Source organism: Phodopus roborovskii, unplaced genomic scaffold, assembly GCF_943737965.1.
Source record: "Phodopus roborovskii unplaced genomic scaffold, PHOROB, whole genome shotgun sequence".
In the NCBI taxonomy this organism is placed as follows: Eukaryota; Metazoa; Chordata; class Mammalia; order Rodentia; family Cricetidae; genus Phodopus; species Phodopus roborovskii.
Window position 1 is genome coordinate 634,931 of NW_026126407.1, and position 72,089 is coordinate 707,019.

The following is a 72,089-nucleotide window of genomic DNA, read 5'->3' on the forward strand; positions in this document are numbered from 1 at the left end:
TATTGGAACAAAACAATATGCCCATATTGTCTATGGCAGCTTTGGGGATAATAATAACAGAATGTAGTGATGACTTCTCCCTTTAGAAAGCAAGTTTTTTGACCTTAGAGCTAGGTCAATAGGCAACCACCTCTAGCATGAGTTCCTTATGCCATACCTTCTAAGCTTGGGAGTGGCAGGCCCTACTGATAGAGGAGAAGAGAGCTGGGGAACAGATTGAAGGACACACAGGGAGTAGTAGGGCAGAATTGGATGTTTGAGGGTCTATGCTGGCATTTCAGGAGTTGTCAAGGACTTCTGTGGCTAAGATGCAGAATGGAGCCTGGTAGGCCTTGTGTCCAAGTCTAAAAAAAGTGACACAGAGTCCTTGTGGGGTGGAATTGGAGGTGCTGACACAGTGTGTCACCAACCATAGGTACTTAGTAAGTGATATGTATTATGTTATGATACCCCTGTGCTATCACCATTGAGATTTGGGATCGTAAAGAGCCAATGTTTCTAAACTTTACTGTTAACCTCAGAAAGATCCTCTTAATAAAAGGAGACAAATGCTGATAGTAGAGAATTCACACGACTTCTGTTAAAGGCAAAACAAGATGTTTATTGATCTCCTAAGAGAAAGCAAAGAAGGAAAGTGCACTCTTTGCACATCTGAAAACGATCTGCCTCTCATCTTGAGCAAAAAACTAGATGCTCAGGTCAGGTGCCAGCCATGAGCAAAGTTTACAAGAAGGCCGGTTATGTAGCTGCTCTTGATGAGGTTCAGTTCTAGTGACATTAGGTAGACTCCCAAAGCATCACATTTGTCCATTACTGCCAATGCCACTGATATATGACGGGTCCATACTTTATCTGTTTAAGAAACAGAAGCTAGGGTGGTTTCAGAGATAAATACATTAGCTATTTTTCCTATTGTTGTAACAAAATACCTGGCCATACCAGATGGACAGATTACTTTGGTCCAGTTTGGGAGTACAGTCCATCATGATGGGGAGGTCATGGAGGTGGGAATATGAGGTAGCTAGTCACATTGTATTCATAGTCAGGAAGTGGAGAGGCATGAAAGCCCATGCTCAGCTTGCTTTCTCTGTTTTATTAAGTCTGCGACCTTGACCCATGGAATGGTATTGTCTATAGTTAAGGTGGGTCTTCCTAACTTACTCTAGTATGTGATGCCCAAAAAGTCTAACCTGATATAGATAATCCCTCACAGGGATGCCAAGAGCCTTGTCTCCCGAGCAATTCTAGATGCTCTCAGATTGTCAATCAAGATTAACATAGAAGCAAGATCATCTTATAAAGTGCCTCAATGGTGTGTGTGTACCTTAAGAAGTATCCCAAGTCTTAAATCCATTGAGCCCTCCATCCTTCCCTATCAGAAGCTCCATGCCTTTCATTTGGTTAAATGGCTTCCAGTTTAGTCTCTGAGTATTATTCACCATGTACAAATCATTTTAAACCATGCTTCTCCAATACAGAGTTTTACTTTATAGACCTGAGAAGCAAGTTCCTATGTCAGGCCAAACCCAAGTCACACGTTAAGTAGAGCAGAGGTGTGGGGCAGGGTTTCTCACTGCAGCTCTGGGGACATATCAAACAAGATCATTATTTGTCACAGGTTGTCTTCCCTGTGCATTACAAGGTGTTCAGCAGCATCCCCAGCCTCTATTCACTTCTGGTGACATCCTTCTAGATAGGACTACATCGTCTGTAGACATCACTTGGTGGAAAATGGAATCAACCCCAGTTGAGAGAATAATCTACCCCCAGGCAAGCACAGGAACCACAGAATTATTTGCAGGCACAGTCAAGTATTGCATAATGAAGTTTCAGTCAGTGTTAGATATCACACGCAGACCTCACATGCAACAGACTAAAAATTTTTACCATATAAGATTGTATCTCTTGGGGATGACGAGGCCTCCTTCCTTGATGCAAGTACACTTACGTGTTCCCACATCAAAATTGCATGATGATTTATTTCCCAGATCTATGTTGCTAAATGACACATTACTGAAGTCTTGTCGGTTGCCATATGCAATCAAGCATTAACATACCAAGGTGCTTATGGTCTGATGATGATGGTGGTGGTGATGCAGACAATGATGACAGTCGTGCTGGCAGAGGTGTTAACCATGGAATCTTCCACTGAGCTTTATTTCCTGAGCTTGGTTTTAATAGTCCCATTTCTGTAAGAACCCCCAAAGGTCCAGCTTACTTTATGCTCCAGCTCATTTTCTGTTGCTATCATAAAACATCAGGGGATAGGTAATTTAAAATGAGCAGTTTACTTGGCTCTTAGTTCTGGAATCTGTGAAGTTCAAAATTGTGGCCCTGGCATCTGTTGGCTTCTGGGAAGGACCTTATTGTCATACAGCACAGTGAAAGACCTTGAATAGGGAAAGAAAGTATTCCGGTTCCTTGGATTAAATTCACCAAAAGCCATGGTTTGAACCCCATCATTCTCATGACACCTTTGAATTCTGTCACCTATCCCCCCCAAAGGTCCTGCCTCCAAAAACAATGGATAAAGGATTTGGGGATTCCATGGCCAATTCCATGAACTTTTGGGCAGCCTTCACCCAACATCCACTCCTGATAATCCTTTGAGGGCTTCTATAGACATCTGAGTCATCATTTGGTATTTGCATATCCATGCCCCTGAGATGACAATGGGGAAATATATGGACTATTGTTTATGACAAGGCTAGCTTATATGGACTATTGTTTAAAGTACATTACAAGCCAGGCACCTTTAATCCCAGTACTCAGGAGACAGAAGCAGGTGGATCTATGTGAGTTCAAGGCTACCCTGGTCTACAGAGCAAATGCCAGGACAGGCTCCAAAGCTACACAAATAAGCCCTGTCTTGAAAAAAATGAGGGTTTAAGGTACATTGCATAAATTAACCTACTATTCCCTCTGGTTAACATTAGGACCAGTGCATAAAGAAACTGAGGCACAGAGAAGCTTCTATTGCTAAGTGGGACAGTGAGGATTGCAAGCAAGTTACTTTGGTGTTTGTGTTATATTGCCTAATGAGGCTTGGATGTTAGTGGCCAGAGACAACCTGAATGAGTCTGTTCTGCAGGAGTGGACTGCTGCCCACAAGCCATTCAAACCATGTGGGGACACCTGCCAGCCTGTGAGATAGGAGACAGTTCCTCTGTACAAGCCTTCAGAGCCTTCTCAGGTGTGGAGCCTGAATGGCAGGTGTATGAGCTCATTAGCCTCCTAATGAATACTCCAGCCTCTTTGCAGGGAGAGCCTACCTGCCAAAGGATGGTAGGGAACAGAGAGGCAGAAGAGCCTCTTTCAGAAACTTCCAGTCTCTGTCAGCAAGCCCAGGAACACACTTGTACAGACAGATAAAGCGCAATGCCAGCTGGCTGCCCGTCTCCAGCAAGTCTGTGGAGGAGGAGGAGAGATGGTGTACCACTTGGATTTAAAATTTGAATCTCAACTCAGCCACTTTCTAGCTTGGTGGATTTGGGTAACCTACTTGGCCTCTCTGAGTTTGGGTTCATTTTCTATAGAATGTGGTGCTAACACCTGTCTTTGGGCATTGGTGTGAGGGGAAGACCCATGGGGTGCCTGGGAGGCCTTGGGCACTCAACAAACACAGAAGAGGCTGAGGCAGACCCTGGGAGTCCCAGGGTTTTCTTGGGAAAGTTGACAAGCTACATCTTGAGGACAGAGCTCTCTACCTCTGTGGAAGTTACTCTCTTCTATTCCATGGAGCATTGGAAGGAGTGCTAAGCCCAGGATTGTGAACTTTGAAGCTCAGAGTAGGATCAAACTGTTAGCATCTGACCCAGAGAGTTTGTCTCTAGACACTCAGGCAGAAAACAGCCCCTATCCTTGGAGATGACTGAACTGGATTCATTTAAATCTAGAAAACAACCTGATTCTTTTGTCACACCTACCTAGCTCTACAGACAATCTATCTCAGAAGGGAGGAACACAGACAGAACCACACATTTGTATGAAAGGGACTTAACCGTTTTCCTCTGCTCCTATCCAAACTACTCTATCAAATGAACCACAAAAGTGTCTTTCAGCTTCTGTTTTCTTAAGCTGGGTTTTTAATAACAGTTATCCCTAAGAAAACTGAGTTGGACATAGGAGGTCTTCTGAGAGATTTGGGCAAGCTACAGAGAGCATCCAGCCAAAAACAAGAGGATCCAAAGCCAAAAGCAAGAGGGTCCAAAGCCAGGAAAAGGCTATCCCCAATCGAGTCTTCTAATTCATTTGCAGTGTTCTCATTAGCATCGATTGCTCACATCTTCCCTTTTATCTTAGAGTGTTCCACAGCCTGCTGTTGTGTTCTGAGGAGACGTAGACATACATGGCTTCATGGGCCTTATTGACAGATTCTGGATACTGATCAAGATGCCCAAGACTGAAGCTTTAACCCCAGTGCCAAGCCATCAACATCTCCTCGATTGGATGTGAGCTTCCAAGAGTCTGGACTATACAGCTGAGCAGGATGCCAGCAGTTTATAAGGGGTGTGAAGTGTGTCTAAAGAGAAGTGCCCCCATCTCTTTAGAAATGGCAAGTCAGTGAGGTGTCATGTGGCATTTTGGTTGGCCCCTTGGTGCCAAGGGATATTTTGATGAGAAAACCTTTGGTACACCATGTGATATGAACAGGAAAAGGAGCTCTGCCTTGGATCCAGAGCAAGAGTTGCATGAGGAGTTTCAAGAAGCATTAACGAAAGCTTGGGGTTAAGGACACAGATTTGTGAACAAGGAAAGGGAAAGTAGTATTACTTTTAACCACATGTTCGACACCCAAGTGAAGCTGGAGACTGAAGGATGGTGAGACTATGGGATAATGCAAATGTCTTAGAAAACATAAGGCAGTTCTTCACATGGTTCACACTGCAATTCTGTGCCTAAGTACATACTCAAGAGAAATGGCACAGGTCTTCATGAAGACTTGTGCATGTATATTTACATATCATTATTCATGATAGTCAGAAAGCAGAAACAAGGGCTGGGAACATGCCTCATTCTATAGATGCTTGCCACACAAACATAAGGACCTGCATTGATCCCAAGAAAAGCTGGTTTGGTGGCATATGTTTATATCCCCAGAGCTGAGGAGACAGAGAAAGGAGGCTCCTTGGGGCTCACTGATCAGCCAGTCTAGCCAAAATGACAAGCTCTGGGTTCAGTGAGAGACCCTACATCACAATAAACAATAAAGGAAGGCATTGACCATTAACCTGGAGCCGCCATAAGCACACACATACAATAAACACACACACACACACACACACACACACACACACACACACACACACACATTGCCCTCATGAAGATATACACACAGAAAGAAAGAAAATAAAAATAACCTGAATATCTATCAACTAATGGAAGGTAAGTAAAATATATAGTATTGCTGTTTCATGCCAGAAAGATAAGAGAAAGGGAGGGAAGAAAGAAGACACTAGTGCAAGCCATGATACAGGTGAAGCATAAAGACATTATCCTAAAGGAAAGAAACCAGTCATAAAGGCTCACATACTGTATGGTACCATTTATATAATGGTGTCCAGAGTAAGCATGCCGGTAGACACAAAAGCAGATTTCTCTGTGGGAGCCAACTGGTCAGGGCCGGCCTGAGAGTAAGGGAATGAGGAGCTGGGAATTTATAGCTAAGGATGTGAGGATTTCTACGGGAGGGAGTCATGACAGTGATCTGAAACTGATGGCGGTGACGAATGGGAAAGTCAGGACCAGGATACACTAAAAGCCACTGAACCGTGCATTGTAAGTGGGAGATTTGTATGATATGTGGGCTATGCCCTAACGAAGCTGTTAAAAGTGTTCATCTCAGAGAAAAAATGGGAGGTCTCCTATAGCCATGTGACCCCAGCTGTGACACAGCAGAAACCAGAAACCAGAAAGAAAATCACACACAGCAATCTGTACAAGAAGGGGGCGGTCTTGCCATGCACCCTTATCCATTATTCAATGGAAGAGGCTGAGACTGACATGTGACAATTTACTACAGGCCGTGTTGCTAAGAAGTGGAGGGCCCAGAATCAGCACTCATGCCAGTTTGATTGCTAATTGTTGGCCACTTTTAAAGTCTGCAGGCTCCTTACATCTCTGAGGTACCATGAAAGGGTGGTGGGGAAGTGAAGTGGATCTTTTCCAGCCAGCACACCCATCCCTCTTAGCCCTAGTGATTTGCAAAGCCATAGACAACCACTCTGACCTGCTGGCTATAGGAGATGCCCCACATCCAGGCTGGTATAGAATGCAGGGATGACAGGAGAGCATGGTGATGGAGACCTGTCTCACTGCTCAAAGGTCCCCTCCCTTTTGGATTTTTGCTGCTGCCACCTTGCTGGCTTCAAGAGGACACTGACTCTTTGGTAACACTCTGGCCACACCCTGTACAAACAGTTCATTCCTTTGACCTTCATGGCAGAGAGCAGGAGAGACACAATAATATGTAATAAAGATTGTAGAGCTGTAGTTTTCAGCCTGTGGGTTGTGGCCCCTTGAGGGGGGAAATCAAATGACCCTTCCACAGGAGTCACATATCAGATACCCTTCTATCAGATGTTTACATCATGATTCATAACAGGTAGCAAAATTAGAGTTAAGAAGTATCGATGAACACAATTTTATGGTGTGTGTGTGTGGGGGGGGCGGTCACCACAACATGAGGAACTGTATTAAAAGGTCACAGCATCAGGAGGGTTGAGAACCATTGTTGTAGAGGATCTCCAGCTGGAGGAAAGAGGAGGAGGGCTCAGCTACTTGAACTTGAGCAGGTCACAGCATAGCTCCAAGTCTCTGTGTCTCAACTGTGCAGTGGGAATGAGAAGTCCAAAGTTACAACGTTACCACACTTGGGAGTGGGAGCCTGCTTTAGTTACCCCTGGGTAGTTGTGAGATAATTCCTGATGGGAACAACCCAAAGAAAGAGGTTGATTGTGGCTCACCATCCCAGAGGCCTTCCATCCTCCTCCTCGGTGGAAAAGGCACCGTGGAGCCGCTCAAATCATGGCAGAGGGGGCACTTAGCGAGGTTGTTCACAACATGGTGGACCAGAAAGCAAAGAGTGAGGCCAGGAGTGGCTCGGGATAACATCCCCAAGGACCAGTGACACCGCCTCCCCAAGTTTCCGTAAAGTTTTCAAATAAGAGATACTGGCTGTGGACGAAATATTCAAAACAGAAGCCTGTGAAGAATACCACAACTCTGAAGAGAGCCACTGTGAGTGAATGGAGGCAGCTTTCTCACATTGGTGTTGTGAGGAGGTCTGAGAGGCCATCCTGCAGTGTGTCATCAGTCTAACCCTACTGGCCGGCATCAGGTCTGCCTTCCAGTAGGCACTCAAGAAATAGATTCAAGGACGGGAAGTAGAATGTCAGAGCCAGAAGTAGGCCTCAGAGGACAGCAAATATAGTAATTCTCCATTTATTTTTAACCTCAAAACCCTGGCTTCAAAGAGAAACATTAAGCAGAGACTAGGCGTGTATATAGATAAGAGCTGAGCCCTGCTGACTGTGGTGGGGTGTGAGGTGGCCTCTTCTTGCTGAGGCCCTGGGAAAACCCTCAAGACACCCAGGAACAGAACTGGGAGCTCACCCATGACATCTCAGCAGCTCATTGTACAGATGGGTAAAGCAAGGTTTCGGAGGAGGGTGGGGTATCCATTGTCTTTAAGCTGTAGAGAATGAGGTCCTGCTTCTGAGGCTGCAGAGCTTCTCCTGGCCCAGGGGCCACAGTTACAGTACTGGTCCGGACTTGCTTGGCACCAGGCTTCCTCTTGTACAGAGATGGTAGAAGAGGGGAGGTGGGTGCCTCTCAGGGGCCTGCATGAGTATGTCTCATGCCTCTTCCTGCCCATCATACATTGTGCAGGATCTTTGCTTTTATTTTCTTTGTTAATAAAAGAAGAATTGGGAAAATTTTAACCCTGTCATAGAGCAGAAAGACTTTCCTTTCACTTGTCAGGATCCCATAAGCAAACCCAGGCACTTAGGACAGTTGGCTTTGCTTTTCTGATCCTATCCTCTTCCCTTATGGAGAAGGGCTCTGGGTGGTTGTCTAACTTCCTCCTTGGCGAGACAGGAAGTTCCCTGAGAGCAAGAATAAGATCTTATTTCTGTTTATTTTTCCATCCCCTCCAGTGCCCTGCACAACCCATAGAATGAGGTCGGGCTTAAGCAGGGCTTGTTGGATTGAATTATTGAGCAGACAGGCTTCCAAAGGGAAATAAACAAACAAAAGAATGGCCCCCTGTGACTCAGAGCTGCAGCAACCTGTCACTTGCAGATTAAATCGCAGGCTTCTCAGATGGATGAGGCGGGGCTCACAGCCTGTTCTCACTTCCGGTGCACTGGGGTGGGGGGTCACACTCAGTCCTCCAACTGCCCCACAGAGAGGTGATGTGGACAGGAGGATGGCTCCTGATGGCTTGTTCTGAGTGTCCCCTTCTCTTCCAGTGAGCACTGAGCTGGTGTTGCTGAGGCATCCCTTATGCCTCCCAGAAACAGGACTTTCCAATGAGATTAAAACAGTGACTGAGGAAACAACATTTCTCTGCTGCGGCTCTGGTCCCCTTACTGGTCCTACATTTGTTAAAGATAAAGTGGAAATATTTGATACAGGGTTCTGCTGCCAACCTCTGTGAGCTTCAGTTACTCTGGAGAGAGCTTTGCCTTTGTGGCCTTTATATGTAGCTGGACCCCCATGTCTTAAGGGTCTCACCAGACTAGAAAATGCCAGTCCCTGACAGCGACTCTGGTTTCCCTTTGTTCTGTGACCTTGGTCCTCAGGTCAGGCTGTGCCATCCTTCAGACCAGAGATGAGACACCATGAGGCCTGGAGCGGAGAAACAGCAAGCTCTTGACCCTGCAGGTCTGTGCAGCCACGATCTTATTTCCAAAGTGACAAAACGGATAAACATGGAAGCAATTTCAAGATGGTAAGAAACTGCCTCGCTGTCAAGTGAAACCTTTGTGTTATGTTCAAAGGAAACTAATTAAAAGAAGTTTCCTTTAAAGTAGCCTGGACAGAGACATTTCCACTTTGGCCCAGAAAGCCAATCCAGTTTCAATCCAGTTTGAAAACTCTGTCTGAAGCCTGAACTATCAACACACACAGGAAAAATGATCTGTCGGTTTGCTTTAGAACATTGTAGCCCTGGAATAGGATTTACCACATCTCTTGAGCATTTAGGTGGGAATGGGGTGGGCTAGGATAGATCCTGGGAAGGCCATGGGAATGCATCCTTCTGAATCTTACATAAGTTGAACCATTATGAGGACAGCGTATGCAAATGCTATAGTGATTTTTAAATGTTCCTTTTGTAAAGATTTGTTTTTATTATTTTGATTAATAATAAAATAATTATTTTATTATCATGTGCATGTGTGTAGGTATGTGTAGGTATGCTGTATGTGCACATGTATAAGTAGGTGTCCAAAATGGCCAGAGATGCTGAGTCACCTGGGGCTGGGGTTACAGGCAATTGTGATCCCCCAGATAAGGGTGCTGGGACCCAAACTCTGCTCCTCTACCAAGACCAAGAACAATATCAGTACGCACTTTAACAGCTGAGCCATGTCTCCTGCTCCTGGTGGAGGCAAACATTACAGGTAAGTTTTCGCAGCTAATACACATAGGACATCCTCACGGATTCCCCCTTTATTTAACAGATTTGTTAAACAGTCAACTATTCCAGTTCTCCTAGGCTGCTGGGAACCCATCATGGAATCATGTTAGCACAGGGAAATCTTACGAGATGCTCTCCAGAGCCTTGGAAGATAATGTGGTCGTTAACCACAGCATGTGATAGTGAATCTATGAATATGCATATGGCAGAATCAGTATCCCATATATTGCCTCCCAGGGTGGCTGTCATAAGGCTAACCCTAGTCTGCTGACTAGAGAATATGAATGGTCCTGCAGGGTGGAGCACATCAACTCACCTCTTCTTCCTCTGGCTCTTCAGCACCCAAGTGCATAGACCAGTGCCATGGGAACCCAAGGAGGAACAGAACTGGCATCTACCTGTCAATTGCAATTGTAAAAATAAGCATTGTTTATTATATGGCTATTGCCTGTGGTGGTCCTTTAGATCTGTGAGCATGAAAGGTGTTCCTGGCCTTCCCTGAAGCAGCTAGCATGGAGGCAGGCAAGAAGGAAGTCAGCTGTCAGTGTGCTGACACAGAATAGGGGATCAATATGACTTTCTGGATTCTTGTGCAGTCCAACAAGTAGCATTCTCCAGACTTAACATCAGGACACTTTCTAAATCATGGAGAAGATAGAGGAGGCCAGTGTGGAGGCTGTCTGTTCCAGTAGAAGCACCGGAAACAGAGTCAAGGGAGTATAAAGGGACGGATAGGCTGTGGGGACTGGACAGAGAGGCAAGTGGCCAGTGGATGGTGAAAGGTAAGACTCCATATTCTATGGTGGGTAAGAAAGCTGGAGGGACCGATACACATACAGACTCAGCTGTGATCTCAGGATTGCCAGGGACAGACTCACTCGCTGTGTTTTGTAGAAGTGCAGGGAATATTAGCCACACCCAGAATTGTGGGAATGGAGGGCCAGTGTGGAGCAGAGATGGAAAAGGGCCTTGTAAGCCACATGTGCAGAGTCAGAGTAGAGAGAAGCCACATGTCATGTGCCTTCTAGTCTCTGGGAAGTCCAGTTCTGTGGGCTGGGAAGCCCATGGTAGCCTGGGTCTGTGCTGGTTTGCCTGTATTACTTTTCTCATTTGTTGTGATAAAATACCTGACAATGACAATTCAAGGATTTATTGGCTTACAAGGTTAAGGAGATACAGCCCATCATGGTGGGGTGGGACATGAGGTCAAGGGTCCCATCTTGTCTGCATTCACATCTGTAGATAGGAATCAGAGAGCAATGAATGCTGGCTCATGTTCAGCTCCATTTCTTTTCCTTTTCCTTTTTTTTTTTTTTTTTTTTGGTCTAGGACCTCAGCCTCAGGAACAGTGCCACCATATTTTTTTTAGGGTGGGTCTTCCCATGACAATGAACCTGATCTAGAAAATTCTTCATACACATGTCCAGAGACTTGTCTCTTGCCTATGGACCCCATTGATAACCAATATTAACCATAGCCCGGTGTTGGGAATGGTATTGAGTCTGTCCATTTTTTGTTTTTGTTGCTTTGTTTTGAGATCCCAGATTTCACAAGCTGGTGGCCTTAAACTTGTGATCCTCTTGCCTCAGCCTCCTGTGAGCTGGGATTATAGGTATGCACCACCATGCCTAATGACTTTTTGTCTTAAGACAGGGCTTTTTTTTTTGTGTAACAGAGCCCTGGCTGTCCTGGTACTTGCTCTGTAGACCAGGCTGGCCTTGAACTCAGAGACCCACCTGCCTCAGCCTCCTAAATGCAGGAATTAAAGGCATGCGCTACCACTGCCCTGCATGTCTTATCTTTGATGAACTGTGCTCATGGGGACCACAGGTTAACTTTAGTGTCTTCCTCAATCACATTGCCTTAGGTTTTTGAGCCAGGGTCTCTTGCTGAACCTGGAGCTCACTAATTTGGCTAGACTGGCGAGCCAATGAGACCCCAGGATTCTCCTGTCTTCGTCAACTGGGGTTACAGGTGTAATCCACCGTGCACAGTTTTACATGTAACTCCAGTTCCAGGCTGTCTGATACCCTCTTCTGGCCTCCACAGGGGCATGCATGCATGCGCACACAAGCGTAGCATGCACTCCTACCACACATATACACAGAAATTTTTTAAAAATATATTTTAAATGCTGGAAGGACCTGCATCTGGTTTAAAGCAGATTGTATCCCCCAACTGAGAACTTCCAGGGGTTTAGCTTTCCAACACCATCCATATGACTAACCATAGTCTATAGTCTATGGCACTCTATGTGCACTGCCCTGTCTCCTTTTTCAGCTTCTTGTCCTAACCACCAACCCCCAGCTCCTGCAACCTCTGCTGTCTTTTTGTCCTGCATGAAAAGCTCCTTCCTCCTTAGTCTGCTGTTCCCTCAGTCTGCAACTCTGTTCCTTCATCCCCTTGGTTGGCTGATCCCCTGTAGCGCTGAGAGCTCATCTCTGGGGCCACTTCCCTGACCCCTCAGCATACACAGTGCCATATGCCTGTCTACTCTCTCCTCCAGCATGCTTTCAACATTCCCTACAGCCATACTTGTCTGCGATCCTCTAGCTTTTCTCTGTGTTGACCTTGATGTGGCGAATCTCCTTCACAGGGATGCACGAGTGCTCGGGGTAGCATCTTGTCTGTTCATTAGGCATACGAAGCACATTGAGAGCTGACTCTGGCATATTTGCTGCCTGGCTAAATGTGTATATGGAGAGCATGGCCTAACCAGGATGTTCTAGCTGAGGCAGCCTGCTGGACGAGGACCCTGTGGCCCAGCCTCAATCCTTTCCTGGCTGGGGCTCCCCTCTTGCCCTACAACCACCTGGGCACAGCTTTCTCTTTTCTGCAACAGAGCCCAGAAAAGCTGGCTGAGCTGATACACTCAGCTGGGCAGTCACGGAAGCAGTCCAAGAAACAAGAGCACTCTGGGTTCAGAGGGAGGATTAAACTCCTGGCTTCAGGGGCAGGTGAGAGAGAGGCAAGCGATTGTCTCGACCTGGGCAGAGTGGGAGGAGGCAGTCCTCTGGGGTTATGGATGGATAGGAGGCAGACCTCTGGACAACATACTCTGTACACCACACTCCAGGGCCACCGTGTGCAGGGTGGCCAGCTCTAGGAAAGCTGCTCGCTGGGGCAGTGCCTGGCATGCTCTCTCCCAGGCTGGATTTATAGTGCTGCCCTTGAGCGGGAGTCTCTGACAGAGATCTATTGGCTTGCTGATCTGCAGGGAGTCAGGCCTCCAGTGACTCTGAGCAGCCACTGTAGCAAAGCCACAGAGATCTACAGCCTCCTCCCTGGCGGAATTCCTCCTGCTGAGCTGGCCATAACCATTTAGCTGGGAGAGGAAAGAAGGCCCCTGCTCCTGTGCAGTGATAACATTTGTTTGCTAAGAGGGACCCTGCTCCTACTTGGCTCCTGGAAGGATGCCTGGCTGCCTGTCAAGGTGACCCTGAGTGGTTGGTTGTTATCAGCATCAGCTGACATTGCAGTGTTCTGAGCCCTGCAAGTTCTGAAGTGGACTAGACATGGAATACTGGAGTTTGTGCCTAGCTATCACCATCTGTGTAATGGGAACATGCCTGCATCCATTCCACAAACACATGGACAGGACCCTAGGCTGAGCAGGCAGGTAGGGGGCCCAGGAGTGGCCTTCACTGAGAACTGCCTGCCATTCCCTTAATCATCTCCCTCAATCCCCTCAGCACCCTGAGAGAAGTGAAAGCTATTAACTCTCTTGTACAAAAGCAAGACTAAGAGCCCAGAGGGGAGGCTTGGAGCACAGCTGACTGAACACTGTGTGTGATAGGCTCCGTGAAAGACTTATGTCAAGCCTGAGAAGTGGACATGGTCACTGGCACGTGGAGACCAGGAGCTTATGGGGACAGAGGGAATGACTGCTGACCCTCCCCCTTCCCCCATGAGCTAGACACTGACTGCTCTGTTCATTACAAGTGACTTAGAAGCCATTGTCCCTGAGGCCCTGAGAAGTTGGCAAGTGCTGAGGTAGGTTTTGAGGATGGAGGGGGAGCCAAGGACCTTCCTCTTGTTACATGCTATGGTTTCTTTAGGCCCTCGCTCCACCCTCTTTCTAGATCATATCAGTTGCAGGGGCAGGCTAAGCAGTGTTCCTCCTTTTTCACATTCAGGACCATCTTTGTCCTTCTGAGATGGCTCCTCTGTCCTTCCCAGGCCAGTGGGAATGGGGCACCCCTTAAACCTCCGCCTCCTTGTGGGTGTCTTCCCAGACTCTGCCTCCCAAGCTGTTCTCCTCTCCTTGGGCTGAATCAGGCTTGGGAGAGGTGGGGGTGGGCATCTAGATTGCAAGGTGCCAGGTGTGAGTGCATGTGTTTGTCATTCCCTTTTGGAGAGAGTGCCAACTCTCCTCTTCCTTCTTGTCACCTGGGCTCTGCGTCTCCTCACTTCCTGAGTGAACATCAGAGATTTGTCCTTTTGGGATACTTTCCCACCCCCTTGCTGAGAGTGGGGAACCTGAGGCCTAGCTGTACAGTTAGTTGTTTTTGTTCCATGGCTTACCAGGGATAGAGATGAGTCTGGGGTTTTGGATGCTGTTTTCTAGGCTGTATCAGTTACTTTTCTATTGCTGTGATAAAACGCCATAACCTAAAAGGTTTTTTGATGGTTCCAGTGGGATAAGAATCCATCATGGCCAAAAGCAACAGGAGCAGATGCTGAGAGATCAAGTCTCAACCACATAGGAAGTAGGGAGAGAGCTAGAAGTGGAGAGGGGCTTTGGTCTCAAAGCTCATCAGGGCATGTGCTCCCTCCCAGGAAGGCTCTGTGTCTTAAAACTTCTTCCCCAAACAGTGCCACCAGCTGGTGAGTCAAGAGTTCATATACAGGAGCCTATGGGGAAACTTCTCATTAAACTGCCACACACGGAGAGTTTATTTCATGGGGAAACAACTAAGAGTATACAGACTGACTCTAGACAAGCCTTGCCCCCTCCCAACCCGCCACTGTGTGACCGGGGCTTGTAGCTCAACCTCTGTGCTTCCTCTTTGGCTGCACATGGTTTGGTGCTGTTCCGAAGCCTATATGAGACAAAGCACCTACGGACAGTTGGGAATGTCCACTGTTGCTGTTCCTTGTTGCTGCTATTATTAGGGCATCTGACTCTGTTTTCCGGGCCTCATCCTAGTCTTATTTCTATTTCTGCCATAAAAAGAAAAAAAAAAATCTCAACAAAGAGCAACTTAGGGGAGGAAAGTGCTTATTTCTGCTTATGATTCTAGGTTATAGTCTGTCATTGTGGGGAAGTCAAGGCAGGGACTTAGAACAGATAGTCACATCATATCCACAGTCGAAAGCAGAGAGAAATGTTTGCACATATGCTCAGCTCTGTTTCTCCGCTCACACAGCTCAGGACTCCTTGCCTAGGGAATGGTGTCTCCCATAGTGGACTCTGTCCTCCCATGTCAATTAACTCAATTAAGCCGGTCTTCCACAGCCCTGCCCACAAGACTAACCCCAAGGTAGACAATTCCCTCACTGAGTCTCATCCCTGTGATTCCAAGTTATGGCAAGTTGGTAAAACTCACTGCCATAGACTTGGACTTTCTATACTTCTGAGCTTCTAGGAAGGCAGATACCAGATATAATTTCCTGTAGTGCAAACAATACCATTCATCGAGAGGAATCATCCCCATGTAACTGATAAAAACCAAAAGAGCACGCTTTAGAAGCTTAATGTAACTTGCCCTGGTTCTCTGGTGAAGACCAGGAAGGATTCGAACCCCTTTGGCTCTTCTTACTCTGCTTGTGGTTTCTGAGCTCAGCCTCGACTTCCAGTGCTGTCTGTGAGGAAGGGTGGCAGATGAGCTGACACAGAACCTCCTGCCCTGGCCTGTGTAGGCCCCCCTTCTCAGGCTAAGTGGTGTCTAGCTTCCCCCAACAAAGGGGGCCACTGCCCTGGCTCTCTGGTCACTGGTGGCCCACTTGGGCCTGGTTTATTTTCATGGAGGCAGGGTGCTTGCCCTGGGGTGGACACATACCAACCACATCCTGCCTCTGCCTCTGTACACTTCACTAATGCTCTTAACTTCACTCCCTCCAGGCTGTGGCTTGAGCATAACCCAAACAGAGCAGAATGGCAGCTATAGTAAATTACTTTAATTTTTATGGCACTCTGCACCTTGTGCCCTGATAAAGTGACTCTATTTAGCTTGCAAGTGGAGTGCTTTTCTGTGGGCACTTTAGTTCTTCAACCCCAGGCCCTTCTCTCTTCATGCCCCCAGGCCCTCCTCTGTTCCTGTTTCTCATTAACTGCTCAGTATATCTCAGAGAGGATTCCCAGACACCACCAAGTCCCCGGGAATGCCTTGGACTCCCAGAGGGGTCACAATGGTGGCTGGCACACAGAGGCAGGATTCCATTAGGGACCTTTCTCATGGGTTTTCCAAAGACTGGCAACAATTTGGACCTAAGAATGGGGATACCAGAGCTCAGAGTAAGCAGGGACCTAGTACATACCCTAGTGGCTGGCCTTGCCCCCAATTTGCAGTTGCTTCAGTAAAATGTGGGTGCCCACCTTTCTATGTCTTTTATTCTTAAAGCTACACTTATTGGCAAGAGGAACCTGTGAGACCATCATTGGGATTCTTTGTGATCAAGTCTTCATAGGAAGGCTGGGTTATGGGATGCCTCTCCTAATAAGATAGGAAAGTAACTTTGGAAACTTGCTAGGAAAGAGAAGCATCACGCAGCAGGAGTCCCCATGATCCCCTGTGGCTGCATCCTAAGCCTCACCTGGATCCAAGGCAGTTTGCTACATACCAAGCAAGGACTTGCAAACTTGGCCTTGTAAGTGCACACAAGCTCCTTCATCCCTAGGAGCCTGTCAGAGATGCAGAGCCTGGGCAGGCCCAGCTTTGCTAAACAGTGTTATCCTCCCCAGGAGTGCACAGGCAACAGATTCAGAAATTGCCACACCCAGGGAAAGCTTCTGGTAGCCATATGATGAAGTGTGGACTCCATTCTTCCTCCAAGCCCAGGTCTGTGAGGATGGGATTGGGGAGTGTTCCACTGGAACAACAAGGGCCATTGGGTGGAAGAGTCCTCTTGAGTGTGGATATGGAAAAAGGAGGGGGTATGGTGGTGGGTACCTCAGAAGCAGGGTAGAGCTTTGGGAAGCCATCTTGGTTCTTGTCTGACCAGCAGTAGAGTGCTCTAAAGTTGGCTTGTAGGGGCTTGTTACCCCACAATAGATCCTGCACTGCAGGAAAAGCCCCGTGAGCAGCTAAGGGCATTCGGGTCTTTGGGTGTTAGGTGTGCCCTTGTTGAATCCTCCTGATGGCTCTGGAGCCATCTCTACTTCTGATGTCAAAGCAGTGTTGTCTAGTGTAAGGAGCTTCGGTGAGAGGCACATGGATAGGTCCAAAGACAGGCAGAGACAGTGGAAGGAGCCTAAGACTGAGCAAGGAGTAGGATTCATAAGCTCTAAGGCATCTCTTCCACAGCAAGAACACCAACACTGTCTTCATCTTGGTCTTAGGGACTTGACTACAGCTGCTGGGCCACCTTGATCCACCTTTGCAGGTAAACTGTGCTGTATAACCACTCTTCCCAAGGTATGGAGCTAGAAATAAACCCCCTTCTGCTTCTGCCTGATGAGAGCAGAAAAACAGACCTTGTCTCCTCTCTGGATCTGGACACTCGGCACCTGGTAATTGGACCTGACTGGGTCACTTAACAGTGGTCTGGTGCTAGCAAGTGTTGGCATCAAGCACCGTGGAAGAAGCAGCGAGACTCTCCAACTCTGTCATTCCTGTCCTGAGCTCAGTCCTTCCCCTCCAGTGACCTCATCTTCACCAAGTCGCTACCAGCATCTTCCCAACTGATGTCAGCCAAGAGAGGTCAATTGGCATGGCCCAAATCACAAGCAAACAGCAGAGAAAACCAGGCTCTTAACTTTGAGCCTACAGCTCTCACATTAAAATCTGATGGCTTTTTATAGATCGTGAGGCCTAGGGAGCAAAAAATGGGTCTGGTCTGTGCTTGATGATGGCCACTGGGGTGAGTGCCCAGTGCTCCCATGTGCCTCAGTCCCTTGTCTCCAAGACCAAGAACCCTCTGAAACTATGAGCCCAAATAGATAACTCCTCTTTGCTGTGCCTCTCAGGCATTTGTAATTGTGACATAGAGCCTGACTGTCACACTCGATGAGGAAGCTTGGCTTCCATTCTGTTTGTGATTCCAATTAGTCCTGTGGCCTGGAATGAGTCAATCGAGTCTCAGCCTCAGTTTCCTCTTTAAAGCGAAACAATCCTAGAATCTGCTTCCTAGGAGTTGAGGAATACCAGGAAGTGCCTAACAAATAGTGGTTCTTGCAATTCTTTGCACCTCAGTTTCCCTATCTGTTCCATTAAGTGGCTGTGTCATTGCTCTGTCGGGTTCTTCTGGCTCACACTCAAAAGACTGGAGCTGAGGGCAGCTATGAGCTCTGCTCTGTCCCTTGGTAGAGTGCTCAGTGTGGGGTCATGAGGACTCAATTGCACAGACACAGAGGTGCCCTTGTTCTGCACTGCTGAGACTTTCCCCTGGAGCTTCCCATCCATTCTGTCACCCCAGGGTGCCTCTTGCAGTCCAGGAGTTAACCTTCTGTTTGCAGATAAGGAACCAGAGAGGCAGTACAACTCACTCAAGCCCATTTGGTGACCAGATGTCAGTCAAGAAGCAGTTGAGGGATGAAATGGAAAGGAGGAGGGGACACAGTGACAAGAGGAGAAGGGAAAGGGGTGAGAAATGAGGAGCTTGCCATGGCACCAGGAAAGCTCTGGGGATCTCCTCTTACTGTGGGGCCCACCAGCAGCTGACTTCTGGGGAATTTTATTTTCTCTTCTGGGATTGGTTTGATGGTAGGGACTCAGGATAGTTAGCTAGAAATTAGCAAAACCATAAGCCAGGAAGCCCCACAGCCCATGGGAACTTCAATCAGAATGGAAGTGATTCTTGCTCAGGAGTACACTCTGACCCCTGTGCAAGGTGCCCAGCGAGTATGACAGTCAGACTTCACATCTCAGTGACAGATATGTGAGGCAAGCCCTTCTAAGAGGATGATCTATTTAAACTCATGGTTCAGAGTGTTCTGTCCGAAGTGATGAGGCAAGCTGCATGGCACAAGGACAAGGGGTAAGAGTCTTCTCCATGGAACTTGAGTCTAGCTCTGGCTTGCTCTGCCAATGAACTCAGATACTCTGGAGGGGGTAGGTGCAGAGTCTGATGCAGAGCCATTGGGCAGAGCTGAGGGAGCTGGACTCAGGAGAAGGAATGGCTGGGGATTCTGCAGTGGGTGGACCGGGACATGCTCCTGAGGGGGCAGAAAAAGGACTGGTTCATTTCTACTATGAAGCAGGCTGCCTGCTGTCCTCCATAGGCACACTGTGGCTGTAGTCCCCCTCAGCTCTCCTTTTCCCCATTCCCATCTTCATTCCCCTCCAGGATACAGGAGTCACTGGCACTTGTCATTGCTCCTGTGCACTGAGAGCTCCTAGAGGGCTGGTCATTCTCTGAGGATCCCTTACCCAGGGGACAAGCTGACCACTGATGTCTCTCTAGCTCTGAAGGCATGAGGGCAGTATGTTGCGGGCTAGGGATTCAGTGGCATTTGCTTTTGAAGACAGTTCCAGGATACTGAGCTTAACCACCCCCAGGTGCAGTAGGGCATCTGTGTGATGTTGAAGAGACCCAGGTCACAGAGGTGTGGGTGAATGATGGAATATGGGTTCAGGGTGGGGTGTGGGGATTCTTAATGTAAGGAAACTAAATGCCAGGTCTGGAGGAAACAAGGAGGTAAACCAGGAGCTGTTGTTCTCAGATCCCCAGATGGTCTCGCCAGGTGATTAGTGATTAGCACAGGGTGTTTGGGAGTCCTGAGCAGATGCTTGGAGACCACAGGGCTGGGGACAAGGATGAGTCTTTAAGACAGCCAGCAAGAAGAGAAGCTTAAAAACAGGCCCGGAGTGTCAGTGTAATCGGCTCCCGCTGGCTCTCTCCGCTGGGGTGCTGCTGACTGGAAGGGAGATAATTTACCTCTAAGAGGCTTTATGGCTCCACACTGCTGTCTGAGAGCCGGAACACAGGTGCCTCTGGCCTTAACTTGGTGATCTGGCGCCACCAACCACTCCAACTTCCCAGTTCTGGGGACACAAGTGATCTTGCAGAGGATCAGGTCTCTCTAATTCTGTCTGTTCTGTCTCCTTCTCACACCCCCACCTATCCTTGCTCTGAGTCTGAGGACCCCCCCCCCCCCGCAGCTTTTCCCTTAGCATTCTTAACTCCATGGCAGTAAGGATATACAGAGGCTGGGGGACAAGGCCTGAGGACTGCTATCTCCACTCCTCCCCACCCCACCGGGTCTGGCTTAGACTAATCAAATGTAAACAAAGGGAAGCAGGTATATTTTAGCATCTGTACATCCAAAGCAAGATTTGAATATATATAAACTGAAAATTCCTATTAGTCTGACATTCAGAGTTTTGCATTTTATTTGTCAATCCAGTCTTGACCTCTCCCTTTTGCCCTGGGGAGGTCCGTAACTCAAAAAACACAGCTCCAAATCCTGTCCTAAACATGGATGAGTAAGGACGAAGAACCAGGTTTGGCAACACATGCCTGTAGTTTCAGCACTTGGAAGGCTAGAAGTAGGATTACAGGGTCAGGGTCAGACAGGTCTATACAATGAGTTCAAGGCTAGCCTTGGCTATGTAGCTAGACTCTGTCTCAAAAATAAAACAATAGCTTAACAACCTCATACAACAACGGCTCCATCTTCCTGCAATGTGCAGATTGTGGTAATTGACAGCTTTGAGAAGCTCTGGGGGAAGTTCAGAAATCAGTAATTGTTGCCACCACTGAGAAAGATAGATGCCCATATTGGTACCTCAATGGAGAGGAGGGGCCCAGAACTGTCACCAGTCCTGTGGTGTTCTCCTAGGGCCTCCTGATGTCCTTACAGTGCTCTGCCCACCCACCGCTTCTCTAAGCAGCCATCTTAGCATCGGATTTTCAGAAGGGAAGAGTGAAGGCAGTTACAGTGGTCAGAGAGAGGGTTACTTAAGACACACCCAGGCTCTCCTTCTGCCCAGGTAGGTACTTCCTTCTACCCATGTTCCAGACTCCAAGAAGGAGTGTTCCTTGCTGCACACCATAGCCGAGGAGTGATCTCTTCAGATAGACTGTCAACAGTTGAGTTTTAGGCTGAGACCTAGACCTAGAGGTTACAGGTGGGACTCCCATTAATGACTCGGGGTACTTCTGTACTGCACAATACCCCCCCTTCCTGAATGAGTCCAGATGCGGCATGGTGGTGCTCAGAGGAAAAGGGTAAGGGCCTATTTGGTGGGACACTTGTGACTTGTCCCAACAAGCACTACAGATAGACTCCCAGACATTGGAGGTGCCTGATAAAGAGTCTGGCCGTGACTGCCCAGACACAGTTGCTGGACCTAGACCTGAGGTAGGAAGAGTTGAGGAGCCCTTCACTGCCTCCACATATCCAGAAGGTGCTAGACTCCTCCAGAGGCCCAGAGGACAGACATAGGCCAGTGGGTAGAAGCAGCTGGGAACATTTGTACAGAGGCAGAGATAGAGTTCTAGCTTTAGTAGTCTGTGTGGCTTGGTACAAGTCACTTGCCCTCTCTAACCCCAGTGCCCTGCTGGACTGTATCTGAGGGTCTTTCTAATACAGAGTGGAGGCGAGAGGTCCTTTGGTTAAAGCTACAGGGAACAAGCTGAGGTCAGAGGTCAAACCTCTCTTCTGTGTGTTTTGTTGGAGTGTGGAGAAGAAGTGAATATATCTTTTTAAAGCTCAGTCTCCAAGTCCCTATCTCCAGGTTGTCTCCACAGCATTGGTCCTTCTGGCCCATTTTGTCACACAAGCTGCTCCCCAACGCACACCTAGAGCAGGCAACATGTCTGTCAAGATCTTATCCATTGCCTCCAACAGATGAGCCCAACCTATTGACTGCTATCGCCTCACATGCCATCAACTGAGCTTCACTTGCCCCCACATGTACCATATCTGTCCACAATATCCTTCTCCTGGTGTGTGAATTCATGTCTCTCATTTGAATCCCAACCTACACTACTCATTGCTGAAGACATAACTTCTTTGTACAATGAAGATGTCTTTGTACAAACTTCTAACCCCGTAACTCCCTGTTCTCCATGTTCAAGCCCTCTCTTTCATTGCCTCCTTCCTGGTCCTAGGGGGATTCTGTTATGTTGATGCAGTCTCTGTCTCCTCTATATCTCTTACTCAGCAATAGGCCAGTTCAACTTTGTCCCTTCAGCTCCCCATAGACATATGGGGTACTCAAGATTCCCTTCTTCCTCTCTGACTTTGCTTTTAGTTCCACACGCAGGGTACCATCTCTGCCTGCCCATTTCAGGACAGTTCTCTCTACATTCTCTCTCACAGTACCCTGGTGATCTGCTTCATGGAAAAACACCATCTGTAATTTCAATATAAACTTGTCAACATCTGTGTTTTTGTTGCCACCTCTGAAATACAAGCTCCAGGGGTTTTGCTTTGTTCAATATTGCATTCCCAGTGCCAGGACTGGACTTAGTACACAAATGCTCATTGAGTGAATGAGTGACTGTTGGCGCCTAGAGAAAATGTATTGTTTTTCTAAGTCTGTGCAAATGCCGCCTCCCTCTCTCCTTTGAGGGACCACTCTTGCTGTTCCATCTGTGTGGATGATTAGATTCATGCTCTTCCCAGGCACAAGGCCAGGGCCAGATCACACCAGCCTATCAGAGCATTTGTTCTCCTTCTGGGAATGCACATGGTACCAGGCTGGTTCTGGAAGCTCCAAACCTGAGGTGTTCGCTCCCAAAGAGGTAGGATACAAGCCTGTTGTTTCCAGTAGGAAATTCCCCGGGAATGACACCCACTTAAAGGGAAGTTTGTTAAGAGCTGGATAGAGGCAACTTCTGGACAACAGCCTTGAAACACCTGGATCCAGATGTGTCTGAAGCCCCCACCACACTTATCAGATACACTATCCTGTTAATCGCATGGTTTGTATAAGCCAGCTTGAGTCACAACATCTTCTATTTGGAAAAGTACTCATTTACGATAGGACACATCTTCTGTAATCTGTCAATTCTCATCTAGCATCTAATAGAGTTTGGCATACATTAGGTACTCAGTAAATGATTTGGGAGAATGATATCCAGCACTGTAAAGAAGTAAACTAACTCTGAAGCTTTTATGTATTTCCATTTTCTTTCCAGTGAGTGTTTAGTCTGTAAGTGAGGGATATGGGTGGAGTCTTAGGAGGATGTTTATCTGCTGTACTTCTTTTTCTTTGCTTCTTCCTCCGTTTTATCTTCCTACTCCTCTTTCTGCATCTCCTCCTCTAACTACCTGTCAAAGAGGCCACTGCCTCTCACCAGCACCCTTCAGGTCCCCTGCATCCTTGTACTGTCCTTCAGTTCACCATCACAATGTTTTGCAATTTGTCATCCTAAACTGGCTCATGTCCTAAATCTCAAAACAACCTGATGAAGAGTGCATGCTAGTGACTGAATAACAGCCCTGGGTCTCTGGGTTTGCAGTTATCTACCTTGCCACATTGCTTATACAAACTGTTTAGTTTTACACCCCAGAGGTGGAAAGGATACAAGGCACCTAGAAAGTTCCCCAATTCCCATCTCACTCCCATGACTTTGGGAAGCAAGATACCATGTTCTGGAAATAGCTACTATAGGGATGTTGTGGCTGTCTCCTTTGGGTTCTCCTGGTGCTGGTGGGACATAGATCAGCTGTCCAAAAGAAAACCCTTTTATCATCAAAGATTTCAAATATAAGCGAGGGTAGCAAAAAGAATCAAACGTTCCACCACATGCTCATAAATCAACTCCAATACATTCTTGGCCACCCCTGTTCCATCTCTCTATCCACCTACTCCTTCCTTCCCGCCTTCCCACCCCAATTACATTCAAGTGTATTATTTTATATGGAAATGTGTTAATATGCATGTCTAGATGATTAGATTCCTTTAAAGATATCCGCTCTGCTGATGGTATCTCACTGGAGCAGGTTGTTCTGGTAATGACTTCCAAGGAGCCAGGCTCGGTCGAACACCCTTGAGAACTCTTCTCTGGCACTCATTTGAGCAAGATGACTCCCTTGACCAATGAGACAATAAAAAATACAAGGCAGAGGCACCTGCCCACTGGGCCCTTCTTGCTCTTTGCTACTTGTTGTGGATATTTCAACTGGTGCAAAGGAGCTGGCTTCCTTGGGGATAAGAGTCCAGAGACAGAAAAGCGTAAGTGGGTAGATGAAGGTGTGGAAAGTAAGGATTCACTAGATCCAATATGAATGGTTAGTGGAATTTTATTCATGGAAGAACTTACATAGAAAACAGCAAGCGACTGTTCTGGCCTTCCTGCTCCAACAAGTAGCCCTGCCTCCTCGATGCTCTCTGAGACCTCAGCACCCCACCCCCACCCTGAAGACCTGATTCTTTCCCTTTAACCAGTCAAGTCCGAATCTGTAACCAGGCCCAAAATTGGTGGCCACTGTTACAGGTGACCAGGCAAATATATCACTACAGGTAGATGAGTATAAAGAGATATAATTGACAGACATGTAAAAAAATGACCAGAGTTAACAGGTAGGTAGGTAGGTGATAAATAGATAAATGATAGGTTATAGAGAGATAAAGAATTGATAGTACAAGAAAACTAGATAGATGATAGAAGTGATAGATAATAGACAAAATATAGGTGGTGATGTTAGATGATAGGTAGAAAAATGTTTCAGTAGTTAAAAGCTTTGGCAGCTATTTCAGAGGAGTGTAGTTCAACTCCCAGTACCTAGGTCAGGTGGTTCAAAATCACATGTAACCTCAGCTCTTCTGGCATCTGCATGCATGTAGAATAGACATGAGACAGCCCAGCTGATGTCTGCTTACATATGTGACTCATAGGATCATGAAAGAACAAAACAGTTATTCATTTAAGCTATTAAGTTTTGGGTGGCTTTCAATGCAGCAGTAGTAATTGTTTATGTTTACGAAAAAGTGAACAGTAATTCTTCAGTTTCATCATATAGCTGACCCATACAATGAGGGCCCTTGATGCCCTCATAGATTTTTCCTTCTTCATCTTTGCTTGTCACTTCCAGAAATCACATAGTCTTTTCAGCCTGGTTGACTGACATATCTCTTATATCTTCTTTTAGCTATAATTTCTCAGGCTTGTTCTTGCCCCTATAGTCTGTTCTTGCCAAATGCTGTGGTCCTCTATAATGTGTTCTTATATCCCCAAATTTCCTGTAAAGAGGAGGAAAGGTCGGTCTGAAAGTGTAATCAATTTAGGGCTTGATTTACTATCCCCAAGGCCACTGCATGGTGGCCTATGTTCTTCCTTAAGGGTTATTGATGAGTGTTTGTCTTTTCTTGATCTAGTAATTCATTAACTGCCATGAAATGATACAGCAAAGACCCACCCTCTAGTTTACTATCAATCACTTATTCATCACCAACATCATTGTAACCATTATCACCAGCATCATCATCTCCATCACCACCATCATCATTATTTTCAATTTATTAGTAATGTAGTACATCTGCACAATTATTTTTTCTTTTGAAGTATCACCTCTGGGCCTTGTGGCACAGGCTTATAATCCTAGCTATTTGGGAGGCAGGTGGGAGAATTTGAAGTTTAAGGCTAGCCTGGGCAACTTAGCAAGATCCTACCATAAAAATAAAGAGCTATAGAGGGCTGGGAATCGAACTCACTGGTAGAGCAGTTAGCAGTTGGCTAGCATACATGAGGTAGTAAATTCAATTCCCAGCAACCCTTCCCAAAAGCAAGCATTGGGATACACAGAGACAACAGGATGCATGTTTGATTCACTCTATTTTTGCCAGTTCTCAAAAAATAATGTGTTGGTTTTTAGCTCCTTCAGAGACCACCACAATTTATTTTAGTCTTTGCATATCGTAATGAACTTGTGAATTTAAACATCATTGATGATGAAACACTACTGTATCTGACCAGTGGGAGCCTGTTTAATCAGCTGCCCTGTTGTATTGACTCCAACTCAGAAATATAGTGTCATCTGCAGTAGTTTTCTCATTTCTGGCTTAGAGATTCTCTGGTTTTGTATTGTACTTTGTCATTTCCTAATTTTAGAATGAGCTTTATCCCCCTGACTAAGTCTGGGAGTTCAGACTTATAATGCCAGCTGCTTGAGAGGCTGAGGCAGGAGGATCACAAGTTACAGGCATGCATGGGTGGGCTATAGTGAGTTTAGGGTCACTGGTCAATTTAATGAGATCCACTCTCAAATAGAAAAAGAGGTTTGGGGGTATGGTTTAAACAAGATAATTTCACAGGGCTCTATGGTTAATCCCTAGTACACACACACAGACACATACACACACACACACACACACACACACACACACATACACATACAGAGAGAGAGACAGAGAGACAGAGAGACAGACAGAGAGAAAATAAGAAAGAGAAGGCAAGTGTCTTTTCTCCAAGGATGTCTCAGAGGCTAACTATGAGAGAGAAAGGTCTGATGGACTTTCTATTAGGATAGAAAGCCTGAAATTTTCCAGAAGGTCAAATTGCTTGGCATAGATTTGTGTTTTTCCCTGAGATAAATTTGGAAATTTTGACCACATAAGAGCACACCATTACTGCATCTGCAAAAAGCAGTGGCCACAAGAGGTGACACCTCCTCATGAATCACTGCTTTCTGTGACAGCTGAGATGGAATCTCACTTTTGTTACTAAAAGGGCCAAAGATATGATTTCTGAGCTGTTTGAGTCTGCATCTTGGAAATTCAAAGATGCACAGGTCCTCAGAGTGGGTGTGGGGTCCAAGTTCCTGCTGAGCCCTGGAACTAATCTGTCCACATGGAAAAGTTGAACAGAGGTGCTGGGGGACTGACCACACGTGTGTCACAATCAAGCTTGTGAATGTCCCAAGGGTATGTGAAGAATGGCACATATTTTGAGGTTAAAATGATATGGTCCCACAGAATAACAACTGGCCCCACTCTGGGTGGGCCATCTTCTGACTTTCCCATCGATGCTGGGAACTCTACTGTACTCAGAACATTCCCACTTAGATTTTTCTCCAAATTAATATACGTGCCAAGAAGCTCTGTTGATCTGGGGAGATGGCCATGCAGCATGAGGACAATAACTCAGATCCCCAGAACACAGGTAATGCTGGGTGGCTTCAGCAGCCTCAGAGAGTAGGGGATCTCCAGAGCAAGCTGGCTAGCAAGACTGGCTTCATAGGTGGACTCTGGGTCCAAATGAGAGAGCCTGCTTCAATAAATAGGTAGAAGTGGCCCTGGATGATTCATGACATCAATTTGTGTCTCAACATGCATGCATACACACATAAGCATGCATTCATACTCACACATGTGCCCACACACATGTAAACATGCATACATGCATGAAGAAAATGGAAGGAAAACTAAGTTCTCACAGATTCTCTCTCTCGTGTGTGTGTGTGTGTGTGTGTGTGTGTGTGTGTGTGTGTATGTGTATGTGTGTGTGTGTGTGTAAAACTTTTGTTCTGGGTTTCTGTGGGCCTGCTATTTGCTCCTGTTGAGGACCAAGGCTGAGGTCCCCTGACCTCACACCCTAGATGATGCTGCTGGCCACAGTGCTGGGTAGCACTGAGCAATTTCTGTGTGCTGGGCTCTGTTCTGAGCAGACATGTGTGTCTCTGTTCATTCAAGACACAGCCAGCTCTCTTCCAGCTCACATGGTGACTTGCTAACAGGGCTTCCCCACATGGCTTTTGCCTCCTGTTGTGGCTGGCTCTTTACAGTGCCTTTCTGTAATACTGTGAATGACAGATAAAACCCACTTGTCTGCAAGCCCCTCACTGGATGGCAACTCCACATTAGCTACCCTAGCTTCTTGGTGAGCCCATCCTCAGCTCTGGCAGGCTCTCTCTCAGAGCCACTGCTTAATGCTATGCCCTCTGCCTGGGTGGCTCCCTTCTGGCTCACTTCTTCCCATTTCTACTCAGATGTCACTGCCCTGACAAGGCCCTCCCCTCATTGTTCTCTATGAAGCAGCTCCCCCTATCCCCTCAGTTTCTAGACCTTTCTCTCCAGCATTTCCTTAACAGCTACTGTGAGCGGGTTCTTCATTGTCATCTGCCTCTGCTTCCTGCAATGTGAATGCTTGACAATGCCACCTTTATCTGTATCCCGAGCTCACAAGACAGTGACAGGCACACAATGATCAGCACCTATGAGCCAAGCCCGTGGCGGCTCTTACCTTCACAGCCTCAGTGATGCCACTTCCTCTGGTTTTGCAGATGAAGAAGTCAAGACAGGGCTTCCACCATCCATAACTAACCCTGTCCAGGATCCCACAGTCAATAAGTGGGAAGGTGGATGGGCCCATCAAACTACCAGTGGCCACCAAAGCTGTGTGCCACGGGCTAGGTCCATGCTCTTCTCCTCTCTGCCACAGCATCTTCAAAGGGATTCCTTCTTTCTCTGTAGGACCTGCTAGACCAGTATTTACCCCTGCCTCTCTTCCATGGAGCTCTAGCTACACAAAGTGAAAGGCAGTCAGGGGCTCTATAACCTCTACCACGAGCAGCCCACTCTGTATGCACAAGATCCTATGGGCAGTGCCTTGTTAGGGTGTCCCAGCAAGGGTGTGCTCCTGTCCTCCATTGCCACAGACACTTCTAAACAGGACACTAGGTGGAAGATGTAAAACATTGAAAATCATCGCAGGGACATTTCACATCTCCATCCCAGAGACCCTAGAGGTGAGAAGTCAGAGGGAAGAGAAGGCATGAGGGGAAAGGTCCCACCAGACCGCCATTTTGATTGGATGCTGTCAGTTTAGCAGTGCTCTGTCAAAATGGCCATGCTGACATTTTCTCTCCCATCCTACTTTTTTATTTTCATGTTAAAAACCGTAGTTCTAGGTTTATACTCAGAATCAACATAGATTTGTTAGGAACAGTTTCATGGATCATGGCAAATGCAGCGTTCTGCCTCTGCCTTCACAATCATGGAACACAGTATGTCCATCACTCTCCATAGCATCCTTTGACCCACCCCCTTTCCAACTGCCTCCCTCTGGCAATCCCCAGCAGCGCATCCATTTCTCTTGTATGCCTTTGTCTGAAACGTCTCAGAGGCGGAAGCATATGATATATAGCTTTTTGGGTCAGGCTTTGACCACTTAGTGAAATGCCCTTGGGATTCATCTCAGATCTCATTGCACATAGCAGAAGTGACTCACTTTCTATAGCTGAGGGGTTTTCCATTGTATGGGTGAACCACAGTTTTCCCATGCTGTCATGGAAGGGCACTCAAACTGTTAGCACATGTATATTTAAAATAATGGATAGAATAACAGCAAATGCTCTTGGGGAGACTTTGAGATGAACACAAGTTTTTGCATTTCTTGGGTGACTAGTTAAATGTAGAGTAACCAGGTCATGTGATACATGCATTAACTCTGTAAGAAACCAACAAATTTGCTTTGTGGAGCAGAGACCTTGTTCCTGTCATCAGTTCTCACTAGCACTTCATATGTTATTTAGAAATTGCTATTCTAGGTGTGTTATAACAGCTGGTGAGGGATGGGGGTACCTCTGTGCTTACTGGTCTCCCCTGTATATGGTTTGAGGTTGTGTCCAAATGTCTTTTATATCAAAGATTGTGGCCTCTTCTATTTGTGTTAGCCTGTTGGGTATCCCAAGAATTCCGCTGCCTTGTCTAGGGAACCAAGAGATGAGCACTGATTTAACATTGCTCTTGTAAGAACCTTGGTCGTGTGTTGGAAAGCTGGGGGTGAACGGGCATTATCTAGAACTAAGAACCACAACAGCTGTATTCTAATTTTAGTAACTGAGGAAATTCTTCCGGGCTGTCCAGTCTAATCCCCTTTTCTGCTTCTTAATAGGGAGACAACTGAAGCCCAGAGAGGAAGTACTTTGCTCACATCTTACAACTAAAAGGCTGGTGAATTAGATCAAGAACTTCTACCCACTAATTTAATTTTTCCAAGGTCCCAAGATCTTGTTACTGTAGACCTCAGGGGCTGTGCAAGATGTGGTCCTGGTCCCTGGTAGGGTTTGGGAAAGAAAGAAAAGCAAGGCAGAAACATTTGAGGGAGAGAAGATACATGTGGCTGTCCTAGTGGCTTGAAACCCTGGAGGAAACAGAGGGAAGACAGAGTTGGTTAAGTCAAGATTCCAGGAAGGAGGGCACCTCAGGGTCTAGCTTGGAGGGAAGCCCAAGATCCTGGTTATGGCTATGTGAATTCCATCCCACCAGAAGTGTGTATAGTTGGTGCGATCACAATATATGCACCAATGGTAACCTTCCCCATTTGGTAATAGCCTGTGAGTCTCAAATGAGTTTCTGTTTGGTTGGCCTTATGGTACTTTCTAACTCTGCTTTAGCTATGTTTTCTCCATTGCCTTGTTTTCTGGGCCTCTCTAGTGGGGAGCACCTTGGTGACCCCTCTTTCGGTCCATATTGCAGCTGCCGGAGCTTAAATCCGGCAAGCAGCTTCTCGGATTTGCTTCAAGTTGAAATCAATATTTGCTGAGAAGAATGCATCTTAATTTCAGCAGCCAGTTCTCCGGGCGAGAATTGCTCTGAAACAAACCTCCAAACCCACAGACTTAATGCGTCCTAGTTCAGTTGTTTAGTAAATCTCTCAGTATAGAGAAAAATCCATTAGTCATCAGGCAGGGGTGAGTGGGGGAGGGGGGAGAGTGGCAGCTTCAAGGAGGTCCCAACAGCAATCAGAGATGGAATTTAGAACCCCAGGGACACAGGTGAATCCCCAGCTATGTCCCTGAACCCAACCCAGGACTTCTCCAGTCTTCTGTAAGCCAGGAGGCCTGGCCAGAAACCCACTGAGAGGATGCTACTGTCAGAACATGGGAAGTGTCTCAAGTCCCATTCCCAGTGCCTGCCTGGGGGAAATGTTTTCTAATTGCCAACTGTCCCATTATATATCTACAAGGAGGTGATCGATTTTTTTTTCTTCAGCAGGACCAGGGGAAAGCAATCATTTACCCCAGAACACAGACTTTAATGAATCTGTGGAAAAGGCGAGGTCACCCTGATTACATCTGCTTCTGGCAGCCTGAGATGGCTCCACGTGCTCTTAGGACTCACTAAGCTAGGACGGCTCAGGATACGGTTTCCTTCCCTGCTTCCTGAACTCTGCTGAGTCAGACTAGATCTGGGAGATCCTCCACAACCTCCAGACCATGGCAGAATCCAGCTCTGGCACTTCCTGACTGTGTGTCTCCACTTGATGACCTTGTGCCTCAGTTTCCTGAAGAGTAGTAAAGGGCAGAGTGCTGTCAGGACTCAAGGTCCTGAGTGTAGTTGGAGGGGCATGACAGGGTGTCAAGATGGTCACTTTGGTGTCTCAGTTTATCCTGCTCCATTATGGGTAGAATATTGTGTGTCACGATGACAAGCAGAACGAGAAGGGAAAGGAAGTGTGTGTGTGTGTGTGTGTGTGTGTGTGTGTGTGTGTGTGTGTGTGTGGCCATTTCCATGGCCAATCGGGGGAGAACAGAAATGAGATTAGCAGGTAAGAGCCGGATATCAGAGACTGCTGGGAAAGCATGCTCTTTTGTCCCTGGGAGTTCTGGCTCTAGATACAACCTTGCAAGGCTCTAGACAGAACCTTGCACGCTTGGCTTAGGCTATCTCAGTTTTGGGGAGAGGGAGAGGCAGCCAACACTCAGAGAGGAACAATCAGGTGAAAATACAACAGTCCTAGCCATGGGTCTCCAGACTTCAGTTCTCAGGCTTTTCTCCTGTGGTCCAGCTCCAACTTCACTTGCCCAGGGCACTCAGCAGACAGAGAGGCAGAAAACCCGAGGTGGTGTTAATGAGACGGGAGGGAGGAAGCAGAGAGGAAGAGGTATTTTTACCTTGAATTATTTTTATTAAATGTCACAATGGCTTCGCAGCACTTGGGATCCGAGCAGACAAATCAATGAAAATAATTATAGTGAACATCCTGCCTTTCCACTTCCCTCCCTGTCAGCCTGCAGCTCCCCAGGCTGGCAGAGAAGCAGGTTGCCTCAGCATGCACCCCAGCCCCAGCGGGAGGGAGCAGGACTGGCCCCTCTGACCTCAGCCCTTTCTTCACTTTGTTTGTAGCAGCATGTGGGTTGTCCTGGCTCAGGGCTGGCATCTTGGAAGGAGGAACCATTCTAGCAGCAGCAGCAGTAGCAGGAAAAATGAGCCAGAGGCCAGAGAGAGAGACAGGTAACTCCTATGAGGACTTAGACACTGGTAAGGAAGCTTTTATTCTTAGAACCCATTTATGGCTTAGAAATAAACCCAAGAAGCCTAATATTTCAAGCAGGTGATGAGATTAATCAAAACCACATGAATGAAGTGTGAAGGAATTAATCCAGCCATATGTGCACCAACCCACCCATCCATCCATCTCTCCATCCATCCTATCATCTAGCCATCCAGCATTCATGCAACATAGATCCATTCATCCTCCTACCAGCCAGCCAGCCAGCCAATTCAGTCAGCACTCATTCTTCCTCCCACCCATCCATTCACGAATTCCATGAGCTTTTTCTAAGACACCTTAAGAAATTTGTTGTGTAGAAGTTCATTTTTTTGCCATTTAAGAGTTAGCTGTGTGTAGTGACATCTTTTATTTCCCTCTGCATTAATGGGCTTCCTGGACCCCCTCTGGTTTCTGGTTGGGTCCATCCCATGGAAACAAAGGAGATGAGCTGGAAGGAGGGGAGGGAGGCAAGCTATTCAGTTTTCTGTTTCTCCCCAGGGCCTCCTTCCATACTTGTGGGATCTGGGAAACTCCATCCAGGAAAAGGTGCCTGTGGGTTTTTTGGCACCTGCACTCAGGTACTTCCAAATTACTGTGGCTCTTCTGGCCCTTTTCATGTCTTTGCAGTGTCCCCAGGTGTTTTCTGCTTCCTTAGGTCCTGGCTTCCCGCTGAGATTGACTGACAGCCTGTGCCACCTGGCCTCAGCCTGTCATTTCATTTCACTGAATCTCAGTTTCTCCATAGATGAAGTGAGAGTATGAGATCTACTTTGCTCAAAGAGAAGGGGTGACTTGCCAGAGGTGACACAGCTGGTTTAGAGGCAGAGGTGTGTGTGTGTGTGTGTGGGAAATCCAAACTATCAAACATAGAACCCATCCTCTTCATTATTTGCTAAATTCTGGGGCTCCAATACTGGTGGCCTGAGCATTTGGGGGTTGTGATAACAGAGGATTATGCTGTATAAAGGTCTCCAAATATTCTCCAGCCTCTCAGGACACTCATGATTGGGCTGGTGTAGGTGCCGAGCACCCCTTACTCGGGAAAGCTTGAGGTGTGATGCTGGGGACTGTCAGCATCCCTGCTCCCTGTTGTGTTACCAGAAGATGATTCTATGGGTTCCACTCACTGGTTGCAAACAAGAAACACATGGTCTGGTGTTGGTTGATGTTGTTAAGGGAGTCATTGTCACATTTCCTTCTTGTCTGAACAGATAGGAACTTAGAGGGGAAGGACCCATATTTTAAAAATTAGTTTTTATTTATGTGTATCTGTGTATGTGTGTGTGACAGAGGCACACACACACACACACACACACACACACACACACACACACACACACACAGAGAGAGAGAGAGAGAGAGAGAGAGAGAGAGAGAGAGAGAGAGAGAGAGAGAAAATGCACATGTGTATTGAGGTACCCTGGAGCTGGAGTTAAAGGCAACTGTGAGCCACCTGACATGGGTAGTAGGAAGTGGACTCTTGGATCCTATGAAAGAACAGTACGGTTCATACTGCTGAGCCATCTTTTGTAGCCTCAGAAGGATGGCTTTGTTGAGTGATCCCCAAGTGCCAGACACTCTGCAAAGGAGGTCTTCCTTGCCTCTCCCTGCAGTGAAGGCAGCAGGACTCTTCAGCCTTGGATTCCAGGTGAGGTGGCCTAGACAGAGAAAAAGAGAACACTCAGAGATCCTTGGGGCTGCATTTCCCATGAGCACACAGCCTTCCCATACTGAAGGTGAATGGTGCGGGACACGGATAATCTGTTTTGTTTGTAAGCACCTTACAGCTCTTTTATGTCTTTTGAGGTTGACAATTGAATTGTACCCTGTTCTGTGTTTTCAGCCTCACCCTCTTCCTCAGCTCATTCTCCTTTAAATTATTTGCTTATTTATTTTTATTTCATGTGCATGCTTGTTTTACCTCTATGTATATCTGTGCACCATGTGTGTGCAATGCCTATGGAGGCTGGAAAAGTGTTGGGTCTCCTGGAACTAGAGTGAGAGATGGTTTTTAGCCATCATGTGTGTGCTAGGAACCAAACTGTGTCCCCTGCAAGAACAGTTAGTGCTCTTAACCACTGTACCATCTCTCCAGCCCCAACTCTCTCTTTCTTGACAAGAGTATATTTAAGTGTCCTGCATCCTTGACACAGGCACTGACCAACCTTTCTTCCTTCTATAGGTACCACGTGCTCATTCCTTGTTACACTTTCTTTCCTCATGAGCCTCCTTGCTGCTTTAGTCTGCTCCATCCTGTCAGGCCATGTCCAGAAGAGGCTGTCAGGAACCTCCTGTTTCTGGTTTCTACAGGAATGAGGTGATTCTCCCCTTTGGCTTCACTCACTCATTCAGCAAATATAACTGACTCCCTATCCTATGTTGGGCATGATGGAATGCATTAGGCACTAGAGAGGAAACCTTTAAACAAAGTATTAAAGCGCCCTTTGTGCTCGCTAGTTTTATGTCAACTTGACACAAGCCAAAGCTGTCTCAAAGGAGGAGACCTCAATTGAGAAAATGCCCCAATAAGATCTGGCTGTAGGGCATTTCTTAGTGATTGATGTAGGAGGGCCCAGTCCATTGTGGGTGGTAGTATCCCTGGGCTGATGGTCCTAATGATTAGTCTGCTAAAAAAGCAGACAGAGAAAGGCATGGGGAGCAAGCCAGTAAGCAGCTCCACACCCTCCTCTGCCCCCTTCCATCTGACCTCTGCATCAGCTCCTGCCTCCAGATTCTAGCCCTGCTTGAGCTGCTGCTTTGACTTCCTTCAATAATGTGGAAGTGCAAGCCCAATCAATCCTTTCCTCTCCTACTTGCTTTCGATCATGGTGTTTCATCACAGCATTGGAAACCCTAACTAAAATGCTCTTCTTTTATGGAGCCTGCATCCAAATGAGTGGCAGACAATTAACAAGCACAAACTCAGTGTAATGGAAAAGAAGCAGGTTGCGGGGTGGTTGTTATGGGAGAGGCATACTGTCTGGGTCATCCATGAAAACGTAAGATTTAAGTTTAGAACTGAGGTGGAGTGGAAGGAGGGAGGCATGGATGTTGGGATGTTAGGTGTGAGAGTAGCAGGTGTCAAGGTCCCAAGGTAACAGTGCACTGGGCATCTTCAAGGAGTATCAGAGAGACCCAGTGTTTCTGGGAAGGAAGGGAGTCAGAGTAGATGAGACCAGAATTAACAAGGACATGGTAATGTTACCTTGAAGGCTGGTGTAAGGAAGTTTGGGTGTTCTGAGCATGGAGGGAAGGACCCCAAAAGTCAGAGCAAAGAAATTATTGATCTGACTTATATTTTAAAATATTGTCTGGTAGCCAGGTGGTGGTGGTACACACCTTTAATCCCAGAACTTGGGAGGCAGAAGCATGTTGATCTCAGTGAGTTTGAGGTCAGCCTCTACAAAGTGAGTTCCAGGACAGCCAGGATGGTTGCACAAAGAAATCCTGTCTTGAAAAACAACAAATAAAAATTGCCTTGCAACCAGCAGAGATTAACTGAAAGGGAAAAAATGAAGAGAACAGAGGGAGAAGTGGCCAGGCCCCCTCTGCAACACTTGGCTTTGGAGCCACCTTCCCTTTCTTGTGGCTCTTTACTCACATGCTGCCTGCCTCTCACCATGCCTAATCCTCTGAAATGATTGCTCTTCTGTCTTCCCTTCCATGGATATGGATTGCACTGTTGACTCTGTCCACGGTCCTGAAGTCCACTATGCAAGAATGTAAGTACTCCTGTGTATCCAGAGCCCATCTGTCCCTGACATATCAGCTCTTAGCCCATTCATGGCTGCTGCATGCTAGATGGGTTTATCAAGCTACTTTCTGGAATTCCACACTTAATATTTTCAGGCTCTAATCAAGGGTAATAAAAAGGTGTATTGTGGCCAAGGGTTTGCAAGACAAGGGACCCCTGAGCAGAGCCAAGGGCAAAAGCTGTGGCAACAGTACCAGCAGTGGCAGGGAAAGCCATCACCTGGCAAGGAGGCTCTACCCCCTGAAGTCAGGCTTCCAGTGTTACCTGCACCCGAGTGAGCTCTAATATCTAAGGCCAATTACTTATCTTGTTGACTAAGCCACGAATGTCAGTCACAAAATGGAGAGAGAATTGTCCATCCCCAGGGATGTTCTTAGGACTGGAGTTACTAAAATGTGTCGCAGCAGGATGCCTGGCACAAACAAGCTCCAGAAACAGATGCAGACAAGAATGGAATGTGAAGGACCTGTGCAAGTGGGGCAAAGAATTCCACCTGAATGTCTGACAGAAGTCTGTTGAAAGAGATGGTCCTCCAAGGAGAGCTTATAGAAAGAGAAATAGAAAGAAACCCATGCATAAAGCCATCTAAACAAAGGTCCCTGAGACATTTTGTTCTTGTGGTTTTTTTCCTTTGCCATATTGCTCAGGAGCAAGACACTAAGGAAAAGTTGATCCTAACACCTGACACAGGTCTTGGCATCCTAGGAACCTACCTAGTCTCTGTGTGTGGGATGCATACTCAGTGAACAAGGAAGTGTGTATGTCTTCCCTGACGTCTACCATGTAGGATGCCTCTCATCACCTTCAGCATGCCATCAGCAGCACCTTCCTTTCACAATCCAGGAGTAGGAGGCTGAGAAGAACATCTTACAGCTGACATGGGAGAAAGCATGAAGATTTGGAACAATGATACTCAATCTGCCAGGGCTAGGCTACAACAGGTCTATGGGCAAACTTGCCAGAAGTCAAATATCACTTCAAGTAGACTGAGTGATTTATGTCTAGCACCCATGAAGCCCAAATTTTTAGTGGTTCTGCAGAATACAGAAACGGACTATGCAGCTGCAGTTGGTGCTTCCCAAGGACCCAGAGTGGCCTTGCCCAGGGTTAACCAGCTCCCACAAAACCAGAGTGTCCAGACAATCTGCAGTGCCCTTCTGCCCTTCTAGGCCTAACTGAGTTGCCGAGTTAATACCTTTGCCTGGTTGCAACACGATACAAAATAAACTCTTTGCAAACAAACAAACACAACAAAATATTTCAATCAGGGGGGAAAAGTTGTGTGTGCAGATTAAGCTATCTGACACCATGTACATAATATCTTTTCAATGTCAGGCAACTTGTTAGTTTCCTAACATACATATTCTGGGATGTTTTCAAATAATGGTCCTGCACTTAACAAATGGTTCTGTAGGCATGTTGGAAGGGAACTCCCATCGTATGTGGGTGTCTAGCTTTTAAACTTTCTTCTCCCTATCAGTCCAGTCCTGGGCTGGCTCACAAAGTGAGCCATTTCAACCCTGTCCTTTTCTGTCTCATTGGGACAGAGTCCTCAGTTGGATGCAACTGCTTTGTGTGGTTTGCCATCTTGTTCCCAGGCTCTCTTACAACCTTGTCATGCATGCCCAAGCCTGTCTAGATCATTCCACCCATCCTATAGTAGGGGATGCTGAGACCTAGAGGGAGAAGGTGCTGGTCTAAGATATGTGTGGGAGATCATTTGGGGCTCTAGCATTCTTGGTGTGCTGTTCATGGGTCGGTGCATTGTGATGAAGCTGCTGTTGTATTTTGGGAAGTGCCAAGAACCAGACACCAGAGAATGTTTCTCGTATGGAGGAGAAACACTCACCTTTCTAGGCTTCTGAGTAAATGAAAGTGCCTGTCTGTCTGTGTTCTCTCTTGTGGGCTTTGCAGAAAAATCAGGCACAGATACCAGATGCCTACCATAGGGTTCTTGCTTTAAGGTCTAGGTCATCCTGAGCTCCTCCACCCTAGATGATTCTCTGCCTTTGAGTTTAAGGTCAGAGCCAGTGGACTCACTAGAACAGAGGAAATCCCCACTGGACATGAGCTTTGTAATCTGCCTGCTGATCTTGGCTGGGCAACCTGGTAGGTCATTTTAATTTTCCTGAAGCTTTTGACTTTCCTTGGATCTTTAATCAGATAAGGGGATCGGTGGTGTGTGTGTGTGTGTGTGTGTGTGTGTGTGTCCATACTGGGCCTGGACCACCCTCTCTCCTCCCTTTCCCTCTTCTTTCCCTTGCTCTCATCCTCTCTCTCTCTCTCTCTCTCTCTCTCTCTCTCTCTCTCCATAATCATTTCCATCTCTTCCAGAATGCTTAATGGAGTTTGGAGACAGAGGAAGGAGGGCTTCATCTCCGAGCAGGAGACAGTCCTCGCTCCCTCTTCCAGTGGCTTGCAAAGTGCATTTGGCATCGGAGAGAGTGCATCTTGGGGGAGGGGAGGGGCTCCTCCATTTGGAAATGGACATTTTTGACACCCCCTCAGCTCTGTTGTCATTGGTGCCACCTAACTGGAGAGGCCAGTGCAGTCTGCAGTCACAGTGGCAAACCAGCTTCAGACTGAGGGGAGTGAACACATGGAGAAGCATAATTAGAAGAGGAGGGATGCTGGTGGCTGTGGGGCTCAGGAAATGCTCAGCAAGAAGGAGCCCTGGAGGGAGCCTCTAATAGCCCACCCCTGACACTTGTTGTAGAGCTGTGGTCTGCCCTTCCAGCCTGTCTACCTGGCAAAACGCAGCCCAGCTGGTGGCAGCAGCCTACTGCCCAGATAGTGTGCCCAGCCCCCTCTGTTTTGGAGAGCTCACAGCTGCTGGGGTAGTGGGCATTCTTCTCAGGATGAGAGTGTGTGTGTCCTAGTTGGTGGGGGGGGGGTAGCTGCTCACAGCAGAAGGAGAGGGGGATGTTGAATACTTTCCTGGCAGACTCCTTCCTGGCTCTTGTGTCAAGTATAGTGGTCTGTACGCAATGGGTACTTGATTAATAAATACTTATGGTTCTGAACTGAGTTGTCTGATGATGGCTCTGGACTGGACCCATCACCTGCTAGCCATTCCAGTGCTGGAACCCATAAGCTTGTGTGCTACTCTGGTTCAGGGCCAGGGATTCTGATGGAGGCACAGGAGCATTTAAAGCACAGGTTCTGCCTCAGTCCTGGGGCTGTATAGACAAAGAAGGGAACACAGATGTGACAGAGATAGCTCAACAATTGCTTGCATCTTCTAGAAACACAGGACAGTCACCCTCTATGGGGGCATCGAGGACCTTGCCTGACCCTACCACCTACAAAGGAAGTGTCCTAAAACTTGGGGAAGACTTGTCCATGGCCTTATGGCAACCAGTAACAGGGTTGAGAGGCAAACGTCTGGTGGCTCTTAGAACAGCGCTCTCTCAATGATAGCAGTGTGCTGTGTCTGGAGGGTGAAGACCTGGAGAGAGACACTGTCCTGCTATAAAAGTGCACCAGACATGCTTGGATACAGAGATCCAATGGAAAGCACTCTTAGGATTCTGAAAAAGAAGTTATCCTGCCCCCTCCATTTGCAGCTTCTAGCTTTAATATTGGCTCACCCGTTCATTCATTTGCTCATTCACTCATTTATTCATCAAGATGGTGCTTTGTGAGCACAGGAGTGGGGACCAGCAAGTCCACACTGGAAGGAACAGATGATCTGCTACCCCAGGTTACCCGTTTCTGTCCCCTGACTCTAGGCTTTTGGCTCATTGCCTTGGATCTGTGAGCATCCTGTCAGCTCTCTAGACAACATTCCTGCTTCTTCAGCTCCCTAGGGACCCTTCCAGAACTCTGTGGTCAGCACCTCTTACCTGGCCCAGCTTTTCCAGTGCAGTCAGAACACTTCTTCTGGGGTGCAGCTACAGGAAGCACATAGTCAGCACATGGGGCTTCCTCATGGGCCATGTTGCTAGCAGGGTGCCTTGGCTCCATGTCCTGCCTCTGGCTCTCCTGTAGCCTGCGCCTTGTTCAGCAGTTCCAGCCACACTGAGAACAAGACTGATCTGTCTGTCTCTCAGTCTCGGGAGGGGCATGGGAGAGAGAGCTCAGCTGACTGCTGGTCAGGCTGTGGCCTCTAACCACCACCCTGCACTTCTGTAATGAATGGTGTGCCGGAACTTCTGCTTGGAAGCTTCTCCCTCTGGGATAAAGACTCTTTCAGGAAGATGAGGGTCCTGTCTCCTGTCCCATTTCCTAACTCTGTACTGTCACTCCACCCTACACCTACCTGCCCAGACCCTGGCATCCTTCCACCCTGCTCTGTGTCCGTCCGTCCGTATCTCCTTGGAGCCACAGCCAGGCCTAAGGAGCTGTCATGTTTCTGTGATGCCTTCAGCTCTAGGGAGAACAGCCAAGAGGAAAAGAATTTGCCCTCCGATGCTCAAAGAATCCCTTGAGCTGAAGCAGAGCTGCAGCAAGGCTGGTGAAGCCATAATGTCATTTTTCTCTGGGGGGCAGGAAGGGGAAATTGTCAATTGGCCACCCAGAGCAAGGCTGGGGGTCTCTGAACCAAGAGGCAGCCCTGGTCCCCTTAGCGTTGTCTCCTAGATGCTGCCCTTCCATCGTCTGAGGACCAAGTGGAGAATAGCCTGACCCTTAGGGGTAGGCATGGTTTTGCTCCTTCTCCGCTTGCTAATGGAACCAGCCCCTGCCCCCAGCCATGTGTGGCTGGCCTGACCTTCCAAGATGACCAGAGGTGGAGCCTAGCCAGGGAGAGGACTTTACTTAGCTTCGTTTCCCACAAAGCCTAGAGCTGATATCACACAGGGAGTGCAGAGAGATGGAGCAATTGATCTGGAGGTGGGGACTTGAGTGTAATAATCACAGCTTCCATTTATCGAGCTCCTCCTGTGAGCCAGGCAGTATGTGGGTCGTTCTAGTGGCATTATCTCATTTAATCCTTTCACCAACCCCAGGAGGCATGTAGTGATTGCTGTCATCTTACTTTATGGGAACTGAAACTCAGAGAGGTTAAGTGACTGGCTCCCAGTCACACAGCTGGCAAGGGGAAGAGCTGGGGGCTGAAGTAAAACTGTCCTGTGCTCTTTCTTAATGCTAAGAGGAAGACTCCAAGGATGGGCAGATGCAATGTCACACCCATGGTACAATGCCTTAAACTTAATTTTGCCTGGAATGTGTGAGAAAAGCAGGCAGGAAGATAGCTCACCCACATGCCACCATATTTCCAATGTAGTGCGACTCTTGGGCAGGAGAAACCATCAGATGCTGGTGGAGGGAAGTTCTTGGGTTAAACGAAGGGTCTTGGGGGGGTGCCTCCCATCTTGTGATGGTCCTTGAGCCACTGGTATCCTCTTCTTATGGCTACAGAGTATACATTGTGTGTGTGTGTGGCCTGAACTGGGTTGGCCTTAAAGCCTGGGAGACCCTGGGGTTGGCTCTCAATGCTTAACAGGTGAAGTGGGTGAGGCTGGAAACACCCTTGGAACTGGACCATGAGAGGTTCAAAGCTGACTGGAGCCCATGGAAGGATGGAACAGGTCACGGGAGCAGAGGAAGCCTGCAGAGTCTTGTAGAAAATCAAGGTTTTCAGAGGGCTCAGGATAGCAGTGTGAAAGGGCTTTGTGGTGCAATATTCTGCCTTGAGTAAGCGTTCAATATGCTACAGGCCAAAGACAACCCTTCCTCCAGAGGACATATTATTCCTTGGAAACACAGAATCACAAGGAGGAAACAGAGGCACATCTTCCGAGTATCTGCCATCTGCCAGGCACTGTGATGGGCATCTCACATATGTTAATGCAGTGAGTGAGCTGGAGAGGTTTTGTTCCTTTCTGCTCCATTATGATTTGTTGGGACAAGCTTGTGTATCCCGAGCTGGCCTTGACTTCACTTGTGTAGCCAGGAATGACCTGAAACTTTTTGATTTCCCTGTCTCCACAGCCTGAGTGCTGGTATGTGCTATCATGCCCAATTTATGTGGTGCTGGGGATTCAGCTCAGGGGTTTGTGCATAGTAGGTGAGCTCTGTAATGATGGGGTTACACCCCAATCTCAAAGTTGTGTTTTAAAGTGGGACCTGGGGAAGCAATGTTGGATGGCCCTGAGGACCCAGTGCCTGTAGAGGGAGGGGCTCCCTCTATTTCTAGATTCTTCTGGGGCTTGAATGGAGTTTGTCCTCCCCACTCTGTTTTCTGCTCCCCACATTCCAGCCTTCTGCTTTTGACTTCTCTGAGGGGATTCTCTAGCTGATGGGCCCGGGCACATCACTCTTCCAGTCTCCCTCTGGGCCTTGTGTTGTGGGTTTCTGAGGCTTTGTCATATTCATATCATCTGGAGGTCATGGGTTCTGGTTTAAGTTCTGGCTGACAGCTGTGGTCTGGCTAAATTGTCTCTTGACCTCAGCAAGCTAATGCCCCCACTCCCAAAACTTCAATTCCAATTATGCAAAGGGCCCAGCCAGTCTCTGGGACTTCTCCACACCTTCCTGGCTTGGCTGCTTGGCTCTGTGTTTTCTGACTTTGAGTCAAGCTAATCATATGGAGTTTGTGACTTCTGCCTCTACCACCTGCTAGCACTGTGTAAGCAGGCAAGTTATTAACCTCCTTGGCTCTCCATTTCCTCATCCATGAGGTAATACTCACCTCATGGGCCAGGCTAAGGATTAAGTGAGATAGTGTATGCAATTCACACAAATGCTCAGTCTAGCCCTGAGTGTTGGCCAGGTACCCCAGAGAAGTTCTGTTGATGTGTATCCCCCTCTTCCATCTTTTCCTTTACCCTTTCCTCCTCATCTTCATCATAACCACTATCATCGTAACCGTCTCCATCTGAGAGGAGAACAGGGGACACCCCACCTCCAGTGGAAGGTGATGAGTAAGTCACCATTCTGCCTGTCCTCGGAGAAGCCATGGTCTCCTTCCAGTTCTGGTATGTCTTGTGCTCAGTCCAGATGTTGCACTATGTAAGCAGCTTTTAACTCTGCTACCCTGGGGTGTTAGACAGTCTCTCTGGGAGAAGAAAACTTGTGGCCATCTGCCTTCAAGTCTCAGGTAAAGGAGTGGTGCTGGCTATTGAACAGAATCTGGCACAATGGGGCAGGGTGTGGATCCTCTCCAGCCAGGTCCTTCTCAGGCAGCTGACAAAGGACAGGTGGAATCTCGTGGGCATGACAGCTATGCTGCCATGTTGAGGTTAGGTCACAAACCAGAGGGCAGTCTCTGTTTCTCTGTTCCCATAGGTGGACAGGTAGGCTGGAAGATTCCCTTCCACACAGCATTCCTGGGCCCTGTGACTGAGCTTTCCTGATTCGGTCCATGTCCTCCTTTTCCTGTTATCCCCAGTGGAACTCAGTACCTTATGCGTGTCCCATCACTGACTGGCATCTCAATGTACCCAGGCAACCTCTTTGGTGTTTAGGAGGTCACATCAGAGCCTGAGGCTGAGAGACTGGGTAGAGTGCTGTCATGGAGATTCCAGCATCCCCAAAGTGAAGTTTCCTCACTGGATCAGGCTCTCCTTGCTGGATGTACCCCTTACCTCACCTGCCTCTCAGGCAAATAGTGAAGCAGGTGGGGCCATCTGTGCCCAGGTCTGAACATCTGCCTCCACAGTGATCAGATTACGCCCATCCTCTCTCCCCTGGTGGGCAGTGTACCTGCTGCTCATGGTCTTCATTAGATTGCATTTTGGTTTTTATTTCCTCACCCCAGGGATAACAGAGGGGCATCTGTATGCAGGTGAGCAGTGTCAGGTAGAAGAGGGTGGAGGAGCAGGTGCCTAGAACCCTCTGAGTGAGGTTAGAGCTGAACGCAATGGGAATTGGCAGGCACCTCTCACCTCTACACAGACCCTTCCCAAACTGTTAAGTACATCTCAGTACCTGAAGTCCTGGATACAAGATCCATGCACCCTGGTGTATTTATCACATTTCCTCAGACTAAGGATGAAGTTTTAATCACACCACTGCCACAGGTAAAATGCAGCATATAATTCTGGCCTTCGTGAATCCGTGTGCCATACATGTCACTCCAGCAGGCCTCTAGCTGGGGCCAGAAGGCAGAAAGTGTGCAAACATTCTGTGTGAATTATATTAGCCTCCCCAGATCCCTGAGATCTCCCACTCTCCAGAAAAGGAAACTAAGGGACGATGGAATGACTTGTCTGATATCATGAAGCTGGCCAAAGGCTTCAAACCCAACACCCATATTTCTCTGGGCCCTCCACCCACTCTTGGCTGCTAATGGCCCAATTTCTGTCACCCCCAATCCCAGCTCAGCACTCGAACTTTACCACTGTCCTTTTCAGAAAGCCAGTCCTGATTTGTTAACAGGATGACAGTCCTTTCCCTAAACTTGTGTCTTTCTTAGATTTGAAAGATCTTTGGGCTCCAGTCCGGGCTCTGCCACTCAACTGCAGAACATGGCTGTAGGTGAGTGAGAGTCACTCACAGCTCTCAATTTCCTTGTATGAAACACAGGCAAAGCTTTGCTATGTTTTAATTGTGAGTTAAAACATACAGTTAGCCATGGGTTCAAGTCCCAGCTCTGACTGTGGGAGCCTTGCATACCTGGGCCTGCTTCCTCATTATTGGAAATAGAAATTCTTGCTGATTGTTTAGCTCCACAGTCACTAATGGACAGCAGAGCAGGGTGAATCCTGTGCACCTGAAACCTGCTTACATGGCTTAGGTTCAAAGCCCCAGTAGGACACTCACAACTGTATGACCTTGGAAAAAAGGCTTAACCTTGCTGTACCTCAGTTTTATAGAGATATCAAGAGTAATGCTATATGTTGTTCTGAGGGTTAAAAGGTTCCCAGAACTCTTAGTGCGATGCTTGACACTTTGTGGGAACACAGTAAGCATTGGATGGCTCACCTCTGGCTTTTTGAGAATTCCATGACAGTACGATCAAGCTCTGGGCCAACATGGAATCTCCCCTACTCTTCTACCCTGAATGCCAGCCATCCCTAAAAGGTTCCACCCATCAAAAGTGGCAGGGAACAAGGTGCATTGCCTGGCCCCTAAAGGGACTTGGCTTTAAACTTTGCCCAGGTTAAGGGTACCAGGCTTGGGAAAGTGGCATTGCCTCCATTTCACTGAGAGCCTTGGCTGTGGCTGCCTTAAAACATCAGAGGGGGCCAGCCACCTCCAGGCTCACTGCATCCCCTTGCTCAGGGCGTTCTGTTGGTATTCTTAGGGATGTTGGAGGGTCAGTCCCCTTACCCAGTGGGTCCACTGTCATGGGGATATTCATGTGATTCAAGGATAGTCAGAGGGCAAAGGACTAATAATGGCACTAATAGCTCTGACTTTGCAGAACCTCAGATCTTCCTGGGGTCTTGGGATGGCCTTGGTCTATCCACGTGGAAGTCACAGGCACGTCACTGGAATGGCAGAATGAGTAGATGTATGGCGGTATGGAGACAGGGTGTTGCTCCTTATTTACTGTTGAATTTACTTTTCCAGGAGGTCAGGGAAGCTCAAACTAATTCAAAGAGCTGCGGAGGCAGCAGCTGCGCACTCTGCTTCACCAACCAGCCAGCTGTCAGCATGATAATGCTAACTCTAAGAGGCAGTGAGGCTCCAGCATTACAGTGCCTAGCTCAGGGCACCTGCTAAGTGGACCCAGTGCACTTGGCTTGCTGCAAGCTGGGGAGGATCAGAAAGGTACCCCAGCCCTGGAGCACACCAGGAACCACACAGGAGGCATGGAGGTAACAGGCACACCTGCCTTTATCTCAGCCACTCACCAGCTGATGGAACTTGAAAGCCTGAGCTTCAACTACCCCACCTTCAAAATGGGCACAGGGACAATGGCCACTCTATAGGGCCCCGAGAAGGATTTAAAAGGTCAGTATAGAAAGTGTATAGCTAATGTTTGCTGTCTGGGTCACTGCAAGCACTTCAGAGGCCTAGACAATACGATGACTGATGATTCTCACTTTCTTGTGGTGTGGTGTGGTGTGTGTGTGTGTGTGTGTGTGTGTGTGTGGTGTAGCCCAGGCTGGCCTCTGATTCACTGTGTTGCTGATAATGACCTCAAAGTCCTTATTCTCTTGCTTTCAGATGTACATCCCAGTTTATGGGATGCTGAGAACTCAACCCAGGGCCCCATGCATGCTAGGTGAACACTGTACCAACTGGGCAGCATCCTTAGTCCCTGTGTTTATTTTTTCAGATGTGCTGGTCCCTCCTGTGTGTCACACTGAGGTTGGTGCTTATTTCACCAAGGTCTTTGAGTCGTAAGCATGTTTGAGGCATTACAATCCCCTTTACTTTTAAAGATAGCCATACACCCATGAACATCACTTCCTCAATTTGTTATTGCTCAGCCATCAGTGGACACCTGAGTGGCTTCTATGGTTGGCTGCTGGAGTCATACTGTATAACTGTGGCTGCACGCATGCCTATTGGAGTCCCTGCTTTCAGTTTCTTCTTGTGTGTGCCCAGGACCCTCTGGACAGCATAACAATTATGTCTTTTGTTCTTTTGAGGATCTATCACTCAGTTTCCGGCCCTGGACTCAAGCACTGCAGGAGCATCAGACAACATGAATCTCTGCTTATAGACAGGGAGTTGATGGTTCAGCAATGGTCCTCTCCTGTCTCTATGGGATTTGGTGGGTCAGATAGTCTGGAGCCAGGTGTTCTGGGGCTTTATTCTTTGGAGATGGCCATGAGAACAACTCACTGGTGTGACCTATATTAGTTTATCTCTACTGACAACTTGACTTATGGAGAATGACCTTGTAAGCACACCACTGTATGTGTGTGTGTGTGTGTGTGTGTGTGTGTGTGTGATGTAGCCCAGGCTGGCCTCTGTCTATGGGAGGAGCTTCAAAAAAGGTTTAACTGAGGAGAGAAGACCCATCATGAATGTGGGCAGCAGCATCTCACGGACTGGGGACCCAGACCAAATTTTAAAAGGGGGGGAGGGGGCAAGCCCAGAGCCAGCATTCACCTTTCTGCTTCCAGACAGTGGACACAGTATAACCCAGCCATACCCCTGCCCCTGTGCCTCCCCACCTGTGGTGAACTGACCCATCCTGCTGTGAGCCCCCCCCCACACTCCCTCCTTCCTTAAGCGACTTTCTTTAGGTATTTTGGGGCAACAACAGGAAAAGTAGTCAATACAGGAAGACTGGAGTACAGGGCCACCCTGAAAGTCACAATGCTGGCCAGCCACACACAGCTTGGTATGTTTTAGGCTCTGGGGCCTGGAGTCCTTTCCTGTTTCTGAAGGCAGAGCCCTCCTTTCTGTAGAGCCTTGCATGCTGAGAAGTGGTCTGGGGGATGGATGGGTGGCAGATGCTTTGGAAAGAGCTCATGTCACTTCCCTTCCCCAGGAAAGAAATTGGTCCATGGGGACTTGAAACTTCACCCTCTTCCTCAGTTTATGGGGCACACTGGCCAGCCAGTGAAGCTGAAAAGCCAACAGGATTGCAGCTTTCCTAACTTCAGGAGGTAAACTGAGGCTCTGGGGTCCTGAGAGCCTTTTTAAGAGGATGAACAAGAAGTCAGGAACCAGACTGCTCTGCCTCGTCTCACCATGCCCAGGTAGGGGTGCTATGACATATACTCTCAGGGCCCTCCCCCAGAATCAGCTCTGCTGGGAACCCAGACCTCAGTACTCCAGCTCTGGGCACACCCTATGTCCTTCAGGTCAGCCTGCCACTCCAGGCCCATTAAGAATGTATGAGAGACCAGAAGACGCTGGGTCTGTGGTAAACCTCTTCACTTAGTGCCCCTTCTGCCCTAGCTAGACAACCCTGTGGAAACATTGGTGGTGGCTGCCATCACTTATTCATTACAGAGCACTTAGGCAGCTGCTATAGGCTTCTGCTCTTTTTTTCCCTCTCATGTCCCCATTTCTAGACCCTTCTCCTTGTCCAGGCTTCCTCTTCCTGCTTTGGTCTGTTCTGAATGGCTGTGAACTGAGTGGTGTCTCTCAGAGGCCAAGCCCATCATGGCCATATATAGATATGCGGGCCTGAGAACATGTTATATGGAGACCCTGTGTAGCCTTCCTGCCTTTGTGAGCTATGCTGAGAACAGGCTGGAGGACTCCGGCCCAGCATGGGTCAGAGACAAGGTGAATGTTCCTGCTACAGGATGGATGATGGAGAACACAGGTCTAGGGTTCTGGAATGGGCTTTGTTTGTTGTTGGTTCTGTTACCTTGGACCAAGCACCCAGCTTCATGACTCCCTGTGGCTCCTGCATGCTCACACTGGGAGCCATAACATGCTAACCATCCTGCCTTGCAAGGCTCCAGCATCACCATGGTAGAGTGGGGCTAGGGAGCTCCCACCACTGCTGCCTGCCTTTTCACCACTGTTACAGCATAGTTACTCTTAAAGAAAAATTCAAGGGCCGAGACCTTAATTCCAGAAAAATCCCAGCCCTCACAACTCCAACCCCAGGAGCCCTGCCTACAGGGAGCAGTCATCCGGCCTCTTTCTCTTACCCTGTCATTTTGTCAGAGTTCAGAGGAGCCTATGAGACCTTCTTGTCTAGCTCCTCAAGGCTCAGAGACAAAAAGCAGCTGATCCAATCCCACACAGCAATCAGTGGAGAAGTGTACATTTCTATTGGCTGCTTGTGCCCATTGCTTGACCTGGGGACATAGTAGAGGCCATGTCACAGTAGAGGACCTGCAGCTAGTTTGGCTTCCTCTATGGTAGAAGTAGAAGGACTCACAATGTTTTCTCTCTTGGGAGATCTGTGAATTATAGTAGTGAGCAAAGACAGTGGAGAGAGACAGAGGAGACTGGATGCCCAGAGAGCTGGATGAAGTTCACTCTCTGCCTTTTACCTATGTCCAGGACTCAAGAACTGTGGGATTTGGGTATTTAGACTGAAGTGACATAGTTATCTCAGCCATCTGAAGCATCAGGGCTTTAGAGGACCCAGTGCTGGTCTTTCTTTCTGGATGAGAGCCCGGAGACTTGGTGAGGTTATATGGTAGGTATGCACACCACTTTGACGTTTGTGAGCCCAGCTCAGCTTTCTCTGGGTAACATGTAACCTGGGGTGTGCACTGCAGCAGACCTACACTTTGGCCCTTGCCACTCTCTCCTTTGCCACATTGGAAACACTGGGCTTGCATGGTGACTGACATCAGGATTGTCACATTGTCATACCATCATCACCCCCAGGCTGCATCAGCAGCTGCCTTGATGAATAATTCAGCAGGTCTTGTTTACTTTTTCCCTTCCTGGATGTTCATGGCTTTCAAAACCATGACAGCCCCTCCCAGGTCCAGCTGCCATGGCCTCTACCCCTGGCTCTGATTTGGCTACCAGAAAGCCACCTTGGGGCTGGGCCATGCACTGGCTGTGAATTATTCAGGTCTCATCTGCCTAGAGCCAGTGTGGATATTGTGACTGGAGGGAGTAGGAGCTGTAGGGGGCACTCATAGGAAGCAAGTGTGGGACAACATTATCCCTGCCTGTACCTCCATCTCTGTTGAACTCCACATCCTATTGGACCCATAATCATCTGCTACTGTGAACCCCATGGAGCAGACTTGCCTCAGTGGGACTCCACAAACTTACCTCAAGGACTCCTGTATACAGCCTACATGGAAGAGCTGGCCAACTGTTGAGAACCTGGCCTCTATAAACCAGTGAGAGGGTCCACACTCTCACACACACACAGTCCCTCTGGGTCCCAGGTACGGTTCTCTGGAGCCAGACAACACAGGGAAGATCGTGGCGGGATCCTGCCCCTGCTACTATCCAGCACAGTCACCTAGGGTGGGTCTTTGAACCTTCTGTGCTGCTGGAAGGTGGTTAGTGCCCAGCCACTGTACCACTTTGCCTGCTTGGTTAGGGTCTCCCTATGTAGTTCAAGCTGGCCTCAAATTCATGATGTCCCAGCCCCAGCCTCCTGAGTGATGGGATTCCAGGTGTGTACCACCAAGTTGTGGTGGTTTGAATGAGAATGTCCCCCACAGGCTCAGATATTTGAACAATTGGTCCCTGGTTAGTGGCTCTGTTTTGGCACTTTAGGAGGTGTGGCTTTGCTAGAGGAAGTAAGTCACTAGGGGCAGGCTTGGGGGTTTCAAAGCCTTATGTCATTCCTCATGTGAGCACTCAGTCACATCTTCAGTCACCATGCCTTCAGCTCTACTGTCCCAGTCCTCTGGAACCACAAGCCATATAAACTCTTTTCTGTAAATTCCCTTTGTCATGGTGCTTTATCAAAGCAGAAGAAAATCCATTAACATATACACACCAAGCTCTGGAGAGCTTTTGTCTTGGAGGGAAGGGGGCATGCACAATTTTATATGTGCATGTGTGTGTGTACCTGTCCCTATATGTGTGTGCATATGCATGTATGACATCATCTATCTTCCTCAGTCATTCTCTACTTTTCCAGGTCTCTCAATGACCATGGAGCTCTCCAGTTCAGCTCTACTGGGTGGCTAGCAAGTCGGAGGTTCCTCCTATTTCCACCTTTGCACTGGTATTACAGGTGGGACTACAGAGCCTGGCTATTTATGTGGGTGTGGGGAATTGGTCTCAGTCCTAGAACTTGCATGCCTTACACTGACTAAGCTATCTAAGCTATATCTCAAAAGCCTTTTTTTCCTTTGTTTTTTAGACAGAATCTCATATAACCCAGGCTAGCTTCCAAGTCACTGTGTATCTGAGGCTGGCCTTGAACTCCTGATATTCTTGCCTCTACCTCTTGAGTGCTAGGATGTGAGGCATGTGCCAAAATGCTCGACTTACCTTGTGAACTTAGTTTTCTTGACTTTTACTATTTTAAATGGTGTATACTGTGTGTCTTTATGTTTGGTTATGAATGTGAGTCCAGGTACCTTCAGAAACTAGAGATGCTGGATCCCCTGGAGCTACAGTTACAGATGGTTCTGAGCCACCAGTAGGGGTGTTGGCGACTGAACTCAGGTCCTCTGCTGAGTCATCTCTTCAGTATTGTGAGATTTTTGAATGACAGGTACTAAGCTGTACTTTCCTCAGTTGGAATCTTGAGAACCAGCACTCAGGAAGCTTCTAGTAGGTGCTTGGCAGACACTTGTTGAGTGAGTAAATAAATAAATGAGTGAATGTATAAAGAATATCTCAAGAAGAGGCAGGGTGTCAACTCCATCTTACTGTGGTGTTCCATCCATCTGCTCACCATTCACCGGCATCCCACAGAAGGGATGGATACCTTGGTAAGGAAGATGCCTTCAAAAACTTCTTGCATTCTCATTAGTCATGAAGGAGGAGGTGGTGGGACTTATGGATAGCTGTGACAGTGTATACAATGGTGACGATAAAGGATCATGTTTGTTGGCAGAGATGGAATTTAGGCAAATTAGAAACAGTAGGCTTGCTGGTCTAGCCTGCCACACACCTTTCTCCTCTGCAGTAGGCAATGGTGGTTTTTTCCTCTGTGTTTCTGGTATCTGAGAAGAATCCTACATGTGACACAGGACAGAGGCCCCAGTTACATGTTAACTGTTTTTAGTTTTCAGGCATTCAAGTGGTTTGGGGGCTTACCCTCTTCCAGCCCAGTATAAATTTCTCAGTGTGTTATGATCATTTCCTTCTTACCTTGTGCGGTATCTAATGTTTCTCCAATCATAGTAGCAGGCCATGTGAATTATTTCTCTTTTTCTTGTTATGCAATGTCTTCCTCTGTGTTGAAATAGTCTATCCTGGAGCCAGGTCCCTTACAATATAGGAAGTAGACAACTCACAAGTCTCAAGAAGTCTTTGAAATGCACAAGATTCACAAGGCCCCTTCTCTGAGTTACATAAGCCATAAGGACTTCCAGGAAGATAAGATCTGTTGAGCTGTCATGCTGAGAACTCCAAGGTTGCAGCTTTCATTGGCCATTAGCCATGCTGGGGTGGTTTCTTTTTTTCTTTTCTTCTTCTGTTTTTTTTTTTTTTTTTTTTTTTTTTTGTGATGCAGATGTCTGTAGTTTTCCCATGCTTCCAGAAGTAATTATAAAAGACTCATTGATTGGCCAAGATGAACTTCAATGAAATCATTATTTTCTTGTTGATATCCTATCTGGGTTGACCAATAGAAATCACACAACAACTCTGAACAATTATGGAGACTACTACTGTCAGAGGGTAGGTGGGGCAGGCTGCCTGGTTGGAGCCCTGTGCTCAGGTTTCTGGGACGCATGGCCACAGAGAACCACACCTAGCTGTAAAATACTGATAAGTTACTTGAATCTTTCTGTTGCTGTCAGAAAGACAGCTTCCAAGATTCAAGACCAGGTGGTGCTGGTCTTTTTTTGGAGGTGCTAATTAATAATTTAACTTCATATAATGATAATTTTATCTCATTGCCGTTTGTGGATTTATGATTATACCATCCATCCGGTGCCGGGTGCTCCGTGAGGAATGCATCTCCTGCTGCCCGTGAAACACACTTCTGGGAGAATTTCCGCAGGAGAGTGGAGTGAAGATGGTCTGCTGAACTTGTGACCTGGAAGGGCTCCCATCTGTAGTACTGGGCAGTGTTTTGGAATTGCTCAGGTTATGTGGGCTCAGGCAGTACCTAGTGATCTTTTGGTGTATCCTCATCTTGGAGGCTGTGGAAATGGGTTTTGGGGGCAAGCCCCATATCCCAGACTGTCACAGCAAGAAAAGCCTCCATGTAGTCGCACCTAGCTCAATGCCTTCTTTTGGAGACAGAGAAACCTGGTGTTCAAGACAGAGAGGGAGGGACTAGTGCAGTGTTCAACAGCATCTAGCAACATTGTTCAGTTTGAACCCAGGTCTCTTGCTCTACTGAGCCTCTAGGGACATTTGGTCTGTGCAGACCTGCCCTTCATCCTCACCCCTGAACACAGAGACTAGGCACATGATGAGAAGTGGTCCAGAAACTAAGGGACAAGCCAGCAGAAGAGTGTCTCATTGCCCTGCTGCAGACAGCATACAGATAATAATTCTAAAGGTAGACAGTGATGCGGTTGAGGGACCCTTGGGTTTATGTAAGCCTTCTTTTGGTTCTTTTGTCCCTTTATCAGGCAGTGATGTTGGTATCTCTATTGTCCAGATGTGTTCCAATTTCAGCAACCAGGAAAAGACAGCAAAGCTAGAACCAGAGGCAAAGGGAAGCAAGAGAACTTACCTTTGGGGATAGAGGAAGACCATTCCAGGCAGAGACTCAAAAGAGGATGCGTTGGACTTAAAGTGATGGGTCATTTTGGGAGGAAGCCATGGGCTGGATGGGTATCTTGATTTTGTCTTTGTCTTTGAGAGCCCTTAAAGCAAACAGACTCTATTACATGAGTGTAACCCTTTGACTCTAGGTGTTTCCTTTCCCTCTCTCACATGTGAGGGAGAGTCTAGTGGAGGGTGTCAGAGAGGCATCTGTGTCCAGGCTCAGTGAAGGGCTCTGGGGGGCCTCTCTGACTGCTGCCTTCTTCTTTCTGTTCCCTTGAACTCTCCTTTTGCCAGGGCCTCAGGTTGGCCTTCATCCATGCTAATGCAAAGCTAATGTTGAAGACCAGATTGGCTGTGGCATGTGAGTGTTCAGGGGCCCTCTTGACAGCTTGAGAAACCCTCCAGCCACACTGGGCAGCTTGTGCTCTAAGCTGGATGTCCCCCCAGCAATTGTGCTTGTCACTTCTCATTAGGACTGATGCCCACAGCACCTGCCAGGGAGCTGTGGGGGAAGGACAGGTCATGCTCTTTTTCAGAGCCCCCAGAGAGGTAGCTGATTCTGGGATAGAGTCACTCAGGACCTGGGAAGCTTTGCCCCTTCTGGATGCACTGGGCTACTGCTTGGAGCACAAAATCTCACAAGGACCCCTTTGCTCAGAGTCATGTGGAGAAACTATTTAGACTTCAGCCACCCAGGGTCTGTGTTCAGATAAACCTCAACCATGATGCATGCTCTTTTCCTTGGAAGCTTGGAATAATTCAAAGCCTTTAGAAGGTCATAGCAGAACATTCTGTAATAATTAACAAACGTGGAAGGCTTTTCCAATCATTAATTCTGTTTGTTTTAAAAATTGTCCAAATAAGATATATGCAAAACAAAAAAGATTAAATTCCAGAATCATATAACTAAAAGGAAAAAAAATCATATGATTCCCCCACCTTTCCTATTTCTGTTTATCCTCAGGACAACACTTTAAAGAGATTTATTTATCTATTTAAAGCATTTTATGTATATGCATATGTATGTCTACCACATGCACGACAGAGCCTGTGGAGGTCAGAATATGTTGCTTTCTTTGGGACTGAAGACAATTGTGGGCTGCTGTGTGGGTGCTGCAAACTGGATCCAGGTCTTCTGCAAGAGCAGGAAGAGTTCCTAACTGCTGAGCTGTCTAGCCAGCTGCAGGACCACACTTCAAGCCCCATCTCCCCCTCCTCCTCCTATGGTGTGTGTGTGTGTGTGTGTGTGTGTGTGTGTGTGTGTGCGTACCACAGCAGATGTATGGAGGTCAGAGGACAACCTTGCACGTTGGTCCTTGTCTTTTGACCTTGTTTGAGACAGTCTTATTTGCGTCTGTGTATGCCAGGCTAGCTGGCCTGAAAACTTCTAAGGGTTCTCCTGCCCTACTTCCCTCTGTCATAGGAACAGTGGCTGTATCTGCCTGTATGTGGGTTATGGGGATCTAAAGTCAGGTCCTTACACTATGTGGCAAGGAATTAATCCACTGGGCCTTCTCCACAGCCCAGGATCACACACTTCAGATGCTGTTTTTTTTTTTTCTTTTCCTGTTTGTTTTTCTATCTCTGACTAATATGCACACAATGCTGGCTTTGGTTTATCAGTTTTAGATGTTGTCAACTTTGTGATGTGGTGGGTGAAGACTTTTATGTTGTCCACTCTACTTCTGACTGTGGTTAATTTATTAGGTCATGGCATGTTGTTTTTAGTCAAATGTAGAGTATTGCAATAAGTGTAGAACCGCAGCTCATTCATGCTGGTTGGGAAATGGACTTCACTGGTCTCTTTGGGTTAAGCATAAGAACCTGCCTTGCTGACTTTCTCTCTGCTCCTATAGGGGACTGGACAGGCTGTGGGTTACATGTTGGGCAAATATAAAAGGCAGGAATGCCACCTTATCAGACTGTAGTACAGGTGAGAAGTAACTATAGCCATCATCCATCCATCCATCCATCCTTCCATCCATCCATCCATCCATCCATCCATCCATCCATCCATCCATCCTTCCATCTTGTAATACAAAGAAAAACTGTAATTTCCCTACTCTTCCTATTCCACCCTCGCTCTCAGAACAGCACTTTTTAAAAGATTTATTTATTTTTTCAAGTTTGTATGTTCACACGTGGGAGCCTGAGTATGAAATTCTATAGGGAAAATAACTCCTTCCCCCAAGGTAAGAGCCCCTACTCCCCTGTCCTTTAGTATCCACTTAAAAGTTTTACAACCATGTTGTTTTTCCTGAAGCCTTTTTTTTTTAAACCTTTCTGGGAACTTTCAGGATCTTTTCTCTGTCCACATGTTGTAAAATTGATGGGTATGTCTTAGACTGGATCTACTGGATCTATTTCTTATTCTTAGATGTTGATGGGTTCTTTGACTTGAAGTTCTTTCTTTCCTTCCTTCTTCCTTCCTTCCTTCCTTCCTTCCTTCCTTCCTTCCTTCCTTCCTTCCTTCCTTCCTTCCTGTTTTTTTGAGACAGGGTTGCTCTGTGTAGCTTTGTAGACCAAGCTGCCTCAAACTCAGAGATCCACTTGCCTCTGCCTCCCAAGTTCTGGGATCAAAGGTATGCGCCACCACCGCCCAGTTTTACTTCTGGGAAATTGACATGGTGACTCCTCCTTCTGCTCTTCCTGCCTGGATCATCTTTCTCCTCCTCCCGCTCCTCCCTCTCTTCCCGCTCTTCCTCTTCATCAGTCCCTTTCTTCTATCTTCCCTGTATAAAGAAGCTCCAGTTCCCAGACTGACACTTGGGAGAGTTAACCATGTTTGCAATTATGTTGCATAACAAAACAATCTAAACTGTGATAACTTAAAATGTGATTGATGATCTGTTGGATCAGTGGTTGACTGTGGAGATGGTAGGACAGCAAGTGAGGAAGCCAGGTCACACATGATCTGGAAACCTTAGTCACAGTGTACGCTCCCACTTCCCTTGATCCAAAGCACATCTGAAGGCAGAAAACGGGGGGCTGCCTTAGTGGAAGGAGCTGCAAGGTCACGTGGCAAAATGTCTGAAGAGTGAAATAAGTAAATAATGGAGATAATTTCTTGTAAATTCTTTTTGATAGAGGCTCTTGCCTTGTAGCCCAGAACTCATATACATATACAGAGCAGGTTGGCCTTGAACTCACACTCATCCTGCTTCAGCCTCTCAAGTGCTGACAGGACTGTTGTGTTCTACCATGGCCAGTCTCTATCAAATCATTTAAGCCATGTGTTCTCTTTGTTTTATCCCTTTCTTATTTTTCTGTCTTCACCATTTTGATCTACTCTCTAGTTGTTTTGACACTATTTTTATAATATTTTTTTATGTATTTTAGTTAATATTTTGCTTCCAATTTTAGAGCCTTTATTGTGCTCTAACTTCTCTTTTTATAACATCCCATTCCTATTTTATGAGTGAAACACCTTTTTATCTTTTAGTATATTTATTAGAGTTTTCCTCTACTAAAGTGTGTGTGTGTGTGTGTGTATGTGTGTTTGTGTTCTTTGATTTTCCTGGATTCTCCACCTACCCTTGCTGTATGTGGTAACTGTATTGCTATACCGTAGGGGTCTAGAAGGTGGAGTGGAGTCTGACCCATAGGTTCATAGCTTCTAGCTCTAACAATGTGACTATACTTGGGTGTCCCATTTTGTCCTTCTTGGTAGTCGTCTGAAAAACAGGGACAAAATAATAGCTTACTTCATTGAATTATTGGGAACATCAGAGAAGTCACTGTGCAGAGTGCCCAGAAGCATGGCTGGCACTCATGCCTCAGTCTCTTCAGAGGAACCAGTGGAGTGGAGAAGCCCATGGGGGCTTCCTGTTGTCTGGTGAAGTGTGTGGAAAGTGGACTTTGATGTCCCAAGTTGGATGGGGTGCTCGTGCCCTCAATAAAATGCTAAGGCATTTTAAGCTCTCCCCCCCTCCAGGGACACCCTGCCTGTGTTGCAGCTGGCATTGAGGAGTGCTGACAGCAGAAGGTTTGAAGCTTCTACAGACGCTTGTTCAGACTGTATCCTGTTCCTGGGTCCATGTGCATCCTTCACTTCCAGTGCCTGGTGTCTTCATGGCTGGAGTCCTTGTGGGGTTCCCCATCATTTGGACAATTGTGGGAATTAATGCCATTGTGAGGGAGCTAGATGCAAGAGCTGTCTGAGTGTCTGGGTCAAAGGGACCCTCCCTGACAGCCCGTGTGTGAAGCAGTGAGGGCAGAGCTGCTGAGCTAGAGGCTGTGGAGCCTGGGGACCACCATCTTCCTCCCTCCAGGCATTCCTCTGAAATACTGGCTGATCAGTACTGAGCTGGAAAAACGACTTAGATGCAGTTATCCCTGCCCTCCCTTCTCTGATGATGAGACCGAGGCTGAGTGAGAACAGTGCTGTGAATCTGGCCTCTGAGCCTGTTCACCTGTTCAAAACCCATCCCACCACACTTTGTGAAGTCTTGAGTATGGGGTGTGGTGACTGATCTCCACTTCACCAGTCTCAAAAAAAAAAAAAAAAAAAGTTAGGGATGAAGTCTCCAATTCCTCCCTCTAGACTCCTTCCTGCTTTCTCAGATTCTGTCTTGACTTTCTATTTCCATCCTGCCACCTCTGGGGATAATAACAAGGGGCACATAATTGCTACCTGCTGTGTAAAGTAGTTCTACCTTTTCTTTGTCTTAAAATGTTCTCTTCCCATCATTTGGCCACCACAGGCCTCTGTGACCTAGCTCCTACCAGCCTCCTTGGGGTACCAGTGTCCCAGGTGGCAGAGCCACTGTCTTCTCCCCTCACCTACTGTTCCATGATTTTAAAAGCTTCCTGGGCCACAGATTCTGACCGATGGTCCATCCTCCCATTCTTCCCTCTCCAGAGCAAATTGTAATCTTCTTTCCAAGTTCAGAAAAAAAAATGACACCTTAAAAAAGTCTTTACAAGTTGGGTTGTGGTAGCTCATACCTTTATTGCCAGCACTTGGAAGGCAGAGACAGGCAGATCTCTTTGAGTTCAAGGCCGGCCTGGTCTACAGAGTGAGTTCCAGGACAAGGAAGGTTGTTATACAGTGAATCCCTGTCTCGAGTTGGGGTAATCTTTTCTTGAGTAAGTTACTTGATCTCTGGAGTCTCACTTGTTCATCTGTAAAATGGGCATCATAGGCCCTGCCTTTCTGGGCTTTGGGGAAGAACAGACACACTAACAGGGGGTGGGCAAAGCACTGGGCATGCGCGCGCGTACACACACACACACACACACACACACACACACACACACAGTGATCTGGTAAGCCTTAGCTGATATCATTGTGTGTGCATCCATTGTGAAATGCATCACTTTGTCTTTTGATGTGTGTCTAATTTCTCCCATGGATGGGTGGGCCTCAGCTCTAAGAGCACATCAGAATTGCCTAAGGGGCTTTTGAAAGCCATGGATTTCAAAGCCCCATTCCAGATCCACTGACTGTGAATCTCAGGAGTTGGGCCCAGGCATGGGGGTTTTCAGAGACTTCCCAGGTTGTGGGTTCGTGTGTGTGTGTGTGTGTGTGTGTGTGTGTGTGTGTGTGTGTGTTAGTATGTGCATTGGTATGAGTATGTGTGTGTTGACATGGGTATTTGTGCATTGCCATATATGTGTGTGTGTGTTTGTGTTGGTATGGTGTGTGTGTGTGTGTGTGTGCGCGCGCGCACACACACGTGTTAGTGTATGTGCTTAGGTCAAAGGTTGATACTGAGTATCTTCTTCAGCCACTCTCCACCTTATTTATTTTGAAACAAGGTCTCTCACTGAACCTGGAGCTCATAGATCCAGTTAGGCTAGCTGCCAATGAGCTCCAGGGACCTTCCTTTCCCAGTCTCCTCTTCCTCAGCCCAGGGGGTTGACAAGCATGCTTCCATGCCCAGCTTTTATGTGGGGGCTCCTGATGTGGAGCAGATACTTTGCCAGCTGAGCCATCATTTAGCTTCCTGGGCTGTGATTCTAACAGATCACCCAGACTGAGAACAATGGGCTGGAGCACAAGCTGCCTGAGAACAAACATCAGATGTTGGTCAGTTTCGACCATGCATGTGTGGTTCCTGGTAACCCACTGTGGGGTCCAGCAGATCTAAGTCTGCAGTTTACATTAAAGTATGTGTAGCCTGTCACCTATAAGTGTTCTCATCTTTGAAGTCCCATCTTACTCTCTCACTGATGCCACCTTGGGCAGATGAGAAGAATGGCCCAGAGTCATTGTGGCTGCCCAAAGTGTCACAGACTGAGAACTGCCAAGTGTCTTGGGACACTTAACCCCATATCCAGTCAATATCTTCAGAGTAGGCTGGGAAATGACCCAGTCGGTAAAGTGCTTGCTATTCAAATGTAAGACCTGAGCAATCCCAGAACTGTGTAAAGAAACAGAGCACCTCTAGACCCATAGATTAGCATTCAGGCTTTACCTGGTCAAAGTCCAGGGAACATGTTTCTGTGGGTGTCCAGCTACAAATGGAATGTCTGCATCACTCCTCTCCTCCCAAGGCTCAGAGACCATTGCAGAAGAAAGGGTGGAAAGATTTTAAGACCTGGAGGTTAGGGAGTAAAAGAGCATCTTCTGCACAGGACAGGACTATTGTACTCATGAGGTTGCAGCAGCCATGATTGCCTGCTCAAGACTTGCAGAAGATGACACCATTAGCATTTCAGATCATGAAGAGTGGCATCTGAGCCCCTACCCCTATGTGGGGAGCTATGGGCAGTTGATGAGTTTTAGGGGAGGGAGAGTCAGTTTTCTTTAAGGGTGTGGCCCCTAGTAAATCAACCACACTCCAATTGTTGGCCTCCTACCTATGAGTATATAAGCTGCACAAATTAGACTTAGTGATTTATTAAAAAAAAAAAAGTACATGAAATGTGTAGGGTTGGATCTGGGGGCTTAAATGGAGGAGTGTGAATATGATTGAGTGTGTGTATGAGATTCTCAGAATATTTTAAAAGGAAAACAAAACAAAAACAAACAAGCAACATATAAACAAAAACTAGACAGGATGGAAGATATCTGTAATCCCAGTCAGTGCTGGTGAGGCCAAGATAGGTGGATCCTTAAGGTTCAGTGGCAGCCAGTCTGATCACTTGACAAGTTCTGGGCCATCAAGAGACCCTGCCTCAAAAGAAATGTTGACAAAAACTGAGAAACAACACCCAAGGTTGTTCTCTGAGCCCCCCACACACATACACATGTACATGCATGTACTTACATACATACATATACAAACACACACCACACACAAGCACACATATCATACACACATACAAACACACATATCACACACAAACATATATCACATACAAACACACACATAGCAATACCACACACACATATACACAGGAGCATACACACACATAGATACACATACACCACATACACATACACACACAAACACACATATACACAAACACACACACACACACCATACATATAGGCATACAAACACATCAAACACACACACACACACACACACACACACACACCACATACAGGCATACAAACACATCAAACACACACATACATACACATACATACACACACCATCTATATGTGAGATTCAGAGCAATATTCTGTAGAGGGGAGACAGAGAGGTGGACACTTCCATTGAGACTTTGGCTTCTGGCTCCAGTCCCTCTTGGGGGAATGTGGGAGGGGACATGTATGCATGCACATGCTTGCATGTGCTGCTGTGTGCTGATGCATGTATGACCATTCTTGAGTAAGTCTTATTGCCTGTCTGGGGAATGCATGACCAAGCGTGTGCCTTGCAGATGCTGTGTGTGCTGCATGTTCAGTGCTGGCTCCTGCATTAAGTGTGTGCACTAGGTGTGCCATGCTGTGACTTGTAATCTCCTTTGCCCTCCGAAGCCTACTCCTTATGCATCAGGAGGCTCACCAGGTTGGCAGTCTCAGACTCCGTGGTTATTCCTTTCCAGAAAGGGGAGGGAATGTACCCCCTCCCCAGGCCTGAGCCTATCCTCTCCCTGCCCAACCCCACGCAGCTCCCCTTTCCTCAATGGCATCTTGCCAGAGAAGAGGAAGCAGCAGTGTGTGGAGGATGCTGCCCCCCTCACTACCTTTTGCCTGCTGTGCCTGCCTGTCTGCCAGGATCCCGGCAGCAGGGAATTTCCCTGGGCACGTTTACTCCCAACTGTGTGTTAATTGCTAAGTCTCTAGTCTCCACAGCTACTTCTGAACTCAGGGTCAGGGTCACCTTGCCATATAACTTTAACCTGGCCCACAAAGTGAGAGAGATAAGCAGCTAGGGAAGGGAATAGGTAGAAGAGGCACCCAACATAGGGTGTGGTCACTACAAGGAGAACACTTGCTATCAAGGGCTTCAGGGCAGAGATATGGCTCTCATGATTCCCCTCCACTCCTCTACCCCTGTATCTAGGTGCATAAAGGACTTGCTGTCATGTGGATTATGTAACCCCTAAAGCCAGTGTCTTAAAGGACTTGACCCTAGCTGTGAAGCTCAGTAGGTCATTGTGAGTGTACTTAAGTGGGATTATGGGATTTTAGCCTCATCCTCTCTTTTGTTTGTCTGGCCATGAGGTGAGACAGGTGCTCTTGCTGGGATGCACTGCCCTCCTCCTCAGAGGTGGAAACACAGTGGGCCCATCAATCATGAACCCAACCCTTCCATGCCATGAGGAAGAGGAACCCTATTAGTTAGGTGTGTTAGGTATATGATTCAGGAATAGAAATCTGACCACAGACCTCGTTTCAGGGTTGGAGATCCTTGAAAAGAGATGATAATGATATATCTCATGTCACAGAGGCCTGTGGGTGATGCCCCAAGCCTATTTGGGGCCCAGGAAGACTGTTTCAGAGAAGAAGTGGTTGTCTGGAGAAGCAGGGGTCCACTGCGTAGAGGCAGGAGAATGGCTCATCAGACTCCTTCCCACCATTCACTCTCATTAGGTATGGGTGTTCTTTCTCTGCCTTGAGCATGACTGTCCCCTCCCCCCACATTCTTCTCTACATCCCTCTCATGTCTACTGTTCTTCTCTTTGGGGCTGCTGTCCATGGGTTCATAGCTTTTTGCAGCATCCTTCACAATTTTCTTAAGGTATGAGGCTGCACAAGGCTCATCTTCTTTCCAGGGCATAGGAATCTTAGATTCATATTCTGACCCTGTAACTCTGATGTTTTGTGTCTCTGGGTATGCTGCACCATCCTCTGTGTTTTAGTTTATTTCACCAATAACAACCAGGGCTGTTGAAGTACTCGATGCTCCACTGATGAGCATTACAGTAGGGCTCCAGGTCTCACCTGGGTGTGGACCTTGGCCTTGGACCATTCATAGTCAAAGAGCATTCTCCAAAGGGGCCATTGGAAACATATTGGTGTGTGCTGATTAATTTTAGCTACCAATTTCCCACAACCTAAGTCACTTAGAGACTTAGAGATTGTTAGTGAGGAATTATCTAGAGGAGGCTGGCATAGGTACATCTGTGAGGACTTATCTTAATTGTTAATTGATACAGGAAGGCCCAGGCCATTGTGGGTGGTACCATTCCCCAGGCAGGGAGTCCTAAACAGTGTAAGGGTAGAAAGCTTCCTTACTCTAGCAAGCAGGCAGCATGGGTGCATTCATTTCTCTCTGCTATTAACTGTGGGTACGATATGGCTAGCTGTTTGAGTTCCTGCCTTGATTTCCACAAAATGATAAATTTTAATTTAGGATTATGAGACAATCCCTTTCCTCTTCTGTGTTGAATATTGTCAGGATATCTTTTCGCAATAACAGAAATAAAACTGGAACATAGTGAGGGATCCATGGAAAGGAGGGGTGGCTTGTAAATCTCCATCTTTTCTTTAAGGACAAGCCAGATGGTCAGTGAAGGGAGTGCTAGGAGAATGCAAAACAGCACTCTTGGGTACCCCGCCACCCCATGCAGGAACCGCCAGGCCAGCACAGCATCTGCCAGACTGTGAATTCCTGGGAGCATGTCTCCTTTTTTTTTTTTTTTTTTTTTTTTTTTGTTGTTGTTGTTGTTTTCTGTTTCCTGATGATGCATAGAGAACGTGTGTTTAAGAGACAGAGACTGTCATGAAGAAGAAGGAATCAAGTTGCTTAGAGAGGAAATTGGGTGGTGGAGCCCCTGAAAAGAAGGAGAGTCATTAGAGGAAAATGACAAGTTAGGATAAGGCTGTGTTTTGCAGGGGTGACAAATAAGCCCTGGGCCTCAGTCTCAGAATGGAGCAAGCAAGGCTCTTTCTCATTTCACAGTGCATCTCTCCATGGATTGCTAGAGCAATGTGGTTACTCATGCATGTGGATGGATGAAGCAGCCTCTGTCTCCATCACTGCCCAGTCAATGTGTTAGATAGACAGAAGAGAACATTGAGGCTCTCTCACTACCAGCCAGAAAGTGACATTTCCCTCACATCTCATTGGCCGCAGTTAGTCACAAGTCTACTTTATCTCGTAAGTCACTGGCTAGATAGTCACTTAGCATCCCTAAAAACAAGAGGACCAGGAAGTACAATTGTACCATGTGGCTAGAAGACAAAGAGATGGATGCATGTGATGAGAGAGCTACTGATGACATAGTCACAGCGGGGGGAGGGGGTGTTGGAACAGAGGTGGGGGGAGGTATCTGACCCACCAGACCCTCATTCACTCATATTCCAGAGCGCCAAGCTTGCAGCTTGTGTTCCTTTAAGACTATGAGTCATAACTAACCCTGGGAGCTCAAGGCACTCTCCAAATAGAGCACTAACTCTATGCCAGGCTGTGCTGAGCATGGGGACTGGAAAGCAAGCTCAATCCTACTCTGGTGGAGCCAGAACATGGATGAGGAGCACCAAACCATGGGACAGAATGCAGCTCCAACACCCTAGACCCAGAATGGGAATTGGCCAGTGGAGGAGAGAGGTGGCTGTATGATCTGAAGCTGCACTTGCTGGTTGCTGGTTCAGAGTAACGGCTGTCCACGTCTGGCCATAGGCTAGAACAATCCATGTGGTTTCTGGTTCTTGCACCTGCCTGTGCCTATACCCCTCCAAGGTTAGGGGTTCTTGTAAATGGAGTCCATCCACAAGAAGAACCAATAATTCCCCTTAAATCCTAAGTGCTTCATTCTGATTGCACTTTAGCAGCTGTTTGCTTGGTGATATTACACTGACCTTGCTCTGAGATCTCCAATTAGAGGTGGGGAGGATATTCATGTGGGTACAATATCGTGTGTGTGTGTGTGTGTGTGTGTGTGTGTGTGTGTGTGTGTGTGTGTGAGTTTGGGCTTCATGCGATTTGGATTGAATCAGGAAAATCAAGGATAGAAAGGCCTTTCTGTGATCACTCTGGCTTTCTCTCTCTGTCCTCCCTGCACCCACCCCACTGGCCAGTACTGACCACCTTCCTCACATTAATCCAAGCAGGGCATGTGCCTCAATGTCTTTGAATGTTCTGTTTCCTCTCCCTTGTATGCCCTGCCAACTCCCTCTTCCTTGTGATCCTAACTGTAGCATCCCCTACTTTTCAAATGAGTATCCATTCAGACTCCTTCCCTGTCCTTTCATGGTCTTCTCTAAGTCACACCTTTCTGTGGAAACTTCTCTCACAGTCCTCAACACACTGAATGACAATGTCCCATGCTCGCCTCTCCCCCGGGGCTACAGATCTTTTGAAGGCGGCAGTTAATATTAGTTCTCTTTCTGTCTGTTGTATTTAGTACTTCAGTATCTATTTCTATAACAAACTGGGTGAATGAATGAATAAGCTGGAAAGAACCTGAAAGGCTTCTAGTGTTTTCCCATTAAAACAGGAATTCCCCACTTCACTGGATTAACCAGCGATGGCCTGTAGCCCAGGTTTGCTTGATTAAATAAAGTTTTATTGGAACACTGTGGCCATAGAGTTTAGTGATTAGAATTTCATGGCCCCCAAAGTCTTTCTGGATCTTCACAGCAAAGTGTGCCCAGCTACTGTTCTGAAGTATTGTCTTTAAATCTTTTTTGGTCTAGAGACCCCTCTGAGAATTTGATAACAGTGTTGAGGCAGACTACACACACACACACACACTCACACACACACACACACACATACACACACACACAGAGGACATTGTGTATTTAAATTCATGAGTATCATTGGTTCCTTTAGACCCATTCAAAAGTCTCTTAGGGATCACAAGGTACTGTTACCCAAGGTTAGTGACACTATGACCAGAGAAAGTGATGAAGTGTGGCTCAGAGGTGGATGTGGGAGTAGATGGGACTATATGTCACTTCTCCTAAACATCAAAACCTGCAAGAATGCAATGCTTGAGTTCCTAACTGTGTTGCATGTTATGGAGAAAGGGGTTCCTCCCAAATTCATCTGTTGGCACTCAAGTCCCATTCTGGAAGCATTAATAATTTTGAGATCTGGCTCAGAAGATAAAGTATCTGCCATGCCCATGGAGGACTGAAACCCCACATAAAGGTCTACCTATACATAAAGGGCAGGCAGAAGTAGTGGCCTGCATATAATCCCAGCACTTGGTTGGCTGTCCTAGTTAGCTTTCCTTTTTGCTATAATAAACATCACCATCAAAAGCAAACTTATGGAAGGAAAGAGTTTATTGTGACCCATACTTCCAGGTCACAATCTATCCTGGAAGAAAATCAGGGCAGAAACCTCACAGGGATGCTGTCCCTGGCTTTCTCTCTTCACCTTGTTCAGCTAAATTTGCCAGGGGTGGTACTATCCACAGTGGGTCAGGCTTTCCTACATCAATTAACAATCAAGACACATATACATCCCCAGGCATGCCCATGGGCCATTCTGATGGAAGTGATTGTTCAGTTGAGGTTCCCTATTGCAGATGATTTTCATTTGTGCAATAAAATCCCACTAACGCTGAGATGGAGACAGGGAGTTTCTAGGGCAATCTGGCCAGTTAGACTAGCCAAATCAACCAGCTCTAGGATCAGTAAGAGACCCTGCCTCAGGAAGATAAAGTGGAGACCAACAGAGGAAGACACTCCATGCCAGCCTCTGGCCTCAACAGATGCATGCAAAAGGGAGTGTGCGCACATGCTCGGGCACACACACGTGCTATACACACACACACACAAAAATGCAGCAGAACTGGGAACATTAGAAGGTAATTAAGTTATGAAAGAATGATATGAAATGAATTAGTGATATTATCAAAGGGCTGGAGAGTAATAGGGAAGCCCTTTACCCCCTTGTTCCTCCCACCATGTAAGGGTAGGCGAGGTGTGTACTAAGGTTTAATTTTGGAGTAGAGAGAATAAGACTCAGAAGCCACCAGCACCTTCACAGAATTTCCAGTCTTCCAAACTGAGAGAAAATTGTTTGTGCTCTTGGTAAATTACATAACCCCAGGTATCCTGTGACAGCAGCTGGATGACACTAGAGCATACAGGCAACATCTCTAGTCCCCAGAATTCGCTTCTGTGCCTCATCTTGTTCACTTGTATGAGAACACAGCTCATGGGGGAGCCATCTTCATACCCATCTGAACTTGGAACTTGAACACACTGGTCCTTCTGGGTCTCCAGGCCCTATTGCAATGGGCATAAACCCATTTTTTCAGCAGGTGTGGAGAAGGTAGCAGCAACAGAGAGTGTACCTGCCCTCATCTTTAGAAGGAGAGATGCCATGGAGTAGGGGAAGGGAATCAAGCAGGGAGCACATAATCGATCACACCCAGCTTTGCTTTCTTCAAAACCAGGGGTGGGCAGCGAATGTTTGTGTCTGGGAGCTAATGAAGTCGTGAGCAATAGGAGGCGTTAGGCCTCTGGGAAGCAAATTGTGGGCCAAACGAGCTCATTTTTTAGCGGAATTATTAAATTAGCAGATGAAGGGAACACATTAGATGTTATGAATCTTGCTTTTAGCAGAGCCCTTGATAGAGGGTTGTGCAGATGCTGGATAAATTCACATCGCTTGGATATGGAGGGAGCTGGCATGTTGAGGTCTCCAACACAAGGACAATCTTTCTGGGAAGAACTCAGTGTGGTAAGTTCTGTGACCATCTGTGTCAGGCCCTCTCTTTGAGGCTTTATTAAATCCCTACTGCCCTTGGTCAGAGAGACTTTATTACCCCTTTTCAGAATGCCTAGGAGTGAAGTTCCTTCCCTCAATTGGCACACAGCGGGCAGCAAGGCTTCTAAATTTCCCCCCTTCCACCATCCATAAAAAAGACCTTTTGGTATTGGTGGGTGTAGGGACCCCTAATAGCAAGGACATCAGATGGAGCTGAGGACCTTAGGAAGGGCTTGGTAGAGATGCTGGGGGGAGGGGCAGGAAAGCTGCTCGACCGATTCCAAGTTCTACATGATAAATGGGCAGATGCTCAAAGGGGAGGGAGGTGAACTGAATCCATGCCACGGAGGGAAAATGGTCACATGAGCCAACAGGGCTAGTCCTCATATTTAGATAGGGAGAGGCATCTTCTGGAGGATGCTGGAGACTGCTGCAGCCTCAGAGGGCTGAGCTGAGGCAGTTGATGACTTACAAGGAAGTAGGGAATCTTTCTATGTCTGGGGTGCCCATCCTGGCAGGAAGTGATCTCCCCATCCTTGAAGGAACAGCCACAACATGGGAGAGGAGACTGATGCTGGGTGAGGCAGCTGGCTGTCTAGAATAGCTCCGCATGTTCTGGTGTGGATGCCAGTGTGACTAAGTGTCCAACCCAAAGCTGCCCAGGGAGGACTGCAATGACTGACACATGTTTGACCACAAAGGAGCTGGATTCCACCCCAGGAGATTCCTAGCCTGAATACTGTTCCCAACCCCATGGGTTTGCAAAGGACTTCTCAAATCCTCCTCCATCCAGTCGGGGGGGGGGGGGGAGAGTTCACCCTGCAGCAGGAAAGACGAAGCATGGCCACCACCCTTCTCAGAGAAAAGGTGCATGGCCAACAGCTTCCAGAGAGAGCAGATAAGGCAAGAGCACATTACCTCTATGGGGGGCATCTGAGCCCTGTGGCCTTCAGAGTGTTACAGAGAGGACCTGTTGGAGATACAGGAGGCAGCACAGGCGTAGTGTGGATGGAAAGGTAGAGGGAATGCATTTCAAAGTTCATGTGCTAGGCTGGGCTCTCAATGAAGGAGGCAAGAGATGCTACTGAATGCTTCCCCACAGGAAGGGGAGGGGCAAGATCAGAATGAAATTCTGGGAACACGGATGGGAGTGACTGTTTAAGAGACTGGCACCAGAGGTGAGTCTGGAGGCCAAGGGTCCAGGCAGAGGCTCATGGCAGAAGCCGGGAGCGGGGTATGGCAGCTTCAGTTTGATTGTTAGGTGGATCTAGGGCCTAAGCCCTCGTGAATGCTTCATTCTCTAAAAGCTTCTGTGTGGCACAGACACATCTGTGTGCCTATCTGTGAATGTGTCTGGTGGTATGTGACAGTCACCTGGGAGTGAGGGGTGTTCACAATTTGCCCCGGAGGTATGTATGTGTGGATGGATGTGACCTGCTTGTCTCTGAAGAAAATTTTCTGAATATTCCTGTGCTCTCAAGATGTAAGCCATTCAGCGCTTGGTCCAATGCCACTCCCCAGAAGGAGCTGTGCCCTGTACTTGGAATGTTGTTATAGACAGGACTGTGTGTAGCTCTTCAGGGACTCCCAGCCCAACTTGGGCCACAACCACCTCTTTTTTTGCCCCTTTCTTTCAGGGCACACTAAGAACTTTGACAGAGAGGGGAAGAGAAAAGCCTTCCCAAAGTCCCTACCAAAAGAGCCCCAAGAGTGGGCATAGAGTTCTGAGGGTGAGCACAAATCCATGAGGGTAGGCATAGAGCTTGTACTACTGTTGAACTGAGGATGGAAAATGATTCCTTTCTAGTATGTGCTGGCTGGTCCTATACTGTTCCAGCCAAGATTTTCCTGCCTTCTCTCTCTCTCTCTCTCTCTCTCTCTCTCTCTCTCTCTCTCTCTCTCTCTCTCTCTCTTATGTACTACATGCTTGTGTGTGTCAAAGATTGTTGTCACCAGGTGCCTTCCTGAGCTTGGAGCTTAGTAATTTGGCTAGTCTGTCCTGCCAGGAAGCTTTGGGACCTTCTCTTCCTCTCTTCTCTGTCTGGCTTTATGTGATACTTGGGATCTGAACTCAAATCCTCCTGCTTGTCTGCCAAGTGTTTAGTGACTGAACCATCTCCCCAGCCTCTGCCTTTGCCATCTTTGAATCTTATATCTGAAGGTAGCTTGGTAAGGGTTAAAAGCCATTTTCAGCACATGGAAGGGCTGAGGTCTCAAAGTCCAGCCACTGGCCTGCTCTTGACCAACTATGACCAGAGACAACCTTCTTCCATTTCTGCTTATGTGGCATGGGACAGGCCATTGTGTCTGGGTGTCCCTCATAGGGTGGGAGATGAGAGTCTACCATCACACTGAAGTGCCAAGTCCTGTGGCCATACTCAGTGTACATCCTCCTTTATCCAGGGTTGTGCCGGCAAATGTTCAATAACCAGGTCTTCACAAGCCCGCTAAAAGCCCTGGTTTGCAGTGTTTGTTTATTTTCCTTGTGTGAGCATCCCAGTGTAACTACTTAGAGACCACTCCTGTGAAAACCCCTGAACATGGAGTTGGAGATGTCCAGAGTCCTCTCTTACGAGCATGAAGGAGCTGGCTCCAGCTTATGGCTGTCTTTATTCTAGACATAAAGTAGCCTACATGGAGAAAGAATCTAGATCAAGGTCAGCAATAAGCATAAAGGCTCCAGTGCCCAGCATTGGGTGTGTGCCAGAAGTGAGGCTGTAATTAACCAAACTGAATGAGGATGCTAGGCACTAGGAAGATGAGGAGTGGACTTGGAAGTGTGGTGTGACTTGCCAAGAGACCAAAAACATACAGCTTAGGAAAGCATGAGGCGCTGGGTGATACTGGACATGGCTGGAATACGGCATTGCTTCCTGAGGCTCTATTCCCAGGCTTGGCAAGGGGGGTGGTGATGAGGAGCTGGTCAAATAGACAGGTATTCCCTGAACCCCAGGGATAACGTCTGAGTACGCCAAGCCAGGGAAAGGGCAAGTCTAATCTCTGTGATTGTTGGCCCATCAATTCTGATGATGGTCCTGTGAGGATGATGCCAAGGGCCCAGGGTGGGGGGAATGCCCTGGCTGACATCATCTGCTATTTCTGGACCAATTCATAGCCTCCTCCTGTGGGAACTTCCTTCAGGACATAAATCATGTAGTCTTCTTATGACTACCTCATTCTCCCGAGAAAACACAGGGAATTTGAGTTCATGGAGCCAAATGAGGCCTGGGTGTCCTCTGGAAACAGTGCTGGGAATGGAGAGATAAATGTAAACTCTGAAGTCACTCTGATCAGGATTCAAGTCACATCTCTGCCTCTTATAAAGCTCTAGAGCCGTGGGTAGGTACTTTCCCTTCTCTGGCATTCCCTTATCACAAATGGGCTCATGAAAGGAATGGTGTCTCATCATGTCCAAGCCCTTGAAGAATTTGCTTCTGGTGGTCAATCTGTGGGAGCCTGAAGGAGTATTCTGTATTTCTTGGCTTGTGGTGTGTGGTTCATAGGGCTGCAGCTGGGGAGCAACCTTGTAGTCATATGGGGCATCTAGAATAAGCGGGACATGCTGGGAGTGACCGGGTGTCTTCTGTCCCCAGAGTCTCAGGCTTTCTTTGGAAACTCCTTGGTTACACAGGGATCAGTAGCCAGGCAGATAGCCTCGGTCTTCAGCAGCACCAGGCTGTTTTCTTGAGCAGAGGTGATAGGACTGTCTGTTACCTGTTTGTTCATTGTCTGGCTCTGTCTATCCATCACAACTGTCTGTCCACCTGTCCTGGGGAGAGACCATAAGGCTTGTTAGCTGCCTGCTGCCTGCAAGTCTGCAAAACCTGCCCGACTTCCTGTCACTCTGTCATTCTTACTCGACATGCCTTACTGTCTCCTGAGCACAGCTGATTCTCTCACACCTGGGCTCCATTTTATGATGTGAGTGACAGAAAGGCGACAAATGAGATCGAGACTGAGAGACTGACAGGCAGGAGCACACACATACAGGGGATGGAACACTTGCACACTGGGGGTCTTGACAGCTGGGTCACCCTCTTTGAGACAGGGTCAGCCCAGGTCTCCTTTACCTCATTGGGGGGGGGGTGGCTGAGCATCATTCCCCTACCCCTATAAAGCTAGCCTGTGTCCCTGATTATAGGCATAGGTGTCCCCCTGTGGAGGCTCCTAGAGGAGGAGGAGGGCTAGTACCCATGGTAACCATGGGAGAGGCACGTTCCTGCACAGGAAGAACCTTTGGAACAATGGAGCTGTCCAACACACAAAATGGGCTGTTAGTCAGGTAGTGATCTCCTTGTCATTGAAGTCACCCTGTTATGGGCTGGCCACCCATCTGTCAGGGCTGCAAGATGGTTTCTGCTTTGGAAACCTTGGAGAGGTTAAGCCAACATTGGTGACGATGATGCATGATGCCTGGTGCATAGTAGGTATGCAGAACAGCTATGCCTAGGAGGCTGATTGGGCCTAGTGGCCTTATGGCTGATCCCAGAGCCTCTGCATCAGGAAAGATGAAAGGCCAACTCCTTGCAACAAGTTATGAATTAGCAGGAGCTGGGAACCTGGTAATAAAGGGCTTCCCAGAATAGGAATGCCTCCCTCTCCCTCATTCTGATTTGCATGGCTCCCGCAGGCCTCCCTCCCCTCTTCTAACTCAATTTCAATTTCAATTTCAATGTCAATAACTTCCCTGGCACGATAAGCAGCCAGGGGTTGCCAAAGTGAATGGGAACATTGAGTCTCAGTCCCGGACTGGCTTGTCTAGCCAGTGCTGTCCCTTCTTGGCCTGCCAGACTCTTCTGATTGCACATCTTGCCTTCTCTCTGCCCTTTGGGGAGACTTATTTTTACCCTCTCCAGCTGTCTTTAAGATTATTTGAACAGAGATACATTCCATTCTTTGATCAAGAAATTTGTAAGACAGCATCACTGGGCCACTAGGTGCAGGCTTTGCGAGTCTAGGTGGGCTGTGCTGGGGATATAGAAATGAAAAGAGCTCATCCTGGCCCTCAGTACCCCAGCAGAGTGAAGGAGGCAGAGGAGAATCAACAGTTCCAATAATGTGGCAAGTGCTTTGACCTACGGGACAGAAGACAGGATTCTGAGTGAGGTAGGGCTGGCTGGCAGCTTGATTGAAAAGACAGGATGGAAGACAGACCACCAGCTTTCCCCCTGTGGGTTAGTGGCGACTGGCTTATCAACAGGACAGGCATGCCTTT